Source organism: Anomaloglossus baeobatrachus, chromosome 7, assembly GCF_048569485.1.
Source record: "Anomaloglossus baeobatrachus isolate aAnoBae1 chromosome 7, aAnoBae1.hap1, whole genome shotgun sequence".
Classification (NCBI taxonomy): Eukaryota; Metazoa; Chordata; class Amphibia; order Anura; family Aromobatidae; genus Anomaloglossus; species Anomaloglossus baeobatrachus.
This window is the reverse complement of record NC_134359.1, coordinates 266904599-266976687: the sequence shown is the minus strand read 5'-3', so window position 1 is coordinate 266976687 and position 72089 is coordinate 266904599. Positions and strand designations below refer to the sequence as shown.

At 49.6% G+C, this 72089-nt stretch overlaps 1 protein-coding gene across 1 annotated transcript; it reads right to left on the bottom strand.

Annotated features, from left to right (window-relative positions):
* Positions 1–35745: 35745 nt before the first annotated feature.
* Positions 35746–41317, bottom strand: LOC142246700 (uncharacterized). The gene is made up of 4 exons (XM_075319762.1): positions 41209–41317; positions 40592–40709; positions 40016–40131; positions 35746–36143 (listed from the first exon to the last, which is right to left on the bottom strand). Exons 1-4 carry the CDS (start codon positions 41315–41317, stop codon positions 35746–35748), a joined length of 741 nt encoding a protein of 246 aa, XP_075175877.1.
* Between the last annotated feature and the right edge of the window lie 30772 nt (positions 41318–72089).

Below are 72089 nucleotides of genomic sequence, written 5' to 3'. Positions count from 1 at the left end.
CCCGATTAGCCATTTTCTATCCCCGGTGTCATGTGACTCATTAGCGTTACAAGGTCTCAGGTGTGAATGGGGGGCAGGGGTGTTACATTCGGTGTTATCGCTCGCACACACTCTCATACTGGTCACTGGAAATTCAACATGGATCCTCATGGGAAAGAATTCTCTGAGGATCTGAAAAAAAGAATTGTTGCTCTACATAAAGATGGCCGAGGCTATAAAAAGATTGCCAGCACCCTGACACTGAGCTGCAGCACAGTGGCCAAGACCATACAGCGATTTAACAAGACAGGTTCCACTCAAAACAGGCCTCGCCTTGTCCACCCACAGAAGCTGAGTGCACAAGCTCAGCGTCATATCCAGAGGTTGTCTTTTCAAAATAGACATATGAGTGCTGCCAGCATTGCTGCAGAGGTTACAGGTGTGGGGGTCTGCCTGTCAGTGCTCAGATCATACAGACCGCACACTGCATCCCATTAGTCTGTGTGGCTGTCATCCCAGAAGGAAGCCGCTCCAAAAGATGATGCTCCAGAAAGCCTGCAATCAATTTGCTGAAGACAACCAGACTAAGGACATGGATTACTTGAACCATATTTTGTGGTCAGATAAGACCAAGATAAACTTACTTGGTTCAGTAGTGTCAAGCAAGTGTGGTAGCAACCAGGCAAGGTGCACAAAGACAAGTGTGTCCTACCTACAGTCAGGCATTTTGGTGGAGGGTCATGGTTTGGGGCTGCATGAGTGCTGCCGGCTGTGGGGAGCTACAGTTTATTGAGGGAACCATGAATGCCAACATGTATTGTGATATACTGAAGCAGAGCATGATCCCCTCCCTTCAAATTCCAACATGAGAAGGACCCCAAACACCTCCAAGACGACCACTGCATCGCTAAAGAAAGTGAGGGTTAAGGTGCTGGACTGGCCAAGTGTCTCCAGACCTAAACCCTATGGAGCATCTGTGGGGCCTCTTCAAAAAGAAGGCGGAGGAGCGTAAGGTCTCTAACATCCACCAGCTCCATTATGTCATCATGGAGGATGGAAGAGGATCCAGCGGCTCCTTTCAAGCTCTAGTGAACTCCATGCCCAAGAGAGTTAAGGCAGTGTTGGAAAATAATGGCGGCTACACAAAATATTCACACTTTGGGCACAAGTGTGCTATTTTCACTTAGGGGTGTACTCACTTTTATTGCAAGCGGTTTAGAAATAAATGGCTGTCTGTTGTTATTTAGAGGACACCAAATTTACACTGTTATACAAGCTGCGCACTGACACTGTATATTATATCACAGGGTCAGATCTGCAGTGTTGTCCTATGAAAAGATATAATAAAATATTGGCAAAAATATGAGGGGTGTACTCACTTTTGTGACATACTGTAGATACTGTAGAAGGTTATATAGATATGAGGCAGTACATTTGGTTCTCGGTATTAGAAAAATGTAGCTTTCCTCCTCTAATGGTGAGGACCCTCTCTGTGCCCCGGTGCAGCTGCACAGGCTATATGTCCGCTACTACTTTGACCCCTATAATATATTATATGACTCTACTTAAGGGTCCTACAACCACCCTACATATCATACATTTGATATAGAGTCTAGCAGACATTGGCTGCAGCTTATTTTGACACTTCGTTGGCCATCAACCGAGCCCTGTTAGCATTTTCCCTTTCCCATTCCGTTTCTCTTTATTGTAGTAAGGTTTTCCATGGACCATAAATCTCCGGAATGTTACTTTATTTTCTTAGGATCGTCCTCGTTCCGAAACATCCAAAATACCAATGTGAATCATGAAGTCAAGCAAAACAGCAAGCACCAATGTATAATTAGGTTTATTACCCAAGCTGGAGAAGACAATGGGGTCACTGACTGTACACAAGAGAGAGCTGAGAAGAACAAGGGCAAGTAGGACATGGACAACAGGATGCAATAAAGCTATACGTTCACTGGATCCTTAAGGACATGATAAAAGTAGCCATTTTGGTTTACTAGCATAGTTACACTAAGGTGCTAAGTGCTTCTTTGCCTTTGTGATATCACCCTAGGAGCCAGTCAATTAGGGGAGCGGTGGACATATCATTGGTGCAGCCGCACAGTGGCCCAATGACCCATTTCCACCCTCACTCCAGGTGAAATTGTGCATTATGATGAGCTCTTGGACTGCAAAAGGCCCCTATATTGTTCTTTCCCAGGGGCCCTTTTCTGATTGTGTAAGCAAGAGGATACACTTACTATATGAAAAGTGAATTGTGTGCCAATACGATCAGTGAAGGAACGTGGCAGCCAGTGTTTAATTTTGCCACTGTCATGCCCCGATCCGTGAGTCCGACCCCTACTAGGCAGGGTGGTCAGCACCCAGTACGCGGTTCTATACAATCTGCCTAACCCGCTGTCCTTCCTTCCATACAGGGTAGTCACTCGGATCGAAGTCCTGGATCCCCCTCCAACTCTCTGCCTGTGGCCTGCTCATCCAGAAACATGCACACACTTAACAGGTCTTCCAGGACCTTCCTTAGGCAATGCCCGCCGCATCCTGCTGTGATTTCAACGGCCAGTACTCCTTAACCTGGAAGTCCTTCTCAGCCTACAGCAGAGAGGCACTGGATATATAAGGCATCCTTCCCTTCTGGGAGGTGCCTGGCCAATGCCTTCCTGTCCCTTAGTGTAGCGTTGCTTCTGTCAGGTCCCTGTTCCCTGTCTTTATTGTTTCTTCGTGTCCATGTTTCTAATCTTTGTTCCTTGTCTCCGCTCAGTACTGGTCGTGCCTGTTTGCTGATCAGTCCTTGCCTGGGATTCCAGCATCCCACAGAGTCCACACCGGGTCAGTTATATATGACTACTCTGCTTAAGCTTACCGGTCCAGATCACGCACCACCTGTGGAGGTCTGTACCAAGTCTTCAGGCGTCTATGTCCTACCTGCTACTGGACGAAGACCTGGCTTGGTGATACCATCTACCTTCACTTTGGCCTGGACTCCACTGAATCTCAAGTCATACCTGAGAGCTTATCTACAACATTTATTTGAAAGCACCAAAAAGCAAATACAAAATAGCCAATTATAAAATGTAGATAACATTCATTTGCTCTAATAGGGGGTTTAGTACGTAGGACAGTCCCTTTAAGGGATCAGTTCTGACGTTCAAATCTATATTAATAAAATAGGTATTCATTCAACTTGCGCTCACCAGTAGAGTCCTGGGAACTTTGTCCAACTTTTTGCTCTTTCAGCCTGGATGACCCTAATACACATATGGTGCATATGTGGAAGTGTGGCCTTAATGTGTGAATATTATCACGTTCTGTACTCTAACATTCTTTTTTGGTGGAGATCACATTTGGGAATTTCAAAGAGTGGACACACTTTACACTTAGTACTGAAGTGCCACTTCCTTCCATTACCCTAAATTATCAGGAGTGTGTGAAGGGTGGAGAAGTGTGCTTCATCTTTCAACTTGAAGATTTTCCCACAATGTTTTCGGTATGGCAGGTGCATACATTAAAACTAACTCCATTTGCCCCCTACTGATAAATTAGCACTGAATAGGTGAGCATTCCCGATTTACATTCCCGGGAACTCTTCTAACTTACTTATCTCATCCATTGAGGACAGTTTCAACAGTGATCTCTACATGACCCCAAGTCACAAGACACTATCATTGTGCATAAAATAGGCTACAATGTAATTAAAATCAGTATTAAAAATACTAGAATACAATGGAATAAAAAAAATTGTTATTGGACATTGCCAAACAATTATTTATTCCGGGAACCCTTGTCAAGACCATGACTGGAAGATGTCGACCACTCCTGACCACAATTTCATTCATATCACCTTTGTAATATCAGTTGTCCAGCTTTTTGGGAGAATCTCCAGTATAATGGAAGGAAGTGCTTTGAATTTCTTAGTCTGGACTAAAAAAATAAAAGGCGACACTTAGCTTTATTGATCCAATGAAGATCTCATTTGGTCCCGAAAAGGGCCGAATTGACAATTCCTACGATTTCCTCTTGTTGAGTCAGGGCCAAGAACTAGAGATGAGTAGGACCTGGGTAAGCACCCAAATGTTTTTGGAGATCAGTAAGGGACAACCCCTTTATGAACATGTCATTAAAGACCACCACAAATCCGTTTATTTACTAGTAGAGCTTACATTTCCATACGTAAGTAGCTTAAAAGTCTTAATCATCTATGTTTGACTTTGAGGTGACCCTTTCCACTTGAAGACTTCCTTTAAAGTGGCTAGGTCTTAAAACCTACTATTAAATATGTGATTTTATAGTGTGTCTTTTATTCTGGAGAACCCATCATGTCCTTGCACAAGAATAACAGCCTATTCATGACAACAGAACGGTGTAATTCTTTAACCCTCCTGTGGTGGCACTGTGGCTGTTGCGCTACCCACTGGGAGCACGGTGGTGAACCCACAGAACCACAGAGGACTGTGGCAGCTGACCCCGGAACGGACTCGAACAAAGCTTTAGGTATGGCCGAGTAGTAGAACACAGCAGGGTTGACTTCATCATCTATGGTCACTAAGTTATTCCACATTACTGTCTCCCCAAAGAACTGATCTTATTGGTCCCTTGAATCTTCAAGGGGTTGTTTTTGCTTAAACAAACCCTTTAATGACATATTGATGATCACACTGATTATCCCACATACAATCTCTTGCCCGCTCCTGCCGCTTGCACCTCAAGAACATCTCTAGAATCCGCCCCTTTCTCACTATGGAAACGACAAAAACCCTCACCGTGGCCCTGATCTACTCTCGCCTTGACTACTGTAACTCTCTATTAATTGGTCTCCCCCTAACTAGACTCTCTCCTCTACAGTCCATCCTTAATGCAGAAGCTAGGGTCACCTATCTGGCTAACCGCTACTCTGATGCCTCTGCTCTGTGCCAGTCATTGCACTGGCTGCCCATATATCACAGGATCCAATTCAAACTGCTTGTTCTCACCCACAAAGCTCTCCACAGTGGGGCACCCCCCTACATCTCCACCCTCCTCTCTGTCTATCACCCCACCCGTTCTCTACGCTCTGCAAGCGACTTTCGACTAACATCCACACTAATTCGAACCTCCCACTCCCGGATCCAAGACTTCTTCCGAGCTGCACCAACCCTCTTGAACGCTCTACCCCAAGAAGCATCTTTTTAGGGCGGCCTATCACACTCCCTAATCAGATTCGATTCACATAGTCCCTCTACAACTTCTCACAACATAACTCCACATCAAACTCCATAGCACCCAAAGGCATCTCAAGGCTCTGGCCCACTGGTCGAGGAAACCATTATCTATCCCCCATGTCCATGAGATGGCTGGATTGTCATTGTAAATAAACACTTGAACCTTGCTTCTCCCCCCCCCATCTCATTGTAGATTGTAAGCTCTCACGAGCAGGGTTGTGTTTTTTCTTTTTTTCCTCTAAATATTGTATTTCTATAACTGTTACTTGTTTGTATATGATCCTCCTGAATTGTAAAGCGCTGCGGAATATGTTGGCGCTATAGAAATAAAGATTATTATTATTATTATTATTATTATTCATTAAGTCACTAAAGCTATTAGTAGCCACCTATACTAGCATTGCGTTATGTTTAGTAAGACATGGGGCCCATGTCCTCTTTTTTTTCCTCTTACTTGCAGAAGATATTTTCAGGAAGGCTGGACTTGTCAAAAACAAAGGAAGAATCAAAATTGTTGGACAAATCATCAATAACCTTAAATACGCACACAATACAACAATGATAGTAACATACTTAGATGAACTGAATGACTTATTATGGAGTGTCAAGTTGGTAAGCTCAAACAAAAAAGACAAAGATATTGCCTACTGCCAGGTACAATCGGAACACATTATAGATGGACGGCGACAAACTGGAACTTCAACCTATTCAGGTCGATGATCACTCAAGACGCACCGATGACACCAGATTTCAATAGGAGAATAGCTATGGGCAAATCAACAATGAAGTCATTGGACAAGGTCTTTAACACTAGAACTACTGGACTCGTGACACCTATATAGAAATACATAGTGCAAAGTAGTCAAAATGACTACCTCAGTAGTTCTAGTGTTAAATCGAGAAAAATGTCACTGGTGATGAAGACACAGCTTGTACATAGTTTGGTCTTTTCTGTGGTAATGTTCCCTTAGCCATTGGCTGCAGCACAACCCCAAAGCATGATTGATCCACCCTCATGCTTAATGGTTGGTGATATATTCTTTTCCTGAAATTTTGTGCTCTTTTTACTCCACACATACCTTCGATCATTGTGGACAGAGTTCTATCTCAACCCCATTGGTCCACAGGACGTCTTTACAAAATGTATCAGGCTTGTTTAGATGTTCCTTTGCATACTTCTGATGGTGAATTTTATGGTAAGGCTATGTGCGCACGTTGCGTAATTACATGCAGTTACGCTGCGCTTTGTAGCGCAGCGTAACTGCATGCGTCCTGCGTCCCCTGCATAATCTATGGAGATTGTGCAGGGGCCATGCGCACGTGGCGTTTTAGAGCGCAGTGCTTCGGCTGCTGCCCGAAGCACGCGTTCTAAGAAGTGACATGTCACTTCTTCCGTGCGCTTTGCCGGCAGCCCCTCCTCTGTCTATGGCAGGAGCTGCAGGCAGAGCGCATGGAATCGGCTTTTTTTTTTTCACTACGGACATTTTCTGCAGCGATTTGAAGCGCACGTGTGCTCTTCAAATCGCTGCAGAAATTTCTGCAGTGACTGTACGCAACGTGCGCACATAGCCTAAGGATGCAGAAGAGGTTTTCTTGTGATGACTCTGCCATGAAGGCCATATTTCTGCAGGTGTCTCTGAACAGTAGAACAATGTACTACAACTCCAGAATCTGCTAGATCTTCCTGAAGGTCTTTTGCAGTCAAATGGGGGGTTCTGATTTGCCTCTTTAGCAATCCTACAAGCAGCTATCATAGAAATTTTACTTGGTCTTCCAGACCTTATCTTGACCTGTTCCTGGTAACTGCCCTTTCTTAATTACATTTCGAACTGAGGAAAAGGCATCTTGAAAATACTTTGCTGTTTTCTTATACCATCCTCCTAATTCTGGGCCTCCACTATTTTCATTTTCAGAGTGCCAGGCAGCTCCCTAGAAGAACCCATGGCTGCTGTTTTTTAGCACAAGGTTAGAGGAGGCTGGAATTTTTAAAGATGTGAAATTTGCATCACCTGGCTTTTCCTAATGATAATATTGAACAAGCCATAACCCTAACAGGCTAATTAAGGTCAGAAACCTTGGTCAAAGTTATATGAGCACGCAAGTCTCCAAGGTTGCCAAAACGTTTGCATAGGTCCATTTTCCTTTTTGTAATTTTTAAAATGTAAAATATGAGCATATTTATTTGTGTGCCTAAAATACAAAGGAAACGTGTCATTTTTAACTTGATGCCTTTTAGAGATCGTTCAAATCAAATCAAATCAAATAAGCTTTATTGGCAGGACCAAATACAAATTAGTTTTGCCAAAGCAGGTGTACATTAGGGGCTGGGGCTGTGGGGATGGTGGGTGGGGATTGTAGGAAGGATGGATGGGGCACATCCAGGGTGGGGACTGTGGGGGCTCTTCTAGGATGGGGCTATGGAAGTCCAGTCGTTCTATCTTCAACTTGTTTAACTGTTCGCAATAGCAGTAATTTTAACCCGGAGTGCCCAAACTCTTACATGCTACTCTATGTTACTCAAATTAGGGATCACCAAGCTACAACATGCCTACTTTGGACACATCATATGAAGAGAGCAATCCACTAGAGAAGAACATCATGGTCAGAAGAATAGAAGGAACAAGGTGAAGAGGAAGACCAGGATTCCGATGGATATATACAATCAATGTAACTGCAGTAAAAACCTTGTGTGACCTCTCTAGGCTTTCACAAGGTCAATCTTCCAACAGATCGTTCATCCATCCAGTCCCCATGGCTCCAGATCGAGCTGGAGGCCATTAAAAAAAAAGACACACTTGCTTCACACTCAGATGTTTAAAACATCATAAAAAGAACAAAGGGACAAGCCAGATCAGGGCAGCAATTAAAACAAGTAAAACTTGCCTGTTCTCGGCACTAACTGGAACCCAGGAAGGTCAACGTCCTTAAAGTGAGACCCGTGAGGTGGGAAAACATATGCTGGCAGTTGACTTCATCTATTCTCCACCACATTGCCATCAGGATTGGGAGACAGACTTTACTGGTGAAGGACCTGGATCTGCTTTAGAAGATGGCAATTGATGTGTCAATAGTTGGCCAGTAGTAACGTCTGTCTCCCAATCCTGATGTCAATGTGATAAAGAATACAAGAGGTCAACTGCCAGCATGTGTTATGCCACCTCAAAAGTCTCACTTTGAGGATGCTGACCTTTCATGGATTCCAGAAAGTGCTGAGAACAGGCACACTTTACCTGCTGTCCTGATCTGAGTTGTTCCTTGTTTTTTTATGACTTTTTTAACATCTGAGTATGAGTCAAGTGAGTCTAGAGAAAAATAGAGGACAAGAACCCCAGATTTTTCTAAACCCAACGCAATGCTAGTCAAGGTGGCTACTGATACCTTGGGTAACCTAAAGAACAATTAGAGTGATCATCGATATGTCATGAAAGGGTATGTCTCATCAAAAAAAAAACCTTTAAGTTTCAAGCCACCAATGAGATCAGCTCCTTGGCCTCTTGGCAAACTACTGGTTGATGGATGATGAAGTCAACCCTGAGAGCTTCAAGGTCACTTTTCTGTTTTAGGCCATTTTAGGTCATTTGCTACCGTAGATCTCCTCTCCAACAGTTGCTAGCCCAAATAGAAGGTTTAGTATATAAGACAATTCCTTTAGTTGAACAGTTTTGACACTGGAATCTATATATCAGTATCCATTCAACCTTCTTACAAGCACAGTGCTGGGAACTTTGGCCAACATTTGGTCTTAGGCTCTGTGCGCACTAGGCCGTTTTGCCCGCGGATTTACCCGCGGATTTACCCGCGGAAATTTCTTGAGAAATGTCTGCAATCTTTGTGCAGACATTTCCCAGCAAATCCTATGAGAAAAAAAAATAGCTGTGCGCACTGTGCGGATTTTTCTCAAGAAATTTCCTTGAGAAAATTTTCTCGAGAAACTTTCTTGAGAAAATGAGCATGTCCATTATTTTCCACAGGTAGCTGCGGTATACCCCCGGAATTTCACTCCATTCACTGTAATGTAATCGCGAAATTCCGGGGGTATACCGCAGGTAGCAAATGATGTGCGGTATACCCCCGGTATAGCCGCGATTTACCTGCGGTAATGCTCATCGCTGCCTGCGGTTTTGCAGGAAGTGATGTCATTATGCCAGGAAGAGGAAGCGGAGCAGAGTAAACACAGACTTCACACTCCCTGGACGCCGCACAGAAGCACTTCCGTGTGACGTCCGGCGGGTGCCCGTGCAGTGTGTGTCCCGCTCCGGCCCCGCGGCTGCCTGCACTGCTGTGTGTCAGTGTGTGCCCGCAGTGTCAGCAGCTTGTCACGATGCAGCGCAGGCAGACACTGACACAGGCAGACACTGACACTGCACTGCAGGGTGTCAGTGTGTGCCCGCAGTGTCAGCAGCTTGTCACCCTGCAGTGTCAGTGTCTGCCCGCAGTATCGGCAGCTTGTCACGCTGCAGCGCAGGCAGACACTGACACAGGCAGACACTTACACCCTGCAGTGCTGGGAGCCGCGGGGATGACGATCGCTGCTGTCAGGAGGTGAGATGAGATCATTACCTGCTGTGACGATCTCCTGCCTCCTGACGTCACCGCTGTCACTGCTGTCTATGCCCGTCTCGCGAGCAGCCCGAGACTGTCACTAGCGGTGACGTCACGGGCTCTCGCGATACTTCTGACAACGCGGCGGGCATAGAAGTCAGTGACAGCGCTGACGTCAGCAGTACAGGAGATGATCACAGAAGGTAATGATCTCATCTATGCTCCTGACAGCAGCGCTCGTCATCCCCTGCAGTGACCTGGGCTGACCTATTGATGTTAGCTCAGGTCACTGCATTGCTCTCCCAGCCAATGGGGAACATTCTGTTCTTCATTGACTGGGACAGCGACTATGGTATGGATCGCCGTGCCCCCCCCCTTATTGGATTACGCCAGACGTGGAATTGATTGTGCTCTTTTCAATAAATTGGTTAAAGAGGGAATGTTTTGGGGAGTGTTTTTTCAAATAAAACTTTTTTTGTTGTCTATTTTTTATTTCTTACTGACTGGGCTGGTGATGTCGGGTATCTGATAGACGCCTGACCTCACCAACCCCAGGGCTTGATGCCAGGTGACATTACACATCTGGCATCAACCCCATATATTACCTCGTTTGCCAACGCACCAGGGCGCGGGATGAGCTGGGGCGAAGTGCCAGGATTGGCACGTCTAATGGATGCGCCACTTCTGGGGCGGCTGCGGCCTGCTATTTTTAGGCTGGGGAGTGTCCAATAACAGTGGACCTCCCTAGTCTAAGAATATCAGACCCCAGCTGTCCGCTTTACCTTGGCTGGTGATCCAATTTGGGGGGACCCCACGTTTTTTGTTTTAAATTATTTATTTAATGTAAAATAACAGCGTGGGGTGCCCTCTATTTTGGATTACCAGCCAAGGTGAAGCTGCCAGCTGTGGTCTGCAGGCTGCAGTCGTCTGCTTTACCCTAGCTGGCTACAAAAGATGGGGGGACCTCACGTCGTTTTTTTTTTAATTATTTATTTATTTTATGGCTAAATACAAGGCTAAGCACCCTTTAGTGCCACATGAAAGTCACTAAAGGGTGCCAGCTTAGAAAATGCAGGGAGGTGGGACATTATATAGGTCTTTCTCATCTATCTATCTATGGCCCGTTTCACACGTCAGTGAAAAACACTGACGTTTTTCACTAGCGTGTAAAACACGCACATGTCCCTCCATGTGCCGTGAATTACGGCACACGTGGGTTGTCTAAGTGCAATCCGGGCTCCAATCTCCGTGGCCCGTGATTGCACTTAGAAATCAACTCACCTGCGCCCGCTCCCGCTCTCCATGGTGCTGATCGCTCCCGCGGTGCAGCATCCGGCCGGCGCTGACCCCCGCAGCAGCTGCTTCCGGGTCGGCTGTGTCGTGCATCATGAATATGCGCGACAGTAATGAGCCGGCTCAGAAGCAGCAAGCTGCACGCGCTGCAGAAAGCGCCGCTGAAGCCGGGTGAGTAAAAATGTTTTTTATTTTAAAAGCACGTTTTTCTCTGGCACGTGTTTCATGGACCGCACCACTGCGTGGTCCGTGGGACATCAGTGATGCCAGAAAAAAATGGACATGTCTCTGTGCGGCAATCACGTACACGCGGGTACACTGCACGGAGATACGTGCAGTGAAAAATCACTGACGTGTGAGCAGACCCATTCATTATAATGGGTCTGCGTATGTCCGTGATTCTGGTACGATTAAAAAAAAGCACAAACGTACCAGAATCACTGACGTGTGAAAGGGGCCTATCTATCTATTCATCTATCCATCTTTCACTCTATCCATTATCTGTCTATCGATTATCTGTATTATTTATTGCAAAACCGCAGGGACCAACCTGCGGTAAATCCGCGGCAAATCCGCATGCGTTTTTCCCGCGGATTTTTCCGCAGGTGCGGAAATCTTCAACTCCCAGAAGTTTCTCAAGAAATTTTCTTGAGAAAAATCACTTTTCTAGTGCGCACAGAGCCTAAGAGTCTGAATAAACTGAATACACATGTGGTGTATATCTTTACGTGTGGTCTCAACGGGTGGATATTAACACATTCTATACTTAAAAGTGGCGGTCACATTTGGGAATTTTAAAGAGTGGACACACTTTACACTTAGTGCCGGAGTGACACTTCCTTCCATTACCCTACATTATCAGGAGTGTGTGAAGGGTGGAGAAGTGTGCTTCATCTTTCAACATGAAGTTTTTCCCACAATGTTTTTGGTATGGCAGGCCCATGTATTAAAACTAACTCCATTTGCCCCCTACTGATAAAATTAGCACTGAATAGGTGGGCATTCCCGATTTACATTCCCGGGAACTCTTCTAACTTACTTATCTCATGAACTGAGGTCAGTTTCATTAGTGATCTCCACATGACCCCCACATTACAAGTCACTATCATTTTGCATAATTTTTTGGGGGTATATTTTAATAAAAAATAATTTTTCACCTTGAAAAAAACTTCTATTTGTTTGGTTTGCTTATTGTGTGTACACTGACAGACCTTAGCGTATGTACACTGACAGACCTTAGCGTATGTACACTGACAGACCTTAGCGTATGTACACTGACAGACCTTAGCGTATGTACACTGACAGAGCTGCACTATCTTGTACGTTTTCTTGTGGTGTTCCAGAGTGGTTTGATGGACAGTTCAGGGTTTTGGAAGCGTTCAGGGCGAACAATGGAAATCAGACCAGTGTCTTGTGACATCTTCAAAAGGAGAAGCTACATAAAGGTCCAGTCACACTAAACAACTTACCAGCGATCCCAACAACGATAGGGATCGCTGGTAAGTTGCTAGGAGGTTGCTGGTGAGATGTCACACTGCGACACTCCAGCGATCCCACCAGCAACCTGACCTGGCAGGGATCGCTGGAGCGTGGCTACACGAGTTGCTGGTGAGCTCACCAGCAACCAGTGACCAGCCCCCAGCGCCGCGTGGAAGATGCTGCGCTTGGTAACTAAGGTAAATATCAGGTAACCAACCCGATATTTACCTTGGTTACCAGCGCACGCAGCTACACATGCAGAGAGCAGGGAGCAGCGCACACTGAGCGCTGGCTCCCTGCTCTCCTAGTTACAGCACACATCGGGTTAATTACCCGATGTGTGCTGCAGCTACATGTGCACAGAGCAGGGAGCAGCGCACAATGCTTAGCGCTGGCTCCCTGCTCTCCTAACTACAGCACACATCGGGTTAATTAACCCGATGTGTCCTACAGCTACATGTCACAGTGCAGAGAGCAGGAGCCGCGCACACTGCTTAGCGCTGGCTCCTTGCTCTCCAAGCTACAGTACACATGGGGTTAATTACCTGATGTGTACTGCAGCTACATGTGCACAGAGCAGGAGCCGGCACTGACAGTGAGAGCGGCGGAGGCTGGTAACGAAGGTAAATATCGGGTAACCAAGGACAGGGCTTCTTGGTTACCCGATGTTTACTGTGGTTACCAGCCTCTGCAGGAGCCGGCTCCTGCTGCCTGCACATTTAGTTGTTGCTGTCTCGCTGTCACACACAGCGATCTGTGCTTCACAGCGGGACAGCAACAACTAGCCCAGGACATTCAGCAACAACCAACGACCTCACAGCAGGGGCCAGGTTGTTGCTGGATGTCACACACAGCAACATCGCTAGCAACGTCACAAAAGTTGTTCGTTAGCAGCGATGTTGCTAGCGATGTTGCTTAGTGTGACAGGGCCTTAATGTACCTGACAGGCTTGGTGTGAGCATCAGCCATTGTGTATCATGATAATCTAGAGCAGTGTTTCTAAACTCCAGTCCTCAAGACCCACCAACAGATCATGTTTTCAGGTTTTCAGGCTTTCATTAATGTTGCACAGGTGATGGAATTATTCCTTGTCTAATATTGAGGAAAACCTGAAAACATGATCTGTTGATGGGTCTTGAGGACTGGCGTTGAGAAACACTGACCTAGAGGGAAAGACGCTACGTAGACTGACACAGAAGCCACAGTCCACAAAGCTAGGAAGGGCATAGAGCGTGAGCTGTTCTGTGATTGTCACTCACCCCAAGCCATGAGTCTCAATGGGTTTTTTTTTTGTCTAGATCTCCATTTACAACCAGAATATTTACAAAGGGGGCAGTCAAGCCTATTGACCATTGAGTTGACTTGCACAAACAATGCTAATAGGATTGGATAAAGCCTAATCGTTAGAGGGATCCCTTGACGATAAGCCGATCACAAATTTTCCCCCTATAATTTGCATTGGTATTACCTGTAGATAAAGCTGGCCCCATACCCATTGGCCAAAATAGTCTGAACCCACCAATATTGACGGATTTGGTAAAGGGGTTAATGCGTATGGAGGTGCCGGCCACCTGATTGTCGGGAGAGATGTCAATTGGACATGTCCGATCTTGGACTGCCGATCACATTTTTTTCCTTTAGATAAACCACCGCCGACGCATCAAGTGGTGGATTTCTCATAGAGAACACAGGAGTGCTCTGCCGAGCAAGCACTTGTGTTTAGGAGTGTCGGCTCAGATGGCTGCCGGCCCAACAAATGGCCATCTATTGTGCATGGCCAGCCTAAGTGATTAATTTCTCCACAGTGCAATTAAAGGGGTGGTTCACTACTCTGCAATAGTGGCCACATCTCTATAAAACTGATAGGGAAGGCTTTTGTCAAACACCTTGTTCACCCAATTCTGGCTCTGAGTGGCATTATTCCGGTTTACTCATCCCCATGAAGTGAGCCCCTTGGCTCTGTAACCTCTGAGATCCGGTGATGTCACATCAACTTCCAGTTGACCCAACATCACCAAGCCCAGCCCCAATCTTCCTAAGTGACTAAGCTGTGGGTGAAGTTTCACCGCTTGTCAAAGCCCAGCGTCACAGCACAGCATGTCGTGCGTGCTCTCCTTCACTGCAGAGCGCCACTGGGCTGTGACGCTGGGCTGTGACAAGCGGTGAAACTGCATCCACAGTTCAGTGACTTAGGAAGACTGGGGCCGGGCTCAGTGATGTTGGGTCATCTGGAAGTTGATGTGACATCACCGGATCTAAGAGGTCACAGAGCTCGGGGGTCACTTCATGGGGATGAGCGGACCACAATAGTGCCGCTCAAAGGCAGAATTGGCTAAACAAGGTATTTGAAAAAAGCCATCCCTATCAGTTTTACAGGGATGTAGCCACTATTGCGGAGTAGTGAACCACCTCTTTAAGCATTACACAAGGAATATTTACGGTGTGTAATTCGGGACAGGACAGGTGCCCCCGGAGAGATAGACGCTGTTTCAACACAGGTTAGAGATGAGGGTCGTGAACAGAAGACCCGAACCTCTCCATTAATTCATAGGTTATAAGAAAGTGGATAATATCTTATTACTATGTTGATTGGCAGAATAAAGGTTTTGAAACCAAATCTTGGCCGTAGACTCCAGATACTATCACTCAGATTTGTGCCTTTGGAAAATTAGAAAAGAATATATTTTACTCTTGCAAATTTGTGCCACCTGCCTCTAGAAACTGGATCCTATCTGACTCCCTCGATCCGCAGCTTGATGACATCACACAACCCATCTGGCCTCTATGTTGGAGTAGACCGTGTTCTTAGGAAAAGTACAAGCAGCTATTATGTGGGATGGACCAAAACTCTGGAGAATTTGTGCTTTCGGATCACTGCGAATCATTAGGTTTGGCACCTGGCCAGTAACTATGTTATTATTAGGGCGGTAACATAAGCTCCGTACGTTCCTCCAGAGAGTTACTGAACCCGTGCTACAGAGTATACTCAAAAACACTTTTTCTATTGTGAAGAGAACAAATTTGGCACTTTAGGGTAAGGTTTGGCATGCAAAGTACTACCACCATTATAGCCCCCATAAGGAACGTCCCTTTTAACCAGAAACACAAGGATAGAAATGTAGTCCATGACAAGTCATCTGTTGGCTCTCGTTTTCTGGGTGGTGATTGCCCCTTCAAATTGAATTGAAATACCAGTTTACAATATTCCAACTGAGAACACTGACAAAGGCACTGCGATATTACGGTTGTCAGACGGTCAGTGCTCAGTATCACTTCATGGCACGGTGGCTCAGTGGTTAGCACTGCAGTCTTGCAGCGCTGGGGTCCTGGGTTCAAATCCCACCAAGGACACCATCTGCAAGGAGTTTGTATGGTCTCCCTGTGTTTGCATGGGTTTCCTCTGGGTTCTCCAGTTTCCTCCCACACTCCAAAGACATACAGGTAGGGTCTTTAGATTGTGAGCCCCAATGGGGACAGTGTTCCTGATGTATGTAAAGCGCTGCGGAATATGTTAGCGCTATATAAGAATAAAGATTTGATTTTTTTTGACTTCCCATTTATCTCCCCATTCATTACGGCATTTATTCTGCTGCCATAAAAAGGTTAGGAGAGGAGCGATCAATGCGCTTTACTGTGCAAATATAAAATCATTTATACTACATTACCCTCTCGGAATGATACCGTCTATCTGATGTGATTATGAGATTTGCTAATGTGCTGTATATAGCGCAGCTGGCAGAGGATACAGGCGACTATTCTGCCACCGTCCTCTATCAAGCTGCCCCTCAACCCGGCACATTGTCTTCCGCGCTTCACAATGACACTTGAATGCCCTGTTCACATTTACCATTGTCTTTGTGCTTTCCACTCACGACTGTAGTTTTGTTGCACAACTTGTATCAATATAAAAATAAAGGAAAGATACAAAATCTACAGCACGCATAAAAAAAGATTAAAAAAAAACTTTTTAACTTTAAAGAGGATATACACTGTGTGCAGAATTATTAGGCAAGTTGTATTTTAGAGGATTTTTTTTTATTATTGATCAACAACTCTGTTCTCAATCAACCCAAAAGACTCATAAATATCAAAGCTTAATATTTTTTGAAGTTGGAGGGCTTTTTTTTTTAGATTTGGCTATCTTAGGAGGATATCTGTTTGTGCAGGTAACTATTACTGTGCAGAATTATTAGGCAACTTAATAAAAACCAAATATATTCCCATCTCACTTGTTTATTTTCACCAGGTAAACCAATATAACTGCACAAAATATAGAAATAAACATTTCTGACATGCAAAAACAAAACTCAAAAAAATGAGTGACCAATATAGCCACCTTTCCTTATGATGACACTCAGCAGCCGACCATCCATAGATTCTGTCATTGCTTGATCTGTTTACGATCAACATTGCGTGCAGCAGCCACCACAGCCTCCAGACACTGTTCCGAGAGGTGTACTGTTTTCCCTCCCTGTAGATATTACATTTTATGAGGGACCACAGGTTCTCTATGGGGTTCAGATCAGGTGAACAAGGGGGCCATGTCATTATTTTTCATCTTTTAGACCTTTACTGGCCAGCCACGCTGTGGAGTAGTTGGATGCATGTGATGGAGCAGTGTCCTGCATGAAAATCATGTTTTTCTTGAACGATACCGACTTCTTCCTGTACCACTGCTTGAAGAAGTTGTCTTCCAGAAACTGGCAGTAGGTCTGGGAGTTGAGCTTCACTCCATCCTCAACCCGAAAAGGTCCCACAAGTTCATCTTTGATGATACCAGCCCATACCAGTCCCCACCTCCACCTTGCTGTCGTCTGAGTCGGAGTGGAGCTCTCTGCCCTTTACTGATCCAGCCTCTGGCCCATCCATCTGGCCCATCAAGAGTCACTCTCATTTCATCAGTCCATAAAACCTTTGAAAAATCAGTCTTAAGATATTTCTTGGCCCAGTCTTGACGTTTTATCTTATGTTTCTTGGTCAGAGGTGGTGGTTTTTCAGCCTTCCTTACCTTGGCCATGTCCCTGAGTATGGCACACCTTGTGCTTTTTGATACTCCAGTAACGTTGCAGCTCTGAAATATGGCCAAACTGGTGGCAAATGGCATCTTGGCAGCTTCACGCTTGATTTTCCTCAATTCATGGGCAGTTATTTTGCGCCTTTTTTGCTCAACACGCTTCTTGCGACCCTGTTGGCTATTTGCCATGAAACACTTGATTGCTCGGTGATCACGCTTCAAACGTTTGGCAATTTCAAGACTGCTGCATCCCTCTGCAAGACAGCTCACAATTTTGGACTTTTCAGAGCCCTTCAAATCTCTCTTCTGACCCATTTTGCCAAAGGAAAGGAAGTTGCCTAATAATTAGGCATCCCTTATATAGGGTGTTGATGTCATTACACCGCACCCCTCCTCATTACAGAGATGCACATCACCGGATTTACTTAATTGGTAGTTGGCTCTCAGCCTATACAGCTTGGAGTAGGACGACATGTATAAAAAGCATCATGTGATCAAAATACTCATTTACCTAATAATTCTGCACACAGTGAATAACACTATTGCAAAAAACAAACATTGCAGGAATATGGGTCTCACATGTGCCCAACGAGTGTATAATATCAGTAAGACATAAACTCATAGGTAAGTGATGACCATATAACCTGTCATATGATGGGCAACCTGTTTAAGAATCATGGACCCAAAGAGCCATGTAACCTGCAAGGGCAGAAGGAGACCCTGGAGAACATCCCACGCATATCGCTTCGTCAGGGAAAGATAGTGCCAAAGTGTCACAAAAGTCTAATATATATACATATGTAATCATGATGATGATAATGACTCCCACCTGTGTGTGCTGCATCGCATGGTCCGTACTTGTGGTGCAGTGTGTATGCGCAATGGCGGCCCTGGTTCGGAATTGCCCAATACCACCAATGCGCATGCGTGGAGGAAGCACAGGGAGGGCCTGTAAGCATATTGAAACTCCCTATGCTTCCGGCATTCAGTGTTGTCAAGGCGACAGACGGAGAGTACGGAAGCCGCCTGAGCCGTGAGCACGCAGGCACATAAGGAAGAAATGTGCATCGATGCGCATGCGTGGAGGAAACAAATGGAGGGCCTTTATTGCCTTTATATTTTGATCTAGATTCTAGATCATCCAACTTTGGTGCCAATTAGAAAGGGGTGACCAAAAAAACTCAGTCAGTCAGTACATGGACTCCATCCTAGTGACATCCAAAACTGATCTGATCCTATAACCCGATGAAAATCAGGATGTTTTTCAGGTACAGAAAAACCTCAAAAATGGTTGTCTGAATGAGGCTTTAGACAGATGAGAGGAGATACGCAGCCAAATATAGAGGAACTCCCTGCCCCCAAATATATTAGCAAAAAAAATCACCAGAATTTCCTGATAAAATAACTCGAGTGCAAACAAACAAGTGGAGCAGTGCACTGAGTGCAGTAAGGCATACCTGTGCAAAGTAGGCCACATCCGGCCCTATGGCTGTTCCAAATTGGCTCCCAGACCAAAACAGTTGAGAGGCTGAAAAAAGTGGCACGCGGGCAGCACCATGCTCTCCGCTGCATGCGTTCCAATGTCACTGATATTTAAATCCACAGGATGCAGATAGCAGTGAATATATTGGCGGAGGACAGAGCCATCAGCTTCTTCTTTCACTAATCACCATGTGTGACTATGATAGGAGGCTATGTGGGGTCTCATACTGTATATAGGGCCTATGTGAGGGCTCATCTAATATATAAAGCTGAATGTGTGTATGTGTGTGTGTGTATATCCGGGATTGGTATCCGCACCGTCGCAGCTACAGCCACAAAATTTTGCACACTCACACTTCTGGACCCCGAGAGCGTCATAGGCTATGTTTTGAGGGGAAATCTTAACCCCACTCTTTACAGTTATTCGCCAAAAAACCTGCCTCCATTAAAGCGAATGGAGCTGAGAGCCACAGTACAGCCAGAACTTCAGAAGAATGCGCAGCCACGCCCTTATATGGAATGTTGGCATGTCACAATGCAGCCAGGGAAAGAGACAGACAGAGAAAGAGGCAGACACAGACAGGGAAAGAGACAGACACAGACAGGGTAAGACACAGACATAGACAGGGTAAGAGACAGACACAAAGAGACAGACACAGACAAAGAAACAGACTGACAGGGAAAGAGACAGACAGGGAAAGAGAGGGAAAGAGACAGACAGAAAAAGAGAGGGAAAGAGACAGACAGAGAAAGAGACAAACAGTGAAAGAGACAGACAGGGAAAGAGACAGACAGGGAAAGAGACAGACAGGGAAAGAGACAGACAGGGAAAGAGACAGACAGGGAAAGTGACAGACAGGGAAAGTGACAGAGATAGATAGACAGGGAAAGAGATAGACAGACAGGGAAAGAGATTGAGACAGACGGAGAAAGAGACAGAGACAGACAGGGAAAGAGACAGACAGACAAAGAGATAGAGAGAGAGACAGAGAGATATATACAGAGGGGGAGACAGACAGAGAATGGGAGAGAAACAGAGAGACAGTTACTATCCCGGGCAGCGCTGGGTGCTATGTTGTGAGGCGAAATTTTAACCCCGCGCGTTCCAATTTACCAATCAATTTTGCCCCTACATAATGGGGAAAAAGTGAACGAAAAGTGTTGGGGGCAAATTGACAGCTGCCAGATTTGAACAAGGGGGACTTAAAGAATGAGAGCGATGGCGCCAAAGAGTATATACCGTACAGTTGCTAAGGTGGGGCCCCGACATGGGATACTCACCACACTCGGGGATATGAACACACACACAAAATGCGCCACACACTTCCCCGTGCTTGAACACATATACCACCCTCAGCACACATCTCACCACACATACACCAACCTCGCCACATAATCGTCCTAAACACACACAAGTCTGGTATTAGCCTTCACAAATAAAAATCTGATTAATAAGCAGCCAAACTACAAGGACAACAAATGTACCATATAGAAAATACGGCAGCTGTCAGTCACATGACCTGTCTATATGTGTATGTGTGAGCTAAAATATACTGTCAGGGGGAGGGCTTTCTGTTTCCTGGAGATTTATCAGGCTGCCAATAGCAACCAATCACAGCTCAGCTTCTATTTTGCTACAGTTAATAAATCTGAGCTCTGATTGGTTAATATAGGCAACAATTTAATAATTACATTTATATCTATTTGTTTTGTGGTGTTTGTGTGCAGAATACATTTTTGTTAATACATTCTATTTTGTTAACAGCAGTTATTAACCCGGGTAGTAGAGCTAGTACTGTATATACAGGGCTATGTGAGATCTCATAATGTATATAGGAGGCTATATGGGGGCTCATATTGTATATAGAAGGGCTATGTTGGGGCTCATGCTGTATATAGGGGCTATGTGAGGGCTCATACTGTATATAGGAGGGCTATGTTGGGTCTCATACTGTATATAGGGGCTAAATGGGGGCTCATATTGTATATAGAAGGGCTATGTGGGGGCTCATACTGTATATAGGGGCTATGTGAGGGCTCATACTGTATATAGGAGGGCTATGTGGGGGCTCATGCTGTATATAGGGGGGCTTTGTGGAAGCTAATACTGTCTATAGGAGGCTATATGGGGGCTAATACTGTTTATAGGAGGCTATATGGGGGCTCATATTGTATATAGGAGGGCTATGTGGGGGCTCATACTGTATATAGGAGGCTATGTGGGTGCTCATGCTGTATTAGGAGGCTTTCTGGGGGTCTCATACTGTATATAGGGTCTATCTGAGGGCTTATACTGTATTTAGGAGGCTATATGGGGGCTCATACTGTATATAGGAGCTATATGGGGCTCATACTGTATATAGGAGGCTATATGGGAGCTCATTCTGTATATAGGAGGCTATGTTGGGCTCATTCTGTATGTAGGAGGCTATTTGGTGGTTTCCGCTGTATATAGGAAGGTGTGTGGGGGCTCATAATGTATTAGGGGCTATGTGAGGGCTTATACTGTATATAGCAGGCTATATGGGGGTTCATACTGTGTATAGGAGGCAATGTGGAATCTCATACTGGATATAGGTGCTATGTGGGGTATCATGATGTATATAGGAGATTATTTAGGGGCTCATGCTGTACATAGGGAAGGTATGTGGCTACTCATACTGTATAGAGAAAAGGCTATGTGGGGCTCATGTAGATAGGAGGCTATGTGTGGGGCTCATATTCTATATAGAGCGGCTATGCGGGGGTTTATACTGTATATTAAGAGCTATGTGGGACCTCATACTGTATATTTGGGGACTGTGGGGCTCATACTGTATATAGGGGGATAATTGTAGACTCATACTGTATATTAGGGGGCTGTGTATGACCTCATATGGTAAAGAGGGGGTGTCCGCATACTTAATTCCTAATTCTGTTCTATATTGTGTGATACTATTAATATAAAATATTATAATTAATATATTAATAATAATATTGAGCAGAATTAATTTCAGCCTATTGGTTTGTCCTCCACAACAGTCATGGACTCTTCTGTGGCCCCTTGGGAATATTAATTGGCTAACCCTGCACTAAGGCATATGTGAAAGGTGAAGTCAATGTTTGCACATATTTAGTTGCACTCACCGTGTTGTTGCTGCACGTGTTGCATACATGTTGGGGCGTACTTTGCTGCTGATCTTGTTTGTTTAGGCTAAGTTCACATTTCCGTTGTTTTGCATCAGTCACATGCGACACATGTGACTGATGCGCTGTACAACGGATGAAAGAACAGAATTCTTTGTCGGACTCCGTTGTGTGCGGGGGGCGGAGCACGAGGGGGCGGAGTTCGGAGTGGGTGGAGCCGAGCGGGGCCGTGGCACTGAGGACGTCAGTTCCGCGAGGACTGCAGGGCTGGGGACAGGTGAGTGTGAGTGTGTGTGTGTGAGTGTGTGAGTACATGCTGAGTGCGGGAGGGGGCGGAGCCGAGCGGGGAGGTGTCGGGCTCCCTGCACAGCCAGGGTAAATATCGGGTGTAAGCAAAGCACTTTTTGCTTGGTTACCCGATATTTATCTTGGTTACCAGTGTACACCGCTTAGCGCTGGCTCCCTGCACACGTAACCAGTGTATATATCGGGTAACTAACCAAAGCGCATTGCTTAGTAACCCGATGTGTATCCTGGTTACGTGTGCAGAGAGCCAGAGAGCGCATGTGTCGCGGGCGGAGGAGGGGACGCTGCGCTCTCCCACTGCTCGGGTCCGGCCGCTGCTGCTGCGGCTGCCGCTACTGCTCGGTGGTGGCTCGAGCGGTGGGCCGGATCCTGGGGACTCGAGCGGCGCTCCTCGCCCATGAGTAAAAAGGGTGGGGATTCGATGGTGGAGATTTGGTTATTGTCCGCGACGCCACCCACGGTTGTGGTGATATTGGTGACACCACCGCTGCTCTGGACGGGGATCCCGGGAGCGATGACAGGGAGCAGCTTGGATGTTAGTTCTCCCCTCCGTGGGTAGGGGGTTGGTTGTCCCGGGGCCCGGTGATGGGGTAGGGATGGATGACAGGCGGGTTACAGGGCCTGGTGAGGTGCAGGGTCGCGGGGGCAGCGCTGTGCCGCACGGCACGGTGGTACTCACTCAGCCAATGATGAGGACACAGTTCTCGGTAAAACACACGGCTGGATGGACGGGTCCCACAGACGGCTGCGGTGTTGTTTCTCCCGGCAGGTTGATGGTGACTGCCTTTCCCTGCACCTGTGTACTGTAAACGGTTCCAATGGGTTCCCACCGGTAACCCGCTCCCCAGCTTGGATATGGGCTGGAGGAGCCCCTTTTGCCCGCAGGCTCTGGCCCTGGGAACTTTAGCCTTGGCGGTGACTGTGTTTGCCTCTCTCGGTTGGACTGTTGCCTTCTGTCAGGACTTGGCTGCTGGGAAACCCAGGAGGCTCCCTTCGCTAACGAATTTGGCAAATTCACGGCGACTCCTAGCCTTGCCGGGGTCCGTAAGCCCCTGCCAGATGGTGCTGGCTTCTCTTTGCGTACCGGTCTGGTACCACCGGGCCACCGCCCGTCCACGGTCCTTACGGTAAACTCCGATAGGCCACTCCTGCAGACGGTCACCACCGTCTGCCAACCTTGCTTATCCGTCCGGGCCACACGCCCGGACCAACTTCAGTCTGCTCACTTGCCACTTTCCTTCCTCTCACTTTCCACTCTCAAACTGCACTGTCTACTTTTCCCACCTCCAGGACTGTGTACTCCTCGGTGGGCGGGGCCAACCGCCTGGCACACCCCCTGGTGTGAACATCAGCCCCTGGAGGAAGGCAACAAGGGTTTTTGTCTGACTTAGGTGTGCCTGACCGGGAGTGTAGGGTGTGGTGGTGTTGTTCTCTGTGGCCCCTGGCTTGTCCAGGGTGCCACATTCCCCCTTAGTAAAATGCAGACCGTCCGCGGGCTGCCCGTCCATCACCGGTTTTATTTTCACAACTGAAAAGATAAACGGTAACGGATTACAATTAAAATAACATCTTCCCACATCGGGAGGTACTCTTACTTTAAAACGTTGCAAACGGTTATGGCTTCCGCTCTCTCCCACCCAAGCAACCTGGCCCTGATGCTGCCCCTAAGCAAACAGGCAGCACCCCTTGACCCCAGTCCAGCACAAGTTGCCCGAGTGGGTTCTGTCCTTTTCAGGGGACCCACGTCCATGGGGAACCCCTGAAACCCCCAGAGGATCGCCACCGGTTCCGGTGGTGGCTGGGCCCCAGCCTGCTCCACTGCGGGCCCTTCCTCCAATCTGCCTCTCCAGAGGCGGTAACGGTGTAGCCACAAAACATTATTATTTACATGCCACAAGTTTGTGGTTGCCCTGCTAGTTCTCGGGCCTGTTCTTCGTAGTTTCTACGCATAATTTGAAAAAGGGGGTCCCAACGGGGACCAGTTGCCGGCAACGACTGGTTCTAAGGGGTACTTCACACACAGCGAGATCGCTACTGAGATCGCTGCTGAGTCACGTTTTTTGTGACCTCATTAGCGATCTCGCTGTGTGTGACACTGAGCAGTGATCTGGCCCCTGCTGTGAGATCGCTGCTCGTTACACACAGTGCTGGTTTGTTTTTTTATTGTTGCTCTCCCGCTGATAAGGACACATCGCTGCGTGTGACAGCGAGAGAGCAACAATCCTGAATGTGCAGGGAGCAGGAGGCGACGTCTGACAGCCTGCGGTAAGCTGTAACCAAGGTAAACATCGGGTAACCAAGGTGGTTACCCGATATTTACCTTCGTTACCAGCCTCTGCAGCTCTCACGCTGCCAGTGCCGGCTCCTGCTCCCTGCACACGCTAAGCTAAGCGGTGTGCGCTGGTAACTAAGGTAAATATCGGGTAACCATACCCGATGTTTACCTTAGTTACCAGTGTCCGCAGCTTCCAGACGCCGGCTCCGTGCAAGCGCAGCGGTCGCTTGCACGTCGCTGCTGGCTGGGGGCTGGTCACTGGTCGCTGGTGAGATCTGCCTGTTTGACAGCTCACCAGCGACCATGTAGCGATGCAGCAGCGATCCTGACCAGGTCAGATCGCTGGTCGGATCGCTGCTGCATCGCTAAAGTGTGAAGGTACCCTAATCAAGCTGACAATCAGGTAACTTTCCTCTGTTAATTGGCTTATCATTCATAGAACTTTAAACAGCACTCTGGTGGTCCCAACGGGGACAACTTTTAGGCGGAGGACCGCCGGCTTCACTGCTCGCTTTCATCATCTTCCGCCGGCCCTGGGTGGAAGAACACAGGCACCAGCCCCTCCAGCGCATAGCAGGCGTGACGAGGAAGGGCCGCCCGGTATCCATTATTTCCGCTCCAGGGAATGTAAGTGGCCTCCATGACATCCAGGGCGATGACTCCTTCATCCTTCTCTGAAACAGGCTCTGTGTCAGGTCTGGAGTCACTATCGTCTGACCCTACGCCAGGCGGGTTGCCGCCAGCTGCCGCAGTCTCCGGGCTCGCCACTCTTCCAGCTACTGCTATGAGGGGATGTACGCCAGACGGACCAGCATCAGCGGGGTGCATGGGCGGGGAAGACGGGGGCAACATGGGGGCCAGGGGTAGACCGGGTCCCTCAGCCGCAGCGGCCGGTCCCTCGGGGACACAGGGGCATGGGTCACTCACCAGCTCCTCCATCATTGTTTCCATTCCGTACACCCGGGTGACCGCAGCTACCTCCTCCACCTCCGTGGTCCACTGCTCCATTAGCCTACATATCTGCCTCCGGTAGTGTCGGCAGATCCCTGCCATTCGGGCCCTCAGCCATGCCGGCTCGGTAGCCTCCGCATAGCTGGGTGGAGCGGACATTCTTTGCAGGGGTTAGCGGATCGTGGGGTCCCGGCATCCCTGTTTTTATAGCCGCGGGCTACATGCGGCCAGACGCCATCAGTCCCCATTAGTCTCTTTCCGGCTCCTCCTCTACAGGGGCGGGGTTTTGGCCTTCGCGCCTCCACTACTCGAGGAGACGCTCGAGCGGGAATTCTTCGCGCCCAAGATGGCGGCTTCACAAATTTTTCGGCCGGACACCTCCGGCGGTCACACAAGGCGTACTTCCACCAATTGGTAGAACGGTAGGATCCTGTTCGTGACACCAAGTTGTCGCGGGCGGAGGAGGGGACGCTGCGCTCTCCCACTGCTCGGGTACGGCCGCTGCTGCTGCCGTTACTGCTCGGTGGTGGCTCGAGCGGTGGGCCGGATCCCGGGGACTTGAGCGGCGCTCCTCGCCCGTGAGTGAAAAGGGTGGGGATTGGATGGTGGGGATTTGGTTATTGTCCGTGACGCCACCCACGGTTGTGGTGACATTGGTGACACCACCGCTGCTCTGGACGGGGATCCCGGGAGCGATGACAGGGAGCAGCTTGGATGTTAGTTCTCCCCTCCGTGGGTAGGGGGTTGGTTGTCCCGGGGCCCGGAGATGGGGTAGGGATGGATGACAGGCGGGTTACAGGGCCTGGTGAGGTGCAGGGTCGCGGGGGCAGCGCTGTGCCGCACGGCACAGTGGTACTCACTCAGCCAATGATGAGGACACAGTTCTCGGTAAAACACACGGCTGGATGGACGGGTCCCACTGATGGCTGCGGTGTTGTTTCTCCCGGCAGGTTGATGGTGACTGCCTTTCCCTGCACCTGTGTACTGTAAACGGTTCCAATAGGTTCCCACCGGTAACTCGCTCCCCAGCTTGGATATGGGCTGGAGGAGCCCCTTTTGCCCGCAGGCTCTGGCCCTGGGAACTTTAGCCTTGGCGGTGACTGTGTTTCCCTCTCTCGGTTGGACTGTTGACTTCTGTCGGGACTTGGCTGCTGGGAAACCCAGGAGGCTCCCTTCGCTAACGAATTTGGCAAATTCACGGCGACTCCTAGCCTTGCCGGGGTCCGTAAGCCCCTGCCAGATGGTGCTGGCTTCTTCTGGCCACCGCCCGTCCACGGTCCTTACGGTAAACTCCGATAGGCCACTCCTGCAGACGGTCACCACCGTCTGCCAACCTTGCTGATCCGTCCGGGCCACACACCCGGACCAACTTCAGTCTGCTCACTTGCCACTTTCCTTCCTCTCACTTTCCACTCTCAAACTGCACTGTCTACTTTTCCCGCCTCCAGGACTGTGTACTCCTCGGTGGGTGGGGCCAACCGCCTGGCCCACCCCCTGGTGTGAACATCAGCCCCTGGAGGAAGGCAACAAGGGTTTTTGTCTGACTTAGGTGTGCCTGACCGGGAGTGTGGGGTGTGGTGGTGTTGTTCTCTGTGGCCCCTGGCTTGTCCAGGGCGCCACACATGCGCAGCGAAATCCTACGGATCGCGCTGCTCAAAAAACGTTACATGCTGCGTTACTCCCGCCCGGCGGTCAGTCGTTCCACGACTGATCAGTCGGGCGGAGGTTGCAACGCAGCATCATCAGTCACAATCCGCCACTCATACAAGTCTATGGGAACAATGGAATCCGCCAAACGGATTCCGTTGTTTACCAGAGCAGCGGATTGTGACTGATACAATTTAACGGAAGTGTGAACCTAGCCATACTTATATGTATTGCAGTCATGGCAGCTTACACATGTGACTGTTTGTCAGGAGGTGCTGGTTAGTTTTGTTTTTGTTGATTGACAGATATATAAATAGATATACTTGTAGCATTGCTGAAGGGGGATTAAAGGAGTTGACCAGGTTTAACACAAAAGTCTCTAGTTACTCTATGTGACTGCAGACTTGTAAATCCACAGTGCATACTGTCAGGATTCTCTGGAGCCGTCAGCGATTCCTAGCAGTCATGTGATCACAAGTATGCGATAGGCATAGTTTCTGCTACATTTCGACTAGATGTTCACGGTCTTTCTCAGTTCACCAGTGTTGAGTGTGGACGAGCACGTTTAGTCATATTGTGACAGCTCGCTCCCCGAGCCAGCACCGGAGAATTCGGACAGCGTGCACTGTGCGTACTGTGAGGACTCACAACTTTGCAGTCACATAAAATGACTGTAGATTTTTATTACAGACCCGAACAAACCCTTTAATGCTCCTAGCATAAATACAAATGTAGTAACCCTTAGCTTGTCAGACGACACAATACTTTATTAACATGGTCATGTAATTTTTACAAATTATGAATATGTTCACAGGTCCAGAACCAAACCCAGCACAAGAACATGTCAACAGATCCAAGTTGCAGACTTTCATGTCAAATCTTTAAGCATTTCACTATTGCCTTTGAAATCCAATACGGTGTCCAAGTTATATACAAACATAATGTAGAGGGGTGTCATGGAGGATGGAAGAGGATCCAGTGGCTCCTGTAAAACTCTACTGAACGCCATACCCAAAAGAGTTAAGGCAGTGCCTGAAAATAATGGTGGCTACACAAAATATTGACACTTTGGCCACAATTTGCCCATTTTCACTTAGGTGTGTACTTACTTTTGTTCCTAGCAGTGTATTATGAAAGATACTCTTTATTTAGAGAGCACCAAATTTACACTGTTATATAACTGTCAGATCTTCGGTGTTGTCCCATGAAAAGATATAATAAAGTATTTACAAAAATGTGAGGGGTGTACTCATTTTTTGTTATATACTGCATGTATTACCCACGTTATTGAACAGCATATGTGTCAAGAGATCCAGTACGGAATAATTTCTGGTTTATTATAGACCCTAGATGATGGGCGACCATGACTAGTGGGTTGTAGGTGTCCACACTGAGGGTGGATGGGGGAAGCGCGTAGAAAGTAAGTCCCATCATGATTACTAGACCAATGACACAGAAGCCCCTATGTGTATGTTGACACCACCTGATCCAGTGGTAGATGTTACACCATTTCTGAAAGGGGGACATTCAATAGAAGGGTTAATATTTTTCTCCATTCCACATTTTTAGTATTAGCTAGTCTTATAGTCTAATATTGAAGGTGTCATATGTGGGCTAATATTTTCTTATCTCATATGCAATGTTATGAGAAAACTGTGTTATGGGCAGTATACTGCGAGAGGCATGATACCTAAGAGTTATAACATTTCTGAGAAGGGGGTGGCCGGTGAAACTTCCAATGGGAACGTTGCATGCAGTATTACATTTGTCTGTAAATGGTATAAGAAAACTACTCACAGGGGAATAGTCAGAATAGTTTATGCTCACACCCGGTGTGTTCTTTTCTATAGGAGATCGTGACTAAAGGTCCAGTCACACTAAGCAACTTACCAGCGATCCCAACAACGATAGGGATCGCTGGTAAGTTGCTAGGAGGTTGCTGGTGAGATGTCACACTGCGACGCTCCAGCGATCCCACCAGCAACCTGACCTGGCAGGGATCGCTGGAGCGTCGCTACACGAGTTGCTGGTGAGCTCACCAGCAACCAGTGACAAGCCCCCAGCGCCGCGTGGAAGATGCTGCGCTTGGTAACTAAGGTAAATATCGGGTAACCAACCCGATATTTACCTTGGTTACCAGCGCACGCAGCTACACGTGCAGAGAGCAGGGAGCAGCGCACACTGAGCACTGGCTCCCTGCTCTCCTAGTTACAGCACACATCGGGTTAATTAACCCGATGTGTGATGCAGCTAAATGTGCACAGAGCAGGGAGCAGCGCACAATGCTTAGCGCTGGCTCCCTGCTCTCCTAGTTACAGCACACATCGGGTTAATTACCCGATGTGTGCTGCAGCTAAATGTGCACAGAGCAAGGAGCAGCGCACACTGCTAAGCGCTGGCTCCTTGCTCTCCTAGCTACAGCACACATCAGGTTAATTAACCCGATGTGTGCTGCAGCTACATGTGCACAGAGCAGGAGCCGGCACTGACAGTGAGAGCGGCGGAGGCTGGTAACAAAGGTAAATATCGGGTAACCAAGGACAGGGCTTCTTGGTTACCCGATGTTTACATTGGTTACCAGCCTCCGCAGAAGCCGGCTCCTGCTGCCTGCACATTTAGTTGTTGCTGTCTCGCTGTCACACACAGCGATCTGTGCTTCACAGCGGGACAGCAACAACTAAAAAATGGCCCAGGACATTCAGCAACAACCAACGACCTCACAGCAGGGGCCAGGTTGTTGCTGGATGTCACACACAGCAACATCGCTAGCAACGTTACAAAAGTTGTTCGTTAGCAGCGATGTTGCTTAGTGTGACGGGGCCTTAAGGAGGGCCTAGTCCCACAATATGTCCTCCTTGGTGATCCGGTAATCTAACATTGAGTCAGAGCAAAAAAGCTACAACAACATCTATAAAAATACTCAGATACACATGATATACGCTGACTTCTTTATTTACTTCATTCAAGTTGTGTAATTTAGAAGTTTCCATTAGAAGTCAGGACAATATTTTATGTGGCCCTGATGATGATGATGTCAGGGGGCCTTGACTCCTTCAGCTCTCAGGAAAGGAAAACCCCCAGTGGAGGAAACCTTTAGGGAACCATGGCTAAAGGAGCACCCTTCCCTTGGGCTTTACTTATTCAATGGTGAGAGCAGAAACCGAGCCCGGAATCTGCCTCTAGATGCAGCAGGAAAGTCACTCGTATTGTGACTACATCTGACTGCGGAAAGTCCAGTGTTATATCCATGTGTGAGCGCAGAAACCGAGCCCGCAATCTGCCTCTAGATGCAGCAGGAAAGTCACTTGTATTGTGACTACATCTGACTGCGGAAAGTCCAATAAAAGTCATATTCATGGGTGAGCGCAGAAACCGAGCCCGGAAACTGCCTCTAGATGCAGCAGGAAAGTCACTTGTATTGTGACTACATCTAACTGCAAAAAGTCAAATAAAAGATGACTTTTATTCATGTGTGAGCGCAGAAACCGAGCCCGGAATCTGCCTCTAGATGCAGCAGGAAAGTCACTTGTATTGTGACTACATCTGACTGCGGAAAGTCCAGTAAATGTAATATCCTTGGGTGAGTGCAGAAACCGAGCCCGGAATCTGCCTCTAGATGCAGCAGGAAAGTCACTTGTATTGTGACTACATCTGACTGCGGAAAGTCCGGTAAATGTCATATTCATGGGTGAGTGCAGAAACCGAGCCCGGAAACTGCCTCTAGATGCAGCAGGAAAGTCACTTGTATTGTGACTACATCTGACTGCGGAAAGTCCGGTAAGTGTCATATCCAGTGGGTGGAGGCAGAGACCGAGCCCGGAATCTGCCTCTTGAAGACCTCGCTCTGCCTCACCTGTAATATATGATCAAAAATAAGGAAAATAGTAAGGAATAACATAATTACATGGATGTATACGATAACAAGCAGGACAGTCAGGAAGATTATGTCATCCATTAGATCAGTGCCTCTCAAACTGTAAGGCTTCCCTTAGAGGCAGCTGGGGGGGCAGTTTCCCTAGAAGTGATCATGTGCTGCACAGTCTGTGCTATGACTGCAGCAATATTTAGTTTAGAAACATCGTTGGTCATTTTGTAGTTATTCTAACATTATATTATTATATTAGGTTTATGAGACAACACTGAGAAATATTTTTGATATTAGTATGGGCTTTAACTCCACATGGTGAGGCCCAAGTACCACCAGTGGTCTGTCAAGTGAGGTCCAGGCACCACCCATGGTCTGTCAAGTGAGGTCCAGGCACCACCCATGGTCTGTCAAGTGAGGTCCAGGCACCACCCATGGTCTGTCTGGGGAGGCCCAGGCACCACCCATAGTCTGTCTGGGGAGGCCCAGGCACCACCCATAGTCTGTCTGGGGAGGCCCAGGCACCACCCATGGTCTGTAAGGTGAGGTCCAGGCACCACTCATGATCTGTCTGGTGAGGCCTAGGCACCACCCATGGTCTGTCTGGTGAGGTCTAGGCACCACCCATGGTCTGTCTGGTGAGGTCCAGGCACCACCCATGGTCTGTCTGGTGAGGCTCAGGCACCACACATGGTCTGTCAGGTGAGGTCCAGGCACCACCCATGGTCTGTCTGGGGAGGTCCAGGCACCACCCATAGTCTGTCTGGGGAGGCCCAGGCACCACCCATGGTCTGTCTGGTGAGGCCCAGGCACCACCCATGGTCTGTAAGGTGAGGTCCAGGCACCACTCATGGTCTGTCTGGTGAGGCCTAGGTACCACCCATGGTCTGTCTGGTGAGGTCCAGGCACCACCCATGGTCTGTCTGGTGAGGCTCAGGCACCACACATGGTCTGTCAGGTGAGGTCCAGGCACCACCCATGGTCTGTCTGGGGAGGTCCAGGCACCACCCATAGTCTGTCTGGGGAGGCCCAGGCACCACCCATGGTCTGTAAGGTGAGGTCCAGGCACCACTCATGATCTGTCTGGTGAGGCCTAGGCACCACCCATGGTCTGTCTGGTGAGGTCTAGGCACCACCCATGGTCTGTCTGGTGAGGTCCAGGCACCACCCATGGTCTGTCTGGTGAGGCTCAGGCACCACACATGGTCTGTCAGGTGAGGTCCAGGCACCACCCATGGTCTGTCTGGGGAGGTCCAGGCACCACCCATAGTCTGTCTGGGGAGGCCCAGGCACCACCCATGGTCTGTCTGGTGAGGCCCAGGCACCACCCATGGTCTGTAAGGTGAGGTCCAGGCACCACTCATGGTCTGTCTGGTGAGGCCTAGGCACCACCCATGGTCTGTCTGGTGAGGTCCAGGCACCACCCATGGTCTGTCTGGTGAGGCTCAGGCACCACACATGGTCTGTCAGGTGAGGTCCAGGCACCACCCATGGTCTGTCTGGGGAGGTCCAGGCACCACCCATAGTCTGTCTGGGGAGGCCCAGGCACCACCCATGGTCTGTCTGGTGAGGCCCAGGCACCACCCATGTTCTGTAAGGTGAGGTCCAGGCACCACCCATGGTCTGTAAGGTGAGGTCCAGGCACCACTCATGGTCTGTCTGGTGAGGTCTAGGCACCACCCATGGTCTGTCTGGTGAGGCCCAGGCACCACCCATGGTTTGTCTAGTGACGCCCAAGCATTAGTTTGGTGTGTCTAATGAGGAATGAGTAGAAAAAGTGGGCAATTTCAATTTGTGTTAAAACATAAGATATATCATAAAACATATAGGTAGAATGCAAAGCCATAAGAACTTACCAGGGCAGGAGGTTTCCGTCCTTTGATTTGAAGTAGCAAAAAAGTTGTACCCTAGCGGGCACGTTTACACACTGGCAAGTGTGGATATTTGTTAGAACAGGTAGAGCATCTTCAAATTCCTCTTCTCCTTCTGTAAAACACAATGTTTATACATATTAATGGACATTAATTCTACTTCATTCCAGGTGTGGGGTTGGACACCCAGAAACTATTAGAAACTGCTCAAAGTGAAGGAAATAAACTTACCGTCAGAGGAGGTGACCACGTCCTCATCTGGCATGCTGACTACTACATCAGGGGGGCCAGACACAGAGATCTTGGTCTCTTCGAGGATCTCTCTATTATCAGTCTCGGGTCCATGAGGAGCATCATCAACAATTGTGAGCATTTTGTCCTCATGTTCTCCTGTAAAACAGAATATTGAAATCAGCATTAATAAAATAAAAATCTTCTATGTGTTTCTTGTAGACAATTTCCTTTATATCTAGGATTCAGTCACTGACGGGATTTGGATTCAGAGACTTTTTTTCTCTTAAAATGGTGATTCTCCATTAAATGCATTTTGTAATATGGAAAGACACAATCCAGAATGTCCTCAGTGTAAGTAACTGACTTCATGTTGCCAGTCGGGGGTTGGAGACCCAGAAAATATTAGAAATTGCTTAAAATGAAGATAAAATTAACTTACCGTCAGCGGAGGTGACCCAATCACAGCCGTCCATTACAGGTGGCGAGGCCCAACCACCGGCTAGATATTCCTGGTGATACTCGGGCAGTTCTTGGGTATGTCTAAAGGGGAAGGAGTAGAAGAGTTTGAGAAGCCATACTCTAGATAATAAATACATTATGTTCAAATGGTTAGCTCTAAAGCGCCCAATTTCTAATGTAGCCCATAAACTGTTTATGTTGCATCTACATATTTCATAAAACATTATATATATATATATATATATATATATATATATATATATATATATATATATATATACACATACATACATACACACACACACACGAGTATTTTGCTATACGAGCAAAGCTTGCTGTAAATTTGTAACTCAGTTTACAAGCAAGCTTTGCTGAACGAGCAAATACTCTCCGCACACACTTCCGGTTCCGTACATCCACCGCGCTCTAATCCGCTCTTGCAGTCCACACAAACACACACAAACACACACAAACAAACAAGCACGCACACACACATATTATGCTCACCTTACCTTCCGTTCCATCGCCGGCCTCATGTTTCTTGTAGCTCGCTGCTACAGGATGTGTATCGGTAACCATCACGACGAGGGAGGAACTTCCGCTGTCAGCCGCTACTCAAAGGCAGCGCGCTGGCCAATCAGAGGCAAGCGGCTCCTGCCTTTGACGTCAGCGCTCTGGCAGCAGACGTTCCTCTTTCGTCACGATGGTTACCCGATACACATCCTGTAGCGGCGAACTGCCAGTTCCAGGGGGCCGGCGATGGAACGGAAGGTAAGGTGAGCATAATATGTGTGTGTGCGTGTTTGTGCATGTGTGGAATGGCACAATAGGGGACCAGGATGGGACATTTAACAAGTTGTGGAAGGAATTATCTGCATTGCAATGATTTCCTATGGGAAAACTTGCTTTGCTGAACGAGTAACTTGGTTAATGAGCACACTGCCAGAACGGATTGTTCTCGTTAACCAAGGTTCCACTGTATATATAAATATATATATATAAATGCAAACATGCATACAGATAAGTGGTAAGAACTTACCGTGGTTGGAGGTCACGGTCCTTTTTGTCGTCAGACATTGAGCCTTCTGATCCAATCATGTCTGTTCCTTGTCCAAAAAGTGTCTTGTAACTTGGAAGCGGAGGAGGAGATGGAATTTTTACCATGTCCTCTTGATGTTCTGTAAAACACATTAGACCCCGATACATTATTTGTGTCATATTTTTTATTTTGTTTTCCTGGTATTTGTCAAAGGTTTCTTGTTCCACATTCTTGAAAATGGCGCAAGTGGTTCATAGATTTTGTGAAAAACAAACAAAAAGTCTTTTTTTTTGGCCTGTGACTTGGTTTGCCATTTTTTGAACGCTTTACAAAATGATACATATTTTGCGCCACAATTTCAGGCAAACATAAAATGTCTCCGGGGAACTGGGGTACATAATAGATAATTTATGGATCAGAAAAAATATCTAGAACCACAAACCCTGCCCCTAATGGTGAACATAAAACCCAGGTAAACATTAAAGTAGACTTTACAAAAGGTGAAAAACAAAATGAGAATTAAGCAAAAAAATGGGAAAAATACAAAAAAGCAAAGAAGTAATAGGCGCCAATTAGGTCTATTGTTTATAAGATTAGCTGTTAATTTAATGGACAACGAATATACTTCATTACTGACTCAGAAAATATTAAGAAACTGATTGAGGCTCCTCTTTTTTTTCTCTCCGCTGGGGTGGGGCTTTAACTGTAAGTCTCCCGCCCTCTGTCTTATACCCACCTGCCGCCATCTTCATCTTTTTCCGGTGGCTCTCCGATCGGTAGCTCCAGTATTTCATGGAGCGCATTGGATATCACAACTCAATGTAAGTCTATGAGAGCCTGCTTCTGGCTCTCAGAGTTGCATAATTTCTGAGCGGCGACAAAAAAGGATGAAGCCGCCGGAGGGGGAGTATAAGAATGGGACAGGGACTTACATTAAAAGCGCCACCCCAGCGCTGAAAAAAATGCTGAAAGAAATTGCTCAAAGTGACAATAAAATAAACTTACTGTCAGAGGCGGTGACCACGTCCTCATCTGGCATGCCGATTATTACATCAGGGGGGCCAGAGGCGGTGACCACTTCCTCATCTGGCATGCTGATTATTACATCAGGGGGGCCAGAGGCGGTGACCACGTCCTCACCTGGCATGCTGATTATTACATCAGGGGGGCCAGAGGCAGTGACCACGTCCTCACCTGGCATGCTGATTACTTCAGGGGGGCCAGAGGCAGTGACAACATCCTCACCTGGCATGCTGATTATTACATCAGGGGGGCCAGGCACAGAAATCTTGGTTTCTTCGAGGATGTCTCCATTTTCCGTCTTGGGTCCATTAGGAACATAATCAGCAATAAGCTTTATGTTCTCCTCATGTTCTCCTGTAACACAGAATATTGAAATCAAGATTAATAAAATAAAAAGCTTCTGTGTTTCTTGTAGACCATTTCCTTTATGTCTCAAGTTCATTCACTGCCGGGATTTGGATTTAGAAATCATTTGTTTTCCTAAAATGTTGTTTTTCTATTACCATATTTTTTGTTTTATAAGATACACCCCAATTTTAGAGATGGAAAAATAAAAAGGTGGCCTGTTTTATACTCCAGTGTTGTCTTACCGGAGAGGGGGTGGCAGCGGTGGTGGAGTGGAGTCACAGGAGGCAGGGGCAGTGCTGGTGGGGTCTATGCTGGCAGTGGTGGGTCTGTGCTGGCAGTGGTGGGTCTGTGCTGGCAGTGGTGGGTCTGTGCTGGAAGCAGTGGGTCTGTGCTGGCAGTGGAAGCTGGGGTAGCTGTGTGGAGTAGGCCGGTGCAGCGGTTGTCCCAGATGCTCTGTCGGTGGTCCGAGCTTCAAAGAATGGCGCCCAGAGCGGCACATGAGCAGATGGAGCTCTCAGCTGAAAGCTCCATCTGCACACACACTGTTTCCGGGCGCCATCATTTGAAGATAGAGCATCTGGGACACCTGCCGCACAGTCACCACAGCTTCTGCTGCCAGCACAGCCACCGCAGCTCTCACAGCCAGCCAGCCACCCGTACAGAGAGACAACCAGCCAGCCACCTGCCCGCACAGAGAAGCACCCAGCTGTCCACCTGCCGCACAGAGAAGCACCCAGCTGTCCACCTGCCCGCACAGAGAAGCACCCAGCTGTCCACCTGCCCGCACAGAGAAGCACCCAGCCAGCCACCTGCCCGCACAGAGAAGCACCCAGCTGTCCACCTGCCGCACAGAGAAGCACCTAGCTGTCCACTTGCCGCACAGAGAAGCACCCAGCTGTCCACCTGCCTGCACAGAGAAGCACCTAGCTGTCCACTTGCCGCACAGAGAAGCACCCAGCTGTCCACCTGCCCGCACAGAGAAGCACCCAGCTGTCCACCTGCCCGCACAGAGAAGCACCTAGCTGTCCACTTGCCGCACAGAGAAGCACCCAGCTGTCCACCTGCCCGCACAGAGAAGCACCTAGCTGTCCACCTGCCGCACAGAGAAGCACCCAGCTGTCCACCTGCCCGCACAGAGAAGCACCCAGCTGTCCACCTGCCCGCACAGAGAAGCACCCAGCTGTCCACCTGCCCGCACAGAGAAGCACCCAGCTGTCCACCTGCCGCACAGAGAAGCACCCAGCTGTCCACCTGCCCGCACAGAGAGGCAGTCGGCCACCCGCACAGAGAGTCACATGGCCGCCCACACAGACAAACGGCTGGACAGAGAGGCAGCCGGCTATCCGCACAGACAACCCCTGGAGCCCATTCTCCACATCCTAGTAAGCTATATTCGTATTTTTCCTCTCAAAATTTTTGGGAGGAAAAGTGCATCTTATCATCTGAAAAATACGGTAAATACATTTTGATATATTGAAAGAAACAAACCAGAATGTCCCCAGTGTCAGTAATGGACGCCCCGGACTGCTTCCATGTAATGTAAAAGTCGGCAATAACTGCCTGTATGTATGCAGAGATTAACCCTTTAACGAATAGGGAATTTTTAGTTCTTACACTTTTATCTACGTCCGTCCGGTTACATTGATACCAGTTTTGTGCGTTAATTGCAGATTACTACATTTGTGCAGTGAGGGAACTAAAAATGTAATTCTCTCTAATTGATTTTTTTTTCTTTTTCACAGTATTTACTGATTAGGTAATTAATTCTATATTTTAGTAGATCGGACTATTACAAATGTGGCGATACCAAATACGTATATTTTTATTTTTTTCCTTTCTGTATTTTTAACAGAGGAGAAGTGGGGAAGAATTGAACTTTTTGATTTGTTATTATTTTTTATGTGTTAAAATCTTTTTTGTCTTTATTTCTTACAATATTTCTTCATCCTCTCAGGGGACTTGAACCTGCCGGTTTAATTGCTAATACTATATCCTGTAATACCCTGATACTGCAACATCTAATGATAACCCTGTTCTGCTATGGAGCTCAGTGTTTGACTGAACCTCACAAGAGGACCAAGATGACAGCGTCAGGGGTCTTTAAATGACCCCTGGCTGCCATAGTAAACCATCAGGCACCCACGATAGCAATGCAAGAGATCATGGGAGTCATTTATTGCAAAAAAAATCAGCATTTAAATGGTTAATAGCTGTGTTGGGAACTGGACTCTAGCTGTGGCTGCAAGAGATATATGCCAGCTATAGAGTATAGCCAGTACCTGCCGTGTGTGGAGGGAGCTCGGCTCCTGAGCCCCCCGAATGTCTGCTATAGAGTATAGCCGGTACCTGCCACTTGTGGAGGGAGCGCAGCTCCTGTGCCCCCCAAATGCCTGCTATAGAGTATAGCCGGTACCTGCAGTGTGTGGAGGGAGCTCGGCTCCTGAGCCCCCCGAATATCAGTTATTGAGTATAGCTGGTACCTGCCGCGTGTGGAGGGAGCGCAGCTCCTGTGCCCCCCAAGTGCCTGCAATAGAGTATAGCCGGTACCTGCAGTGTGTGGAGGGAGCGCAGCTCCTGAGCCCCCCAAATGCCTGCTATAGAGTATAGCCGGTACCTGCAGTGTGTGGAGGGAGCGCAGCTCCTGAGCTCCCCAAATGCCTGTGATACAGTATAGCCGGTACCTGCCGCGTGTGGAGGGAGCACAGCTCCTGTGCCCCCAAATGCCAGCTATAGAGTATAGCCGGTACCTGCCGCGTGTGGAGGGAGCTCGGATCCTGAGCCCCCCGAATGCCAGCTATAGAGTATATAGCCGGTGCCTGCCGCGTGTGGAGGGAGCTTGGATCCTGAGCCCCCCGAATGCCAGCTATAGAGTATATAGCCGGTGCCTGCCGCGTGTGGAGGGAGCTTGGATCCTGAGCCCCCCGAATGCCAGCTATAGAGTATATAGCCGGTGCCTGCCGCGTGTGGAGGGAGCTTGGATCCTGAGCCCCCCGAATGCCAGCTATAGAGTATATAGCCGGTGCCTGCCGCGTGTGGAGGGAGCTCGGATCCTGAGCCCCCCGAATGCCAGCTATAGAGTATATAGCCGGTGCCTGCCGCGTGTGGAGGGAGCTCGGATCCTGAGCCCCCCGAATGCCAGCTATAGAGTATATAGCCGGTGCCTGCCGTGTGTGGAGGGAGCTCGGATCCTGAGCCCCCCGAATGCCAGCTATAGAGTATATAGCCGGTGCCTGCCGCGTGTGGAGGGAGCTCGGATCCTGAGCCCCCCGAATGCCAGCTATAGAGTATATAGCCGGTGCCTGCCGTGTGTGGAGGGAGCTCGGATCCTGAGCCCCCCGAATGCCAGCTATAGAGTATATAGCCGGTGCCTGCCGTGTGTGGAGGGAGCTCGGATCCTGAGCCCCCCGAATGCCAGCTATAGAGTATATAGCCGGTGCCTGCCGCGTGTGGAGGGAGCTCGGATCCTGAGCCCCCCGAATGCCAGCTATAAAGTATATAGCCGGTGCCTGCCGTGTGTGGAGGGAGCTCGGATCCTGAGCCCCCCGAATGCCAGCTATAGAGTATATAGCCGGTGCCTGCCGTGTGTGGAGGGAGCTCGGATCCTGAGCCCCCCGAATGCCAGCTATAGAGTATATAGCCGGTGCCTGCCGTGTGTGGAGGGAGCTCGGATCCTGAGCCCCCCGAATGCCAGCTATAGAGTATATAGCCGGTGCCTGCCGTGTGTGGAGGGAACTCGGATCCTGAGCCCCCCGAATGCCAACTATAGAGTATATAGCTGTACCTGCCGTGTGTGGAGGGAGCTCGGATCCTGAGCCCCCCACACCTGAGAAGCCCTTCCCCGGCCGTGATACAATGTCAGATGTATAAAGATGTATTACCTTTTGGTTTGCCGCTGCTCTCTCGCTTTTTGTAGGGAAACCACTGACTGTAAAAGTAGTCGTAGTAGTATTCTATAACTTCCTCATCTCTTCTGGATTTGTTGTTTTTCCGAAGTCTGTAAAATGGTAACATTGAAGTCATATTGTAAATTTCTGCACAGGGTAATAACACGTGTTACATGACACGTTCCTCTCAGGAGAATTATCACCATTCTATCATTTCAATAATCTGCCCCATCAGTCCCCGGGCTTCAGTCTGGAGAGACCCTAGAAGTCTGCCCTGGAGCGGGGCCGGGTCCAGCCGCCTCTTCTGATTGGGAAGAGCCACAATGTCCTCTTTGGAGTGCGGCACATGTCCTGGTATCGGGGAAGAAGCACCGGATGCAGACAGGGAGCAGGAAGTCCCCAGCGCTCCGCTCCGGGGGCCTCAGGCACTGACATGGCCTCTGGAACAGGGTCCTGCACATGATTTTCTAGTCTACACATAAATGTCCCGAATACTGGAGTGACCTGAAGATGAGACATTTCTCCTCCAGACTCCAGTGTGGCCCATAAATCATTCCTTCCTATACTTACCTATAGATGAGGGTAGAGATGGCAGCAGCCGTTATCACAAGAACAAAGACAATAGCAGCACCTATAGCAATGCTAAAGAGCAGATCCCGAGAAATATCGGGAAGGACGATGTTATCCCCTGAAAGAGAAAAAGAAAGAACCGAAGTGATCAGATAACCCTTCACCAGATAAACTGTGCAATATCTTCTGCTTATTTCTTCTCTGATCTTTCATTCTCAAAATGCTGAATTCTGAGGTGAAATCTGTCTTCAGTGACTACAAATCTCCCATTACTGAGATAGGGGATGACAGTTGGTTCTCATAACGTTCTATGGAGATCTGTACCTCACGGTCAGGAGAACTTGCAGCAGAATATCTGTCGGCCACTCGCTCCTCCTCCTCCATAGAATATAAAAAGCACCAACTGTCATCTATCTCAGGAATGGGAAATTTGTATTCACTGAAGACAGATTTTACAGGTGAATTTAGAGTGAAAAATCAGAAAGAAGCAGATTATCTCTGATAAGAAATATTACAAAGTCACTTATTTCCATGTGTATTACTGATTTATGAAATAAAAATTAAAACTGCGGTTCCTCTTTCCCCCATAGTCAGTGTATATCTGGTAATGCACTCACCTCCCTGGATCTTGTTCTCCGGTATAGACCGCTGGTTGCGGTTTCCGATGGGGGCACCTTCCACAGGCGCTAATAGCAAAATCAGAAATAGAAGTAGCTTAAAAAGCATTTTAGTATGGAGGAAAATCACTAATCGTGTAGTTAGCACAATGAGTCTCTCCAGACAATGCCTCAATCTGTAACATCACTCATTATAGGCACACATTCCATTACATCACAATTGGAATCCACTTATGACATCACGGGGGGCGTGGCTACACATGGGTGATGTCATAATCGGGGCTCAACCACTAAACATGGAGCAGCTGCTTCCATCTCTGGTATTTACCTCAGGTTTCACTTCTACTAGAGTATAAATAATGGCTCCGATATCTTGAATAGTGGGACGAGGGTCATGTGTATGTTATTCCATATGTCATACCAGCGCTATGTGAGTGTGTGATTATTTTCTCGCCTATCATCCGTATGACGTGTGTATACAATGCATTTATCATCAGAATACTCTATGTACTTTCTTGCTAGTTGAAAAATTAAATACTTCTAGGCCACTATGTAAGGCACAAAGTAGAATTCACAACCAAGAAAAAGGAAGAGAAACAATTAATAAACAAATTATACATTTTATTAATTAAAATATTCAAAATCAATAAAATTTGACACGGAGACAGAAAAAAATATACTGAAAACTTAGGACTACACAAATCACAAAGTACAATACATAAATAAGAGCAAATCTAGATGTAAACAGTCGTAGATACAATTGTCCACTAATCACTATGGCTTAAAAAGAAGAGATGAATAAATAAAACATATTCATTTTTATTCATGGCCAAAGGACAAATACACAATAATGTGGTCATAACATGAATGTACTGTGTGATCTATAGATAATAATGTGGCAGCGTGCAGTATTAAAGTGGCGACATTAATGCAGATACAAAGTGCAAAAATAAATCCAAGTGGATCACACCAATAAATCTTTATACTAACCACTATATCATAGACAGTCCAGGGTAGTCAGGATAGGACGCCACGCGCATTTCGTGACAGCGTCTTACAGGGGGAAGAAATAATAAAGCAGAAATATTAAAGCAATCAAATCTAAACGGTAGATAATAGAAAAGATAATATAGAAAGATAAGATAGATAGATATCCTGCAGCTATACAATGTCCCTCCCTACATATTATACACTTGTACCCTATAGTGCCTTTTATGTGGCACTAAAGGGTGTTTTACCTGGTTAAACCTAATAAATAAATAAAACTACGTGAGTTCCCCTCTATTGCAGTGGGGTGGTATTATCAGGATGTGAAGGTTCACGGTTATTGGGCCCTTCCCAGCCTAAAAATACCAGCCCACAGCCACCCCAGAAGTGGCACATCACATTAGGTGCGCCAATTATGGCATTTTGCCTCCCTTCTTCCCCATGCCCTAATGTGGACAGGCTGGGGGACATATATATACAGAGGCGGGCTGGCCCGGGAGGGCAATTGACCCCTGGGCTGCTCTCCCGGCTGCTATAGGGCCGGCCGCCTGCAGCATAATGTCATTATAACACAAACATGGCCACACGGCCCTGTCGCCTGTACTGTGATGCCGCGGGGACGGCATTGACACATTTACAGGCGCAGACAGTGTCAGCCGGCCGCATTATAGTACAGGAGACACGGCCGCTTGCAGTTCACTGTGCTCGGCCATGTGTGTTATAATGAATTCATGCCAGAGCCACCATCAGGGGTCTCGGTGAGCAGAAGCACGGAGGGGGGGCCTGGGTGCTGACAGAAAGCTGCCCTCCCCCCTGCTGCTCTGTAACGGAGCTGTGTGTGTCTATGGGCCTGTAGCAGAGCCGTGTGTGTTTATGGGCCTGTAGCGGAGCTGTGTGTGTCTGGGCCATTTTGCAGAGCTCTGTATGTCTATGGTCATGTAGCAGAGCTGTGTGTCTATAATATATACACTGTAGAAAGACACTAATAATAGATTTATTACCTCCCTATTGTACCCTAGTACATTAAAATTAGTAATAATGACCGATCCCCTTAAAGAAGTTGTCCAGTTACCAAAACTGATTTTTTTTTTTCTGATAAATCTTGCTAATATGTGCCCCTCAACACATCTATTATGTTTTTTCAGCAAAATTACCTTTCATTGTGCACTAGCAGCACACGGTCATTGCTGGCTCCAGCTCTGATGGGGTTAATCTCTCCTCTGACTTCCTGTGTTCAGTTCCTACAAGTCCCAGAATTCTTTGTGGCTCTAGGGCGGTGTCTGGCTTATCTAACACACCCATTGTGTCTAATACACCCACTCTGCTCCCACCCAAACCCTCCTCCCTGCCTCTTCCCAGTGGATGTGCACTGAGATCAATTACACAGAGACAGCAGCAGCTCTACACAGCCAGGGGAAGAAAGTGTGTGTGCGCGTATATACAGTGTATGTGTATGTGTGCGCGTATATACAGTGTGTGTGCGTATATACAGTGTGTGTGCGTATATACAGTGTGTGTGTGTGTATATATACAGTGTGTGAGTGAGTGTGTGTGTATGTGTGTGTGTCATACTCACCTGTCTGCAGGGTCCCGGTGCCATGCCTGCTTCCAGCCCCTGTCTCGGTAGCGCCGCTTCGGCTGTGTGCAGTCTCCCCGGGGCACGTACGAAGCTTGCAGGACCTGACGGTGGATCACCTGATGCAGTCACCTGACGCATCAGCTGATCGATTCTCGTGGTGTCGCCGGCTTTTTCGCGCCCGGCCGGCTATCAGCTGATCCTGCTGTCAGGGGACTTCATCAGCTGATTACCGGCAGCTCCTGCAGCGATGGGACAGGATCAGACTCCGCTGCAGGAGCTACCGGTAATCAGCACAGACGTGAGTATTTATTTATTTTTTTTTTTTGCACTGATGCATCAGCTGATTGTATAATCGGCTTTTATACAATCAGCTGATGTATGATGTGATTCACATCCTTTAACCTGACACATCATCTGATCGCTTTGCCTTCCAGCAAACCGATCAGATGATATTGGATCCGGATTGGACGGTGCGGGACCCTAACCCAGGATTACTGCGGAGGGGGGTTTATTTCAATAAAGATGGAGTCACTAATTGTGTTGTGTTTTATTTCTAATAAAAATATTTTTCTGTGTGTTGTGTTTTTGTTTTTGTTTTTTTTTTTATCATTACTAGAAATTCATGGTGGCCATGTCTAATATTGGCGTGACACCATGAATTTCGGGCTTAGGGCTAGCTGATAATATACAGCTAGCCCTAACTCCATTATTACCCGGCTAGCCACCCGGCATCAGGGCAGCTGGAAGAGTTGGATACAGCGCCAGAAGATGGCACTTCTATGAAAGCGCCATTTTCTGGGGTGGCTGCGGACTGCAATTCGCAGTGGGGGTGCCCAGAAAGCTTGGGCACCCTTCACTGTGGATTCCAATCCCCAGCTGCCTAGTTGTACCCGGCTGGACACCAAAATTAGGCGAAGCTCACGTCATTTTTTTTTTAAATTATTTCATGAAATTCATGAAATAATTAAAAAAAAAAGGGCTTCTCTATATTTTTGGTTCCCAGCCGGGTACAAATAGGCAGCTGGGGGTTGGGGGCAGCCCGTACCTGCCTGCTGTACCCGGCTAGCATACACAAATATGGCGAAGCCCATGTCATTTTTTTTTTCTTTTTGGGTAAAAAACTGCATACAGTCCTGGATGGAGGATGCTGAGCCTTGTAGTTCTGCAGCTTCTGTCTGCTCTCCTGCATACACTAGTGAATGGAGGATGCTGAGCCTTGTAGTCCTGCAGCTGCTGTCTGCTCTCCTGCATACACTAGTGAATGGAGGATGCTGAGCCTTGTAGTCCTGCAGCTGCTGTCTGCTCTCCTGCATACACTAGTGAATGGAGGATGCTGAGTCTTGTAGTCCTGCAGCTGCTGTCTGCTCTCCTGCATACACTAGTGAATGGAGGATGCTGAGCCTTGTAGTTCTGCAGCTGCTGTCTGCTCTCCTGCATACACTAGTGAATGGAGGATGATGAGCCTTGTAGTTCTGCAGCTGCTGTCTGCTCTCCTCCATTCACTAGTGTAAGCAGGAGAGAAGACAGCAGCTGCAGAACTACAAGGCTCAGCATAGTCCATCCCGGACTGTATGCAGTTTTTTGCCAAAAAAGAAAAAAAAATGACGTGGGCTTCGCCATATTTTTGTATGCTAGCCGGGTACAGCAGGCAGGAACGGGCTGCCCCCAACCCCCAGCTGCCTATTTGTACCCGGCTGGGAACCAAAAATATAGAGAAGCCCTTTTTTTTTTTTAATTATTTCATGAATTTCATGAAATAATTTAAAAAAAAAATGACGTGAGCTTCGCCTAATTTTGGTGTCCAGCCGGGTACAACTAGGCAGCTGGGGATTGGAATCCACAGTGAAGGGTGCCCAAGCTTTCTGGGCACCCCCACTGCGAATTGCAGTCCGCAGCCACCCCAGAAAATGGCGCTTTCATAGAAGCGCCATCTTCTGGCGCTGTATCCAACTCTTCCAGCTGCCCTGATGCCGGGTGGCTAGCCGGGTAATAATGGAGTTAGGGCTAGCTGTATATTATCAGCTAGCCCTAAGCCCGAAATTCATGGTGTCACGCCAATATTAGACATGGCCACCATGAATTTCTAGTAATGATAAAAAAAAAAAAAAAAACACAACACACAGAAAAATATTTTTATTAGAAATAAAACACAACACAATTAGTGACTCCATCTTTATTGAAATAAACCCCACTCCGCAGTAATCCTGGGTTAGGGTCCCGCGCCGTCCAATCCGGATCCAATATCATCTGATCGGTTTGCTGGAAGGCAAAGCGATCAGATGATGTGTCAGGTTAAACTACGTGAATCACATGACACATCAGCTGATTGTATAATCGGCTTTTATACAATCAGCTGATGCATCAGTCCAAAAAAAAAATAAATAAATACATACTCACTTATGTGCTGATTACCGGCAGCTCCTGCAGCGATCGATTGGACAGGAGTATGATCCTGTCCCATCGCTGCAGGAGCTGCTGGTAATCAGCTGATGAAGTCCCCTGACGGCAGGAGCAGCTGATAGCCGGCCGGGCGCAAAAAAGCTGGCAACACCGCGAGAATCGATGAGCTGATCCACCGCCAGGTCCTGCAAGCTTCGTACGTGCCCCGGGGAGACTGCACACAGCCAGAGCGGCGGTACCGAGACAGGGGCTGGGAGCGGACATGGCACCGGGACCCTGCAGACAGGTGAGTATGACATTTTTTTTTTTCTACTGTTCACTTTGGTTTTCGCCGCTGCCTCCACCTCCCGCCCAGACATGGCGCCGCACGGAGCGGACATGCACAGGACGGGAGGTGGACGCAGCGGTGACGGTACCGGGAGGATTCATGCTTCTGTGTTTACCAACAGAAGGAATCCTCTTCCTGTACACGTCACTGTAGTACCCACCCCTTGCGTTTATAGCTGCGTTTTTAGTCATAGAAACGCAGCTATATGCGTTTTTCATTGCGTTGTTGAACATCTCATTGAACTCAATGGGTGAAAAACGCAGTGAAAAACGCAGAAATAATTGACATGCTGCATTTTTGTGGTCAACACAAAAACACAGCTACAAAAAAACGCTGTCTGCGGACAGCACTTCTGAAAACCCATAGACATTGCTGGGGAAGCAATGTCACTGCGTTTTCAGCACAAAAATGTGGTAAAAAACGCCGCAAAAAACGCAGCAAAAACGCCTAGTGCGCACAATGGCATAGACTTTACTCGGGAAGCAAAGTCATGCAGTTTTCTGAGTAAAAACGCACCAGAAAAACGCGCAAAAACGCCACAAAAAACGCACTGTGTGAACTTACCCTTAGTTGGTGACATGCAGCATCGCAGGTGACAGAGCAGAGCAAGTTGGTGACATGCTCTGCTCTGACACATAGTGTGCTGCATGTCACTGTATCCACTCTGGGACTTGTTGTGCAGGTGACCGGATGCTACATATCACTAACTGTCTCCACTCTGGGACTTGTTCTGCAGGTGAGAGTGTATACAGTTGGTACTATGCAGCAGAAATCACAGAGTGGAGACAGATAGTGACATGTAGCATCCGGTCACCTGCACAACAAGTCCCAGAATGGAGACAGTGACATGCAGCACACTATGTGTCAGAGCAGAGCATGTCACTGTCTCCATTCTGGGACTTGTTGTGCAGGTGACCGGATGCTACATGTCACTGTCTCCACTAGAGATGAGCGAACCGGTCCCGGTTCGGCTCGAGGTCGGCTCGCCGAACGGAGGTCCCGTTCGAGTTCGGCTCGTCGAACGTTCGACGAACCGAACTCGAACTGCATAGGAAACAATGGCAGGCAATCACAAACACATAAAAACACCTAGAAAACACCCTCAAAGGTGTCCTAAAGGTGACAAACAACTCACAACACATGGGAAAGTGACAAGGACATATACTCATGCGAAAACAAAAGAGCAGGACAAGGAAAAAGAGGAGACACAGATATAGATATGGCACGCCCTTCTAAAATCATGTAAAACACCGCAAGGTGACTCCAAGCGTAGTCTCCCTTTTTTTCCAAAAATTGTGCCCCACACACACCCACCCACCCATTCAGTGGCAGCACTTGTGGCCTAGTTGTGCACTTCACAGCTAGATTTGCATCAAGCACATTCAAAAATACGCCATAATTAACCGTCCCCAGGATGACACCAGGGTAGGTAGCAAAGTCTTTCCTGATCCCAGCTCTGTTCATCTTGGCTTCTTTTAAAAACACAGCAAGCAAGGGTTACTCCAAGCGGAGTCTCCCTTTTTTTCCAAAAATTAGGCCACACAGACACCCACCCCATCAGTGGCAGCAGTTGTGCCCCAGTTGTAAACATGATGTTTTGATTTGCATCAAGCACATTCCAAATCCACAAGCATTTACTCTCCCCAGGATGACACAGGGGTAGTAAATTCCTTCTGGATCCATGACTTGTTCATTTTGATGAACGTCAGTCTGTCCACATTGTCACTGGACAGACGCGTGCGCTTATCTGTCAGCACACACCCAGCAGCACTGAAGACACGTTCAGAGACAACGCTGGCAGCTGGACACGACAAGATCTCCAAGGCGTAACTGGAGAGCTCTGGCCATTTTTCTAGATTTGAAGCCCAAAAGGAGCAAGGCTCCATTTGCAAAGTCATGGCATCGATGTTCATTTGGAGATACTCCTGTATCATCCTCTCCAGCCGTTGACTATGTGTCAGACTTGTTGTCTCTGGTGGCCTTGCAAAAGAGGGTCTAAAAAAATTATGAAAAGATTCCATAAAATTGCTGTTACCAGCACCAGATACGGTGCTACTGGTACGGGTAGACTGTTGAAGATGACGAGACCGTCCCATGTTTGGCAAGTTACAACTGGGAGATTCACTCCCTGCACCTGCACGGTTGTTTGGTGGAAAAGCCGAGCTAAGATCGAATAACAGCTTCTGCTGATACTCCTGCATACGTGCGTCCCTTTCTATGGCTGGAATTATGTCACAAAATTTGGACTTGTACCGGGGATCTAATAGTGTGGCAAGCCAGTGTGTCGCCCTGGGCAAGCCAGGGGACACAGGTCACAACACCACCACACCCCACACTCCAGGTAGGCACACCTGCTAACCAGAAATCCTTGTTGCCTTCCTCCAGAGGTTGATGATGCACACCAGGGGGTGGGCCAGGCGGTTGGCTCCGCCCACCAAGGAGCTCACAACTCTGGAGGCAGGAAGTTCCAGGCAGTCTAGTCAGGGAGGAGGAAGAGGAAGGAGTGAGGAGTAGCCCAGGCAGGGGCTAGGGTAAACAACCAGCAAGTGAAAGTAAGAGAAGTGAAACAGGAGGAAAGCAAGAAGTGGTGACAGCGCAAAGAGATTGCAAAGCCTGAGAGCCCAGCTGTGTGTAGGGCTAGAACAGCAAGGTCAGCGACGGCGGTGACTGTCCGGAGTGGGACAGTTCGGAAGTTCCTGGAAGGACCCCGTTGGCTGTGTGCCCGGTGGTCTGGAGCAGTGTTCCGAAGGACAGTCAGCACCAGGGCAGGGGCCTCTCGGACCCCGGCAAGGCTAGGAGTCGCCCAATTTGCCGAATCCGTCAGTGACGGGGACGCAGATCCCCCAACAACAAAGTCCCGATTGACGGCAACAGCCCGACCATTAACGGGGAGACACCGCCACCGCCAAGGCACCAGTTTCCCCAGGGCCAGCGCCTGCGGGCAAAGTGTAGAGCTCCTCCGGCCCAGATTGCAGTCGGGGAGCGGGTAACCAGAGGGAATCCACCGATACCATCAGACCACACAGGTGCAAGGAAGAGAGAAGTCACCGTCACCTACCGGGAGTGCAGGTGCAGCCGTCTGTGGGACCGTCCTACCAGCCGTTGGTTTACCGTACAAACTGTGTCCGTGTCAGGCTGAGTGAGTACCATAGTGCCGCAAGGCACAGCGCTGCCCCCGCGTCCCTGCACCCTCCAGGCCCTACACTTCACATCTCTTCACCGGGCCCCGGGATCACCAACCCCTACCCACGGAGGGGCAACACAACACCTGGCTGCTCCCATCACCATCCCCGGGACCCCCACACCGAGCAGCGGTGGTGCAATCACCACAACCGTGGGTGGCGTCACGAACTATAACCCCAACAAACACCCCCTTTTTCACTCACGGGCGAGGAGCGCCGCTCGAGACACCCCGGGATCCGGCCCGCAGCTCGAGCCACCAGGAGCAACTGCCGGACCCGAGCAGAAGGGGTGAGCGCGGTGTGCTGACACCCTCCTCCCCGCCCGCGACAACTTGGCGTCACGAACAGGATCTTACCGCTCTGCCGTCAGGTAGAGGTGCGCCTTGTTACCGCCGGAGGCATCCGGCAGAAAAATTTCAGAAGCCGCCATCTTTGGCGCGAAAAGTTCCCGCTCGAGCGTCTTCTCGAGCAGTAGAAGCGCGAAGGCCAAAACTCCGCCCCGAGAGAGGAGGGGCCGGAAAGAGCTAAGGGGGACGGAAACAAGATGTCTGCGCCCGACGGAGCCTCTGGAGGAGCGGTGGTCGCAGCCGCAGCGGCACCCGCGGATGGGAATGGGCCTGCCCAGGTCCCGGCCGTACTGGCGGGAGGTGCCGCGGCCCCCGCGCTTGCTCAGGTCATGCCGTTTTCCTTGCCCTATGCGCCTGGAGCTGCCTGGCTACCGCAGTATGACGGGAAACCGGATGCCCTACAGGCCTTCCGGAAAAAGCTTAACCCGTTGCTAGAGCTGTACCCCCTGACTGATAAGCAACGTGCAGCGATAGTGCTAGGCCAGTTAACCGGTGCGGCGGAGCAGGAAGCGGAGACCTGGGCCGAGGGGGACCGGCTCTCTGTAGCCACCATCTTCGAGAAGCTACAGGCTGCCTTCGAGACCCGGACAGAAGCTGAGCTGAGGATGCAGTTTTACCAGTGCCGGCAACGAGCTGGGGATAGCATTCGGGACTATGCTCTACGTCTGCAGACCGCCCTCCGCACGCTGAAGCGGGTGAACTCTATTAATGAGGCGGATAGCAACAAGATGTTGGTGGAGCAATTTGCGCAGGGGATGAGGTCCCCTGAGGATCGTAAACAACTCCGGCTGTGGGCCCTGGAACACCCTGATGTGGACTTTGCTGTGTTAAAGGAGCGGGCTATCAAAGCACTACAGCCCCCAGCTGCTGAAATTCTGGAACCCGTCCTGTGGCCCGTCGAGACAGCTCCCGTTGTGGCGGCTCCAGCCAAACCAACCTCCTTACTACCTGCAGCCTCAAGCAGCACCGTGGAAGAACTGGCAGCCCAGGTCCGTCGCTTGGACGGAGACCTTGCCAAAATCCTTGCTGCACTACAACCCCTGACCAGATCTCAGCCCCAAGCGCAGATACAGCTTGCTGACAGTCCTGAAGATGTTCCCTGGATGCAGCGGAGAAGCGCTAACAACCCGCGGAGCAGACCTCCAATCTGCTACAAGTGCCGTAAACCGGGCCATGTTTACCGACAGTGCCCGTTAAACGAGCAACCCCTGGGGCCCCGGGCCAATCCTCAGGAGTAGAACACCGTGGCCCCCCGGACTGGCGAGACCGATATGTCGGGGCCCGCCCTATCATCCCTGTGGCTGTGGACGGCATACCCGTGATGGCTCTCCTGGACACTGGATCGCAGGTAACTACCATACCGTATACCTTGTACCAGCAGTATTGGGCCACAGACGAGCTGGCGCCTCCAGACCCTAGTATAAATTTGATTGCCGCTAATGGACTTCCATTGACCCAGGTGGGGTATAAAGAAGTGGCTATGACAGTGGGGCAAGCTGAACTGCAACATCAGGGCATGATTGTGATCATGAATGAACCCAGTGATCATAACCCGAAAATAGTGCTGGGAACCAATGTGATGGAACACTGCATGACTGATGTGTTGAACCTTTTGCAACGGCTAGCCGCCACGGCGGCGGGGAGCCGGCAGAGGGCTGTGCAGCGTGAGATCCGCGCCCTGATGTACCGCCAGCATGTAAGCTCAACCGGAGGGGAGATTGGTGGAGTGCGAGTGATGGATGTTGCTCCATTGACTGTGCCCCCTAGGAGTGAGATGATGATCTGGTGTAGGGCAGCAGTAGGGCCTCAGGGGCGGGACTACCCTGCGATGATGGAGCCCATGCCTTCCGAGCACTGGCCCACTGTAGTGGCCGCCCGAGGGGTGGTAGATGTGAAGAAAGGGAGAGTGCCTGTGAGGGTGTTGAACTGTGGGGAGGAGGAAGTCAGGCTCCCCCGGTATGCCACCATTGCCAAACTGCTCACCCTGGACCCTCACACTATCCAGGAAGCCCGTCCACCCACACTCCCACCTACCACCAGCACTTCCCCACCCCAGGGGGACACCAAGGAGTGGCACCAACAGCTACATGTGGGCACTGATGATACCCCTACACATCACAGGGCAGGGGTACACAGGGTAGTGCAGGAGTACGAACAGGTTTTCAGTAAGCACTCCCTAGACTTTGGGCAGATCAAGGGGGTCCAACACCACATTCCCACGGGTGAACATCCCCCTATCAAAGAGAGGTATAGACCTATTCCCCCTGCACATTACCAGTGTGCCAAAGATATGTTGAAGAATATGAAGGAGGCAGGGGTTATTCGGGACAGCTGTAGTCCCTGGGCCGCTCCGTTGGTACTGGTCAAGAAGAAGGATGGTACCATGCGGATGTGTGTGGCCTACCGGAAGATCAACCAGATAACCCATAAAGATGCCTATCCATTGCCTCGTATTGAAGAATCTTTGGCTGCACTGAGAACTGCAAACTACTTCTCGACCCTTGACCTCACCAGCGGATACTGGCAAGTGGCCGTGGCCCCCGAGGACCGGGAGAAGACCGCCTTCACCACCCCGATGGGGCTCTGCGAATTCAATAGCATGCCGTTTGGGCTGTGCAATGCCCCCGGGACCTTCCAACGGTTGATGGAGTGCTGTTTGGGACATTTAAACTTCGAGACCGTCCTGCTGTATTTGGATGATGTGATTGTTTATTCCCAGACGTATGAAGCCCATCTGGAGCACCTGGCCGAGGTGTTCGCGTCCCTTGCCAAGTTCGGGATGAAGTTGAAGCCCTCGAAGTGCCATCTGCTGAAACCCAGGGTGCAGTATCTAGGACATGTGGTGAGTGCGGATGGTGTTGCCCCCGACCCTGAGAAGATCACTGCCATCCAGAGCTGGCCGAGACCAACCACAGTGAGGGAAGTACGGCAGTTCCTGGGTCTGGTAGGGTACTATCGGCGTTTTATAAAGGGGTACACGAAGATGGCTGCCCCCATGCAAGATCTCCTCGTGGGACAGACCAAAGGTGGTAGGCCCATTGGAGCCCCACTGTTGTGGGAGGACCAGCATGAGGAGTCCTTTGGCCAGTTGAAGGCGGCCTTGACCGGAGAAGAGGTCTTGGCGTACCCTGACTATGGGCGCCCGTTCATCCTCCACACGGACGCCAGTAACGTGGGGCTAGGAGCGGTCTTGTCCCAGGTCCAGGATGGAAAGGAGAAGGTGATTGCCTACGCCAGCCGAAAACTCCGGCCGACCGAAAGGAACCCTGAGAACTATAGCTCCTTCAAGCTCGAGCTATTGGCGTTGGTGTGGGCTATCACAGAGCGGTTCCGCCACTACCTGGCGGCAGCAAAATTCACCGCGTTTACGGACAACAATCCGTTAACTCACCTGAACACGGCCAAGTTGGGCGCGCTGGAGCAGCGGTGGGTAGCCCGGTTAGCCAACTATGATTTCACCATAAAGTACCGAGCTGGTCGTGTCAACATCAATGCAGATGCACTCTCCCGGATGCCCCATTTGTCAGAAGAGGGGTGTGAGGACGACGACCTCGAGGAGATTGAGTTGCCTGCGTTTCACCAGCCGCCTACTAAGAGGGTACAGGTATGTCAGCAAAGGGTGGATCTGGACCCGCGGCCCAGTCAAGAGTGGCAGGACGCCCAGGACCAAGCGCCGGCTGTCCGCCTTGTCAAGACTCTGGTGGAACAAGGCGCCATGGGAATGGACCCCAGCGCTCCAGCCGAAGCCCAACGCTTGTGGAAAGAACGGAAACGGCTTTACCTACACCAAGGGAGGCTGTACCGTGAGCTGATCAACCCGAAGACCCATGAGAAAATATGCCAGTTAATCGTTCCTCAGGCTGATGTCGCTACTGTACTGCGGGCATACCATGATGGTGCTGGCCACTTCGGGTGGAAGAAGCTGGAGATGCTGTTGAGGGAGCGGTTCTATTGGAGTGGGATGCGTGAATCGGTGGAAGCTTGGTGCCGAGAGTGCGGTCCTTGTACGCTGAGGAGAAAGGACGAGACTAGCCAGAGGGCACTGTTACATCCCATCGTCACCCATCAGCCGCTGGAACTGGTCGCTCTAGACCATGTCAAGCTCACCCCTAGCCGAAGTGGGTACACCTACGCATTGACCATGGTAGACCACTACTCAAGATTTATGGTGGTAGTCCCCGTCAAGGACCTGACTGGTCGAACTGCTGCTCGTGCGTTCCAGGCTTATTTCTGCCGACCTCATGGGTACCCCGAGAAGGTGCTGACTGACCAAGGCCCGGCTTTTGAAGCAGAGGTGTTTCACGAATTCTGCCAGTTGTACGGCTGCAAGAAGATCCGGACCACTCCGTACCACGCCCAAACCAACAGCATGTGCGAGAAAATGAATCACTTGGTCCTGGGGCTCCTCAAGACGCTACCGCTGGAAGAACGGAACATGTGGCCGGAAAAGTTACCCGACTTGGTCGACATGTACAATAATATCCCAACCAGCTCGACGAAGTGCACCCCAGCGTATCTGATGAGGGCTCGGCCTGGCCGCCTGCCGGTGGATCTGGAGATGGGGTTGGAAGCTCCGGAAGCACTCCCTTCCACGGCAGAGTGGGAGAGTCGGAGGAGGGCCCAGTACCGGCAAATCCAGGAGTATGTAGAGAAAAACCTCAGTCGAAGTCGAGAACAGCAAGAGCACCGGTTCAACCAGAAGGCGCCTGCAGGTCCTTTCCAGCCAGGAGATGTGGTGCTGAAACGGAAGAGAAAAGCCCACAAACTGGATGACCAGTGGGAGCAAGTCCCTTACGTCGTACAACCCACCGAGTGGGACAATGGGAAAACCTACCAGATCAGTCGTGACCAAGGGGGCACCCTGGCCACAGTTTCTCGGGACCATCTAAAAAAATGCCCCCCAGTATTGAAAGCAGAAGCTGAAGTACCGGTTTCTCCACCAGTGGAAAAGGCAGCGGAGGTAATCCACACTGTAATGGGTGACTTCCCAGCAAACTGGCCTACACAGAACGGCGCGGTGATACTTCCAGTGATACTGTTCCCACAACCCGTGGATGAAGAAGTAGTGGAAGCGGTTAACCGTGAGCCAGAACCAGTGCCATTGCCCAGGGATGAACCTGTACCCAGCCCCCCTGCACCTCCGCCTGCCCCACACTGTAGCAGGGAGGAGGAACCGATTGTTCCCTCTACCCCACTGTCTAGCACCACCGACACCGGGCCCCGAAGGTCCACCCGTTCCAACCTAGGTAGACCCCCACTTAGGTACAGGGAGACCGTTCTATGAGTGAAAGGGGTCCGCAAATGTAAAAGGTTGTGTGTGTGTGTGTGTTTGAAAAAGTTGAAAGTTTTGAAAAATGAAAAATGATTTACCGAAGTTCACCTGATTGTCTGCAGTGATTAGCAACCGGCAGGAGCCGGCACCGTTGTCCCCGTGGGGACTGTTTAAAGTTTAAAAAGCATGGGAACTATCCATGGACAAGCCCGTGAACTCTGCAGGGCAACCACAAACGTTAGTGGCATGTAAATATGTTGGGTACCGTTACCGTTTCCGCAATGCCGCCTCCGGAGAGGCAGGTTGGAGGGAGGGCCCTGAGCAGAGCAGGCCAGGGCCCAGCCACCAAAGGAACCGGTGGCCACCCTCTGGAGGGCAAGGACAGATCCCGCTCGGGTGACTTGTGCTGGACTGTGGGTCAAGGGGTGCTGCCTGGGTTTTAGGGGCAGCATCAGGGCCAGGTTGCTTGGGTGGGAGAGAGCGGAAACCGTGACCGTACACCGTTGAAACGTTAAAGTAAAATGTGCCTCCCGTCTTGGGAAGAGTTATTGAAATGTATATATGTTTGATTAACCCTTGTTATCCCTTTTACAGAAAAATAAAACCGGTGTAGGACGGCAGCCCGCGGACGGTCTGCATTTTGCTAAGGGGGAATGTGTCGCCCTGGGCAAGCCAGGGGACACAGGTCACAACACCACCACACCCCACACTCCAGGTAGGCACACCTGCTAACCAGAAATCCTTGTTGCCTTCCTCCAGAGGTTGATGATGCACACCAGGGGGTGGGCAAGGCGGTTGGCTCCGCCCACCAAGGAGCTCACAACTCTGGAGGCAGGAAGTTCCAGGCAGTCTAGTCAGGGAGGAGGAACTGGAAGGAGTGAGGAGTAGCCCAGGCAGGGGCTAGGGTAAACAACCAGCAAGTGAAAGTAAGAGAAGTGAAACAGGAGGAAAGCAAGAAGTGGTGACAGCGCAAAGAGATTGCAAAGCCTGAGAGCCCAGCTGTGTGTAGGGCTAGAACAGCAAGGTCAGCGACGGCGGTGACTGTCCGGAGTGGGACAGTTCGGAAGTTCCTGGAAGGACCCCGTTGGCTGTGTGCCCGGTGGTCTGGAGCAGTGTTCCGAAGGACAGTCAGCACCAGGGCAGGGGCCTCTCGGACCCCGGCAAGGCTAGGAGTCGCCCAATTTGCCGAATCCGTCAGTGACGGGGACGCAGATCCCCCAACAACAAAGTCCCGATTGACGGCAACAGCCCGACCATTAACGGGGAGACACCGCCACCGCCAAGGCACCAGTTTCCCCAGGGCCAGCGCCTGCGGGCAAAGTGTAGAGCTCCTCCGGCCCAGATTGCAGTCGGGGAGCGGGTAACCGGAGGGAATCCACCGATACCATCAGACCACACAGGTGCAAGGAAGAGAGAAGTCACCGTCACCTACCGGGAGTGCAGGTGCAGCCGTCTGTGGGACCGTCCTACCAGCCGTTGGTTTACCGTACAAACTGTGTCCGTGTCAGGCTGAGTGAGTACCATAGTGCCGCAAGGCACAGCGCTGCCCCCGCGTCCCTGCACCCTCCAGGCCCTACACTTCACATCTCTTCACCGGGCCCTGGGATCACCAACCCCTACCCACGGAGGGGCAACACAACACCTGGCTGCTCCCATCACCATCCCCGTGACCCCCACACCGAGCAGCGGTGGTGCAATCACCACAACCGTGGGTGGCGTCACGAACTATAACCCCAACAAACACCCCCTTTTTCACTCACGGGCGAGGAGCGCCGCTCGAGACACCCCGGGATCCGGCCTGCAGCTCGAGCCACCAGGAGCAACTGCCGGACCCGAGCAGAAGGGGTGAGCGCGGTGTGCTGACACCCTCCTCCCCGCCCGCGACACCAGTAGTCATCATCACTTCTAATTTTGACAATACGAGGGTCATGTTGGAGGTAGTGCAACAAGAAGGCACTCATGTGTCTTGCGCAGCCATGCGGACCAAGTCCACGCTGTGTTTGTGGCATAGAGGTGCTAACCGTTCTTTCTTCCTCTGACATCTCCCCCCAACCTCTTTCAACTGAAATTTGACCAAGGTCTCCCTCATCCGCTGAGTCTTCCATGTCCATGGACAGTTCGTCCTCCATTTCTTCATGTTCTCCTGCACCTTCCTCAACATCTCGCCTGCTACCATGCGCCCTTGTTGATCCCTGTCCCCCATGGTCCCATGCCTGCTGCGTTGGTGATGATGAACGTCTGGGACCTTGGTGATGTTGTTGTCCCTTGCGCATATGAATCCTCCTGTAGTTCCTCCCCTTCCTGTTGTCCCACCCCCTGACTCCGAATAGTGTTTAGCGTGTGCTCCAGCATGTAAATGACTGGAATCGTCATGCTGATAATGGCATTGTCAGCGCTAAACATATTCGTCGCCATGTCGAAACTGTGCAGAAGGGTGCATAGGTCCTTGATCTGAGACCACTCCATCAGGGTGATCTGCCCCACCTCTGCATCTCGTTGGCCCAGGCTATACGTCATGACGTATTGCACCAGGGCTCGGCGGTGCTGCCACAGTCGCTGTAACATGTGGAGAGTTGAATTCCAGCGTGTCGCCACATCGCATTTCAGGTGATGAACCGGCAGGCTGAAAGACTTCTGGAGCGATGCAAGTCGCTCAGCTGCGGCGCTTGAACGGCGGAAGTGAGCAGACAGTTTTCGTGCCCTGTTCAGAAGGCCATCTAGGCCGGGATAGTGTGTTAAAAATTGCTGGACGACAAGGTTCAACACGTGAGCCATACAAGGTACATGTGTCACCTTGCCCAGGCGAAGGGCCGCACCCAGGTTTGCAGCATTGTCGCACACGGCCTTACCAGGCTGCAGGTTGAGTGGAGACAACCATTTATTAAACTCGGACCGCAGAGCTGACCACAACTCCTCAGCTGTGTGACTCTTATTCCCAAGACATGTCAAGCTAAAGACCGCCTGATGCCGTTGCGCTCTGCTGCCAGCATAGTAATGAGGGGTGCGTGTTTCCTTCTGCGCAGTGAGAACGCTGGTGGCCTGACCAGGCAGGCTTGGGGCGGAGGTGGAGGACCCAGATGAGGTGGAGGAGGCAGAAGCAGTGGCGGAACTTGGACAGACAGAGGATTGACACACAAGTCGTGGGGACGGCAAGACTTGTGCAGCAGACCCTTCACCATCTATCACCATAGTTACCCAGTGCCCAGTCAGCGACATGTAACGTCCCTGTCCATGCTTACTGGTCCAAGTATCGGTGGTGAAATGCACCCGTTCACACACAGAGTTTCTCAAGGAAGCGGTGATGTTGTGTGCGACATGCTGGTGTAGCGCGGGCACACCTTTCTTAGAGAAGTAGTGGCGACTAGGCATCTGGTACTGGGGCACAGCGACAGACATAAGGTCTCTAAAATCCTGTGTGTCCACTAGGCGGAAAGGCAGCATTTCGGTAGCCAAGAGTTTACAGAGGGATAGAGTCAACCTCTTAGCTTTGTCATGGGTCGCAGGAAGTGGCCTTTTATTTGACCACATCTGAGGGACAGAGATCTGGCTGCTGTGTGTAGACGGTGTTGAGTAGGGTGTCCCTGGAAAAATGCAGGTTTGTGAGGAAAGTGCAGGCGGAGACATGATGTTGCCTTCATCCAACGTTGGTGCTATCGATGTCTGAGAGAGCTGTACACACTCACTTGTTTCCCCTTCCAAACCAACTGACGACCTACCAAGCAAACTGCCTGTTGCGGTTACAGTGGTGGAAGTTGTGCGTGGAAAAACAGGTGTGACAGCTGTCCCCACAGTCCTAGAAGATGAAGAGCGCGCGGATGCACTTGAAGGGGCAGGCCGTGGATGGTTCGCTCCGCTAGGCCGCATTGCAGCACAGTGAGCTTCCCACCGGGACCTATGATATTTATTCATGTGACGATTCATGGAAGAAGTTGTCAAACTGCTGAGGTTTTGACCTCTACTAAGAGAACCATGACAAAGTTTACAGATCACATAATTTGGGCGATCTTTTTCTATGTCAAAAAAGGACCAGGCTATGCAAGGCTTAGAGGCCATGCGACCTGTTGATCCACCCCGAATAATGCTCATAGGCAGAGTGGTGGCTGAGGATGCAGTTGTAGACGTGCTACCAGTGCTCCGACTCTGTCCAGGAAGGCGCAAGGTAACTTCGTCGTCGGTTGCATCCTCCTCCACCGCCTCTGTTGACCTCCTCGAGTGCCTGACTGGAGGTTGACAGTAGGTGGGATCTAGAACTTCATCATCAATTGTTGTGTTTGCACTCCCCTCCCCCTCAGACCGAGCCTCTTCTTGCCCTGACCGAATATTTAAGTTGTCATCCCAATCGGGTATCTGCGTCTCATCTTCATCAGTATGTTCCTCATTGTCTATAACCACAGGTGTTACAGTTTGTGACAAAGGGTCAACATTATGCTCAGAAACTTGGTCCTCACGGCCTGAATCAGAGTCACAAAGGTTCTGGGCATCACTGCAGACCATTTCCTGTTCTGTACTCACTGTAGCTTGGGAGCAGACCTCTGATTCTCAGGCTATAGTGTGACTGAACAGCTCTGCAGACTCAGCCATCTCAGTTCCACCATACTGTGCAGGGCTGATGGAGACTTCAGAGCTGGGAGAAAACAAGTTTGATTGGGATGACAACTCAGAGGACTGGTGTTTTTTGGATGCGGTACTTGAAGTGGCTGAGAGGGCACTTGTTGGACCACTTGAGATCCATTCAAGCATTTTCCTTTTTTGGCCATCATCTACCTTTGTTCCTGTTGTTCGTGTCCGTAAAAAAGGGAGCACATCGGATTGTCCACGGTAAGTAGTAGACATCTTACTTTTGCTGGTAGATGGTCTATCTTCAGCAGATGATAATGGAGCTTTGCCACCTTCCCCACGGACAAACCTTTTTTGCCTTTTCCACCACGCCTCTTCCCCTTTCCACCAGCATCTGTCATTTTGCCACTCATGTTGATTGCGACAAGATTGTGCACTTAAAATGTGGTAGTAAAAATTGAGAGGTGGTGTAGATTGCAGCGGTGGTCTAGCTTTATTAACAGCAGAATAATAAAGAATAATTATCCCTGACAATGCAACTACGGCCCTTAAACTGGCAGCAAAAATTGCTAGTATAATGGCTTAGTAACAATGAGTTGGAGTGTGCAATGCAGGCAGAGGTGCTGCAAATGTCTTTGCACTAGTGGGACTATAGCAAAGTCCAATAGCCACGTTAAGATGCCACTAGGTACACTGAGTGTTTGCTAGTATAATGGCTTAGTTATAATGAGTTGGAGTGTGCAGGGGACAGGAAGCTACAGTGGCAGGATTGTGGGGCTCTGGGTAGAGGAAAGGAAGCCTGCCTTTCTATTCCCTCCTAATAGGGAAATGCAGGGAGGAAATCCCTGACCTTAGCTACACAGACGCTGTCGCTGTTTTCAGGACCTGTCACCTATGGCTCTGACCCTGCCGGTACGAGCCCTTAAAAGGACTGATAGAAAGTGCTATCCCTAAGCTGTCCAGCGCTGTGTATGGAGCGCATACAGCAGTATCAGCGATAGGACAAAGGACGGAGCTGCGCCAGTGATGTCTGACACCAAGGACGCAGAAGAGATAATGGCGTCCTGGAGGAAAATGTCCAGTTTTATAATGCAGGGACATGTGACATGGACATCCTATCACACATGCCGTTGCTTCTCTGGCTAAAAGTCCACTTAGCTGTGTGTGTGTCTGGGATTGGCTGCCATAATGGCCAGCCCCACAAGACGCGCGCGCTTAGGGAAGGAAGACAAGGAAAAAAAAAAAAAAAATGGCGATCGCCATTATACAAACAGGAGTGATCTGAAGGCGCTAACGCACACTATACACTGAAATGTCATAATAGTGTGAGTCACAGAGTGACTTACACTATTACAGCGGAAAGCCAGCTAGGAATTAGCTGTTTTTTTGCTGCTAGAACCGTTCTCGAACGTTTCTAGAACTATCGAGCTTTTGCAAAAAGCTCGAGTTCTAGTTCGATCTAGAACAGGCCCCAAAATCACTCGAGCCTAGAACTGGAGAACCACGAACCACGAACCGCGCTCAACTCTAGTCTCCACTGTGGGACTTGTTGTGCAGGTGACTGGATGCTACATGTCACTATCTGTCTCCACTGTGGTACTTGTTGTGCAGGTGAGAGTGTATACAGTTGGTACTATGCAGCAGAAATCACAGAGTGGAGACAGATAGTGACATGTAGCATCCGGTCACCTGCACAACAAGTCCCAGAATGGAGACAGTGACATGCAGCACACTATGTGTCAGAGCAGAGCATGTCACTGTCTCCACTCTGGGACTTGTTGTGCAGGTGACCGGATGCTACATGTCACTGTCTCCACTGTGGGACTTGTTGTGCAGGTGACCGGATGCTACATGTCACTGTCTCCACTGTGGGACTTGTTGTGCAGGTGACCGGATGCTACATGTCACTGTCTCCACTGTGGGACTTGTTGTGCAGGTGACAGAGTGGAGCAGATTGGTCCCATGCAGTGTCCGGTCACCTGTGCTGCTCGTGGGAGTATATGATCACACTGCCGACACCGCCCGCTCTCCTGACAGCTGAGCACAGCGGGCGGGTGGACAGTGTGATCACATACTTGCGTGATAGGGGGGATTTCAGTGGAGGAAACCCCCCCTGTACTCCACACTGGAGCCCATACCTCCCACAGCTGAATGCTGGTAAGCGCGCGCTCTGCCTTCACCGCTCCACACACTGGCGTCCTCCGGCTCCTCCCCTCGATGCTGGGCTGTGACGTCAGGTAGTCACCGCCCACAGCCCAGTCAATCACTGTGAGTGGCGCCGGCATCCTGTGACGTACCCGTCTTGTTTGAGAGCCCGGAAATGCCGGGACGTCAGAGGATGCTGGCGGCCACAGCTCCAGGGGGTCATGTGACAGGCACTGAGCGTGCAGGATAGCGCCGCTCAGTGCCAGAAATGGAAACAGAAGCCAATGAAGAAGATGCAGACAATGGTAAGTGAGAATCATTGGGGAAAAAAAAAAAATGGGTGAACCACCCCTTTAACACCGCCAAGGAAAAATGTTTTTTTTTTCTATTTCTGCTGTGTAAACCGGGGGTGTTTCTTATGGTAAAGAGCATGTTAGGGCGCTTTCACACATACAGCATTTTGCCGCTTTGCCGGATCCGTTACACTCCAGTACAGTGCAATACAGTACAATGGCATCCCAGCAAGCTCCGATCATATGCTCCGGTCACATGACAGGATGTGACCGGTGCTTGCCGCGATGCCTTTGTACAGTTTTGCACTGTACTGGAGTGTGATGGATCCGGCAAACCGGCAAAATGCCGAATGTGTAAAAGCACCCTTATAGGCCAAAAAATATGGTGCTTAGCTTTATTAAGCCCTGGTTCCCCAGCCATAACCACAGCTGCTTAGGTATGGGCGCTGAAGAGGGGGACAGCCATGTGTGACATCATCAGTGACGTCTGACACTGACAGCCCACCCTCTGTCCCTCTGTTCATTATTGTGAAGTTTGCAATGTGCATGCGCTAAAGAGGTTGCTATGTGCAGTACAAACGGGACCGTCCCGGAAGACGAAAGATGTCGCCGCGAGGAGAGGATCCTCTGATCACCACCGAGCACCAGGACTCCATCTGAACCTTTTGTCTTCAACGTCAGCCACCTGCGGCTGTGGAGTTTAATCTGTGTGTGTCTGTCTTCTGGATCATACACAGCAGCATACTGTATATACAGGTGCACTCTACAGCCCGTATTACATCTGTATATACTATATGTATATAGTGTGGATGTGTATGTACAGTATGGTGCTGTGTATACACTATATACAGCCCCCAGTCTCCATATTACATATATGGAGCCAGCATCCTCTATATTATATATACACACAGCCAGCAGCCTGCATCCTCAATTTATAAATTACAGTATTATAAATATATATATATATATATATATATATATATACACACCTACCTGTCTCCTCTTTATTATATATAAATACGTATATGGCTGACTATTCCTCCTGGAGAATACGGTGCATGTGTGACGCCCTGGACTAGCCAGGGGGTCACAGATAGGCCCCTGCACAACAAATGTCCCCCAAAAAGGTTCCACCAGTCACCAAATACCCTGAGTCACCCCTATCTGCACCAGATGTCCACATCCGAGGGCGGGGTCAGGCGGTTGGCCACGCCCACCGAGGAGGATTGATTGGCAGGGGCGGGGAGAAACAGACAGTTTTGAGTACAGTTAGGCTACATGCGCACGCTGCTTCTTTTTCGTGTTCACAAACTGCAGCCAAAACTGCAGTCAAAACTGCAGACAAAACTGCACCTTGTCAGAGAGAGCCTGGAAATGTCACAAAAAATGTAGGTGCTTTTTTGGTGCGTTTTTGCTGCTTTTTTGGTGCGTTTTTGACTGCAGTTTTGTCAACAATTGTTTCATGTATTTTTCAGTTCAAACAAGCCCATAAAGCTTGTTGAATTGAAAAAAAAAAAATTAGAAATAAATAAATAATTAAAAAAAACTGGCGTGCGGTCCCCCCCAATTTTAATGCCAGCCAGATAAAGCCATACAGCTGAAGGCTGATATTCTCAGGATGGGGAGCTCCACGTTATGGGGAGCCCCCCAGCCTAACAATATCAGTCAGCAGCCGCCCAGAATTGCCGCATACATTATATGCGACAGTTCTGGGACTGTACCCGGCTCTTCCCGATTTGCCCTGGAGCGTTGGCAAATCGGGGTAATAAGGAGTTAATGGCAGCCCATAGCTGCCAATAACTCCTAGATTAATCATGTCAGGCGTCTCCCCGAGATTCCTTTCATGATTAATCTGTAAGTTACAGTAAATAAACACACACACCCGAAAAATCCTTTATTAGAAATAAAAAACACTTACAAAGTCCCTCATCACCAATTTATTAACCCCGACAAAGCCCTCCATGTCCGGCGTAATCCAGGATGGTCAAGCGTCGCTTCCAGCTCTGCTGCATGGAGGTGACCGGAGAAGCAGCAGACACCGCCGGTCCGGTCACCTCCACGCAGCAACTGAAGACAGCCACGCGATCAGCTGAGCTGTCACTGAGGTTACCCGCGGCCACCGCTGAATCCAGCGGTGGCCGCGAGTAACCTCAGTGACAGCTCAGCTGATCGCGCTACTGCGTGGAGCTGACAGGAGCGTGGAGTACGGGACTATCAGCGGTGGCGGTGGCAGCGAGAGGGGTCCATCATCTCCCCTGTTCGTGCACGCTGGGGACAGCGGTACTTTGGGGAACACGTGAAGGACGGGACTATCAGCGGCGGTGGCAGCGAGAGGGAAAAATCAATGTTTTCAGCTGCCAATGTCCATCCCCCTCTCGCTGCCGCCGCTGATAGTCCCGTCCTCCACGTGTTCCCAGAAGTACCGCTGTCCCCAGCATGCACGCACAGGGGAGATGATGTGGAGGACGGAACTATCAGCGGCGGCAGCGAGAGGGGGATGGACATTGGCAGCTGAAAACATTGATTTTTCCCTCTCGCTGCCGCCACTGCTGATAGTCCCGTCCTCCACATAATCTCCCCTGGGGACAGCGGTACTTCGGGGAACACGTGGAGGACGGGACGGGACCACTTGCCTGTTACCTCACTTCCTGACAAATCACCTGCGTTTTTGGTACCAAAAACGCAGGTAAAAGGCAGGTAAAATGCACCACTTTTGATTAGCATGCATTTTTCCTGCGTTTTTGATGCCCTCATTGATTTCAATGGGTGACAAATGTTGACAAAAACGCAGGAAGAATGAACATGCTGCATTTTTTTTGTCACAAACTTTTGATAAAAAAAACGCTGACAAATAAACTGCAATGTGCCCATGACAAATCTGACTTCTCATAGACTTTGCTGGGAAGTCAAATGTCAGAAAGTTCTGCTGACAAAACTGCAGCCAAAAAAGCAGCAAAAAAGCAGCAAAAAAACCCCGTACGAGGCCCAGAAGCAACTAGACCGAGTCAAATCAACTGATTGCGGCTTGGATTTTAGGTCCACTCCCACCCAAAGTCCCGAAAGAAGGCAACAGCCCACCGAGGGGGATAGGAAGCCAACGCCCAGGCACCAAGATCCCACGGGCCAGCGCCTGCGGGCAAGAGGGCTCCTCCGGCATCTGCAAGTCGGGGAGCGGACTACCGGTGTTCAGGCATAAGTAGTCACACGGTCTACGGAGGTGCAGGGAAAGACGACACCACCAACCTGAGTAGGGGGAACCACGCAGCCGGCTGCGGGCACCGACCACCATCCCGTTTTTGGTTTACCAGTGACTCAAGTGTGTTTCCTCTGATTGAGTACACCAGTGTCCTCAGGCACAGCACCGCGCTACGCCACCCTGCCCTGCATCCCTCTGGCAGCACCCGCACTCCACAAGCGGGCCCCGGGTCCCACATTCCCTACCCACGGAGGGGTCAACATCTAGCTGCGCCACAACACCGCACCCAGGAGCCCCCACCATCACCAGCAGCGGTGGTGCCAACAATCACCACGACCCGTGGGTGGCGTCAGGAACAATCTCTATCGCGGCTACGGCCGCGCACCCACCCGATCACCCAAAACAAAACCCCTTTGCAGAGCGACGTGACCCCCGGGTCCGGGGACGCTCGAGCCACCGACACACACCTGAGCCCGGACCCGAGCGGTTCGGCTGCAGCAGCCGAGCGCGGGGCGGTACACATGCAGCTTTTTTCAGGCTGTCAAAATGACTACTGCACTGCATAGCTGAGTCGAACAGCGGTTAATGTTTGTGATTTGTGAGTTCATATATATGTATACATGTGTATATATATATATATATATATATATATATATATATATATATATATATATAGTCATATGAAAACGTTTGGGCACCCCTATTAATGTTAACCTTTTTTCTTTCAGTTTCATTTATCTAATAACTGATGGACTGAGTAATATTTCTGAATTGAAATGAGGTTTATTGTACTAACAGAAAATGTGCAATCTCTTTTAAACAAAATTTGACCGGTGCAAAAGTATGGGCACCTCAACATAAAAGTGACATTAATATTTTGTAGATCCTCCTTTTGCAAAAATCACAGCCTCTAGTCTCTTCCTGTAGCTGTTAATGAGTTCCTGGATCCTGGATGAAGGTAGATTTGACCATTCCTGTTTACAAAACAATTCCAGTTCAGTTAAGTTTGATGGTCGCCGAGCATGGACAGCACGCTTCAAATCATCCCACAGATTTTCAATGATATTCAGGTCTGGGGACTGGGATGGCCATTCCAGAACATTGTAATTGTTCCTCTGCATGAATGCCTGAGTAGATTTGGAGCGGTGTTTTGGATCATTGTCTTGCTGAAATATCCATCCCCTGCGTAACTTCAACTTCGTCACTGATTCTTGCACATTATTGTCAAGAATCTGCTGATACTGAGTTGAATCCATGCGACCCTCAACTTTAACAAGATTCCTGGTGCCGGCATTGGCCACACAGCCCCAAAGCATGATGGAACCTCCATCAAATTTTACTGTGGGTAGCAAGTGCTTTTCTTGGAATTACGTGTTTTTTTTGCCTCCATGCATAACGCCTTTTTGTATGACCAAACAACTCAATCTTCGTTTCATCAGTCCACAGGACCGTCTTCCAAAATGTAACTGGCTTGTCCAAATGTGCTTTTGCATACCTCAGGCGACTGTTTGTGCCGTGCTTGCAGAAACGGCTTCTTTCGCATCACTCTCCCATATAGCTTATCCTTGTGCAACGTGCGCTGTATTGTTGACCGATGCACATTGACACCATCTGCAGCAAGATGAAGCTGCAGGTCTTTGGAGGTGGTCTGTGGATTGTCCTTGACTGTTCTCACCATTCTTCTTCTCTGCCTTTCTGATATTTTTCTTGGCCTGACACTTCTGGGCTTAACAAGACCTGTACCTGTGTTCTTCCATTTCCTTACTATGTTCCTCACAGTGGAAACTGACAGTTTAAATCTCTGAGACAACTTTTTGTATCCTTCCCCTGAACAACTATGTTGAATAATCTTTGTTTTCAGATCATTTGAGAGTTGTTTTGAGGAGCCCATAATGCCACTCTTCATAGGAGATTCAAATAGGAGAACAACTTGCAAGTGGCCACCTTAAATACCTTTTCTCATGATTGGATACACCTGCCTATGAAGTTCAAAGCTCAATGAGGTTACAAAACCAATTTAGTAAGTCAGTAAAAAGTAGTTAGGAGTGTTCAAATCAAGAAATTGATAAAGGGTGCCCATACTTTTGCAGCGGTCAAATTTTGTTTAAATGCAGATTGCACATTTTCTGTTAGTACAATAAACCTCATTTCAATCCAGAAATATTACTCAGTCCATCAGTTATTAGATATATGAAACTGAAATAGCTGTTGCAAAAACCCAAATTGTTATAAAGAAAAAAGGTTAACATTAATAGGGGTGCCCAAACATTTTCATATGACTGTATATATATATATATATATATATATATATATATACACACACGCACACACATATACATACATACACACATTAGAGGAATTCATATATACGGTATGTATACATATCTATATACACATACACACGCACATATACATACATACATTGGAGGAGTTTGTATATATATATGTATATATATATATACACACACACAGACACACATACATACACACACAGACACATATACATACACACACACACACACATATACACACACATTAGAGGAGCTTACCTTCCCCCGGCTTGTCTCCAGTCCGCGGCCTGCAGGCTTCATTGATGATGCTCTCCAGCGCCGGGAAGCAGGAGTCCAGGGCACACACCGTGACCTCCCAGTTAGCAGACAGGGCAACGTCTGTTAACTGTGACACTGCCGGGGCAGCACAAGAACATCTGAAGGCGCAGTACAGCCCCGACCGAAAAAGAATCAGGCGACCTCGGAACAGCCGCTGGTGGAGCCGCCTGGGGGCCCCTGCCCTAGCCCAGCTAGCCCTATATGAAGCATGGGGGGGACGCACTGAGGACCCGGGCCCTCCGATGGATACCCCACTGTCCCAGTCCGACCCTGCATACTCACCTCACCTGGGACTTGCACAGAGGCTGCAGCAGCTGAACAGAGACAGGACCTGCCAGGTCCCCGGTCATGTGATCAGGCAAGGTCCTGCACCTTCTCAGCCTCCGTTCTACTCCAGTACATTTCCTGTCCTTCACCGATCATATGTTCAGTGCAGAGTAGGGAGAGAGAGGACAGCTGTCTATGAGCGACCCAGGTCCCCTCACTGTCCTGATGGCGGCCCTTGTGCTGCTGTGCTGCAGGGCAGGCGGACGACCCAGCAGCTTTAAATGTTTCATGCGGATTATAATGGGGGCAATTTACTTTTCGGAGCATTGGCCCCCTGGAGCCCCGGGCGGTAGCCCACATTGCCCCTATTATAATCCGCCTCTGTATGTAATGTATGCTGTCTGTTCCACAAAGGAGCTGAATAAGTGAAGTGTCCTGTCATCCGTGTAATAATGCTTCCTCGACCCTCCCTTCCTAAAATCCAAACAGTTTATTTACACCCCAACAATCACTTTACTCCAGCACGGCGTTATGTAAAAGCTGCGGAAACAAAGTACGGAGGATCTCCAAGCACAAGAAAGGTCCTTTTATATAGGGAGGATAGAAAAGTTGCCACAACAACCGGGCCTATAATGCACACTCCAGTCAGGGAGGCCAAAATGGGAGAATGTTTGGTTTACATTGTGAAGCGGAGTCATCACTGACATGCACAAGTTGAAGAGACCTGTCATAGGGAAAGAAAGAGTGAACTACTGCAAATCATTCCGTTTTATTTGGGGAGGGAGAGAGGACATGAGAGCTGCACAGCCTCAAATGCACTGATTCATAATGTAGGTGTGTCGCCCAAGGTTATGGGGTATTCGGTCCCGGGCAGTGTATCACTGGGGAATGTCACTTTGGTGGCCGTTGCCCGGTCCCGTGCCCTGGGGGCTTTTTAATGGGGAGTGTTTACAGGGGAGATAAGAGTCATTTGTGTGATGCCATCTGCGGGTTGCGGTTAATGTTGTGGAACCGCCGCTGCTGAAGTGGTTACTCCCAGGGCTTGTGTGACACCCTGGCCTAGCCAGGTAGTCACAGAAGAGTGCATCCTCCTTAGTAATTCCACACACACCCCTACATGGTGCATATGAGCAGCCGCCCTCCCCCCCCCCCCCAGGGTAGGAAGTGAAGAGAGCAGGAGGGGAGGAGTTGAGTTCAGTTGTAGGAGAGAGGCAGAGCAGTGAGGAGCGTGTCTCCTGGGCTGCTGGAGAGAAAGAAAAGGAGCAAGCTGTGTGCCGAAGGAGTCTGCAGAGAAAGGAACAGAGCGGTCAGGGGTTGGAGCCCCTGGACTGCGGGAACAAGTCAGGCATTAGGAGGGGACCCGAAGTGGACCGGGGCAGGGTAGTGGCCTGCCGGCATCGTGAACGGGAACCCGGACTAGTGCAGGGGAGTGGACTCCCTGTTCCAACCAAAGGAGTTAAGCAGACTACGAAGGGGCCTCTGCTCATTGCACCGTGTGTGGAACCCGGACACTACTCGCCCACGGTTCTCGGACACCGGCAGTTTGGTTTACAAAAGGACTCTGTGTTTACTGACCCTCCACATCAGTACAGCCTCATCCAGCACCACGACTACCAACTGTAAGTTCCCTACTTCCTGTCTCCTAAAGACTGCTCCCTGCAACCCCTCACAATACACTGGGCCCCGGGGCATCCATCCCTACCCACGGAGGGGTTAACATCCAGCTGCCATCCCATCGCCCACGGGTGTCCCACAACAGCAGCGGTGGTGCCATACATCACCACACACCGTGGGTGGCGTCACAGACAATCTCTCTTGTAAATATCCCCCTTTCACTTGTGGGCGGCGGACCGCTGCTCGAGCCCGGGTCTGGTTCCGGTCCCGCCCCCTGGGAACACGGCTGGAAGGAAGTAACACCCTGAGGCCAAAAACGAAACTAGAGAGCCACCCGAGGAGACTGCTCGCGACAAACCAGGGGGGGCGGGTGGAGAGACTGCGGCATGTAACCAGAACTGTAAAGTGCAGGGATGCCAGGACTCTGCAAAATTCCGTCCCTGGACCCAAGAGCGGCAAGATGTCACAGCAGGCTGCAACCCCGATGACATCCCATCCGGCTCCAGCAGTCCGCCCGGCCGCAACAGAGATGACGTCGAATCCGGCAGTCCGCCCGGCCGCAACGGTGATGACGTCGGCTCCGGCAGTCCGCCCGGCCACCACGAAGGCAGCACCCGTCCTGAAGTCTTCCCCAGCTGCAGCGCCAGCCACTCCCAAGTGTCCCGTCCCGGCTGTGGAGCAGCCGGAGTGCATCTGCGGGGCAGCAGAGCAGGCCACTGACCATTGGGGCTCTCGGGAGTTAGCAAGGCCAGTTGTAGTCGGCGTCGAAGGCATCCGAGCGGGCCTAGCTCCTGAACAGGAGGCGGAGCACGGAATCCGTGCCCCGTATTGGGAGTGGCAGCAGTTGTAAAAATGTTGTTTTATGGACTGGCGGGAAGGACTCTTTGAAACGTTAAAAAAATGTTTTACATGCTTTACTAGTTATCTTTTCCAATTTGCAGAAGCAGTTAAAAATAAAAAAAGGTCGGTGCCCGGACAGCCTGCGGATGGGCTGTGTTCAACCAAGGGGGAATGTGACGCCCTGGCCTAGCCAGGTAGTCACAGAAGAATGCATCCTCCTTAGTAATTCCACACACACCCCCACATGGTGCATATGAGCAGCCGCCGTCTCCCCCCCCAGGGTAGGAAGTGAAGAGAGTATTAGGGGAGGAGTCGAGTTCAGTTGTAGGAGAGAGGCAGAGCAGTGAGAAGCGTGTCTCCTGGGCTGCTGGAGAGAAAGAAAAGGAGCAAGCTGTGTTTACCAAAGGAGTCTGCAGAGAAAGGAGCAGAGCGGTCAGGGGTTGGAGCCCCTGGAGTGCGGGAACAGGTCAGGCATTAGGAGGGGACCCGAAGTAGACCGGGGCAGGGTAGTGGCCCGCCGGCATCGTGAACGGGAACCTGGACTAGTGCAGGGGAGTGGACTCCCCGTTCCAACCAGAGGAGTTAAGCAGGCTACGAAGGGGCCCCTGCTCATTGCACCGTGTGTGGAACCCGGACACTACTCGCCCACGGTTCTCGGACACCGGCAGTTTGGTTTACAAAAGGACTCTGTGTTTACTGGCCCTCCACATCAGTACAGCCTCATCCAACACCACGACTACCAACTACCTAATTCCTGCCTCCTAAAGACTGTTCCCTGCAACCCCTCACAAGACACTGGGCCCCGGAGCATCCATCCCTACCCACGGAGGGGTTAACATCTAGCAGCCATCCCATCGCCCCCGGGCGTCCCACAACGGCAGCAGTGGTGCCATACCTCACCACACACCGTGGGTGGCGTCACAGACAATCTCTCTTGTAAATATCCTCCTTTCACTTGTGGGCGGCGGACCGCTGCTCGAGCCCAGGTCCGGTTCCCATTCGAGCCACTGTAAAGCCCCGGATCCGAGCATCCCTGAGCAGCCCCTTAGCTACCGTCTGGCTCCCGCCCGCAACACTTGTGGTAATGGCAGCTGTGGTGGTAGGCCCTCCGCAGATAGGGCTGAGCCTGGGAGGTATGTGATGTAGTAATAATGGAGGCCACACCGGGGTTGTAATTAACAGTCTCTACTCACTCCGGACCCTTGGACGGCTGGTTCAGGTCCCTGTATTTCCAGTGCCAGTTGATGACTCGGTTGCTGTCCCCG

Bases quoted from the DNA above. Each gene is read 5' to 3' on its own strand.
- LOC142246700 (XM_075319762.1), bottom strand. From the start codon at position 41,317: ATGCTTTTTAAGCTACTTCTATTTCTGATTTTGCTATTAGCGCCTGTG. The intron at 40,710-41,208 runs GTGAGTGCATTA...TTTCTCTTTCAG, and splicing joins GGAGAACAAGATCCAGGGAG to GGGATAACATCGTCCTTCCC. The intron at 40,132-40,591 runs GTAAGTATAGGA...ACCATTTTACAG, and splicing joins ATCTCTACCCTCATCTATAG to ACTTCGGAAAAACAACAAAT.